At 44.8% G+C, this 71,881-nt stretch overlaps 1 protein-coding gene across 5 annotated transcripts; it reads left to right on the top strand.

Annotated features, from left to right (window-relative positions):
• The first annotated feature begins 19,460 nt into the window (after nucleotides 1-19,460).
• On the top strand, nucleotides 19,461-67,093 carry BCL2L11 (BCL2 like 11). 5 transcript variants are annotated; one of them, XM_077814255.1, is made up of 5 exons: nucleotides 19,461-19,540; nucleotides 21,800-21,946; nucleotides 22,136-22,225; nucleotides 43,838-43,950; nucleotides 61,941-67,093. In XM_077814255.1, exons 2-5 carry the CDS (start codon nucleotides 21,814-21,816, stop codon nucleotides 62,025-62,027), a joined length of 423 nt encoding a protein of 140 aa, XP_077670381.1. In that variant the 5' UTR covers nucleotides 19,461-19,540; nucleotides 21,800-21,813; the 3' UTR covers nucleotides 62,028-67,093. The 5 variants fall into 5 exon arrangements, with proteins under 5 accessions (XP_077670381.1, XP_077670380.1, XP_077670378.1 ...); XM_077814254.1 differs by having other exon boundaries at nucleotides 22,136-22,240; XM_077814252.1 differs by having other exon boundaries at nucleotides 21,800-21,958; nucleotides 22,136-22,240.
• Nucleotides 67,094-71,881: the final 4,788 nt, after the last annotated feature.

Raw genomic sequence — 71,881 nt, 5'->3', positions numbered from 1 at the left:
TTGTGTCCTGCATAATATCTGTGAAGCAACGGGGAAAACTTGCTGCCGGGGCAGAGAACTGTCTGCTGAGTCTGAACATCCAGACGTACGGGCTATTGGAAGAGCTCAGCACAGAGCTGTATGGCTCAGAGAGTGCCCTTTAACAGTGAGCCACAGAAATGTGTTGTGGTGGACTGTGCTCTACCTGGCCCTGCTGTTTTGGGGATGTATGTGCCTATTAATATTGCAGTGCTTTCTGTACATTGATGGCTATTACACGGTGTGTGTCACTGGTCCTAGGAGTTGTCACACTGTACAGTAACAAATAAGTGGGTACTTTCAGTAACTCTAGGTCTCTGCAGCATATGCTGTGAACTAATAAAGATGAATTATGTTCCAAATAATGACAGGTTTCAGAGCAGCAGCCGTGTTAGTTTGTATCCGCAAAAAGAAAAGGAGTACTTGTGGCACCTTAGAGACTAACCAATTTATTTGAGCATAAGCTTTCGTGAGCTACAGCTACATGCATCCGATGAAGTGAGCTGTAGCTCAGGAAAGCTTATGCTCAAATAAATTTGTTAGTCTCAAAGGTGCCACATGTCCTCCTGTTCTTTTTGTTCCAAATAATAGAATTTTGTTCTGTAACAAAATCAGTGAAAAGAAAATGCTGTGCAATTTAAAAGCAAATACATTAAAAACTTAATTTCTGTTCTATTAAATGTATTATCAAGTGGAAAGAACATTCATGTCGATTTCAGGTTCAAGACTCCAGTTCAAGCCCAAACCCACCTTCTGTTTGACTCGGGTCAGTAAGGCCTCTGGACACATTCCCTAGGACCCACCAGGGGTGTATGTCCAAGCTACACATACACTGACCTGTGAAAGTCACGGTTGGTGTATGTGAAGCTGTGATTGTCTTTAACGTCCCGCGGGGTCGAGTGGCAGGGATAGTGCAGTGACCCCTGATGCCATGTAGAACGTTGAGGGAGGTACAGGAAGGTCCAGATACTGAGTTCTCAATGGGCTGCAGAGGGAGGTGAGCCCAGGACGGTTGAACCTGCAGTTCCACCAGACTCTGCAGCATCTGTGTTTTCTGCCTGACAAGACCCATTACGTCCTGGTGAATCTCCCTCTCCTTTTCCTGCTGGGACTCCCGGGCCTTTCTCTTCTCCACTCTTTCCTTCTCCAGGCTGCCCTCAGTGTTCATCCTCCAGGCTCTGTGCTCACTGTCCGATGCAACATTGGCTTGCTGGATCTCACTGAACACGTCATTCCGAATCCTCTCTTTCTCCTCCTTATCTGGCTCAGGTGTTCTGCGGGTGTGGAGGGGGAACCCCTCAAAGCCACAACGACAGCAGCTGCAGATAAAACATGCAAAGGTACCATTGTTAGAATAGTCACAACAGAAAGCAAAACTTAAGATTCAGAACTCCCCTTGCTCCCCTAAAGTGTTAAACAAGACATGCTTATTGATACTTCAGCTCTGGAGTGCTTGTGCGTGGCACCAGCCACAGCACCAACCATGATAAGCATGGCCTAGCAGAGGTGACAGAAATGAGGAGGATATTGGTTGTATGTATGAAACTATGAGTATAGGGCAACAGCACTGAATTCTGGCACCATTTTCCACCAGCGGTGGTGAGCGTAGCTGATATCTCACTTCTGCAGGTAGCAAAGGCAGAGAGAGCACAGCTGCTGCTGGCGTCCCAAAGCCACCTGGACCACTAGCCTGTTTACTGCAGTGGTGCCTGCTGAAGCTATTACTGACCGGAGTGGGGAAACGTCCTATCGTGGAGGAAGAAATAAGGCAACCATCCTTAGGCAGACCTTGGGGAGAGGATTGCAGAGTGCGTCCAGGAAAGTTTCATTGAGATCTCTCAGGAGACATTCCTGTGCACGTAAATAACCTTCTCTGCATGGCCCCCTGCCTAGCTTCTGGAGAATGAAAATCAGCTACCTTTCTTTGTTCTACGGCTACCTCTTCTCAGATGAGGGAATTAAGGAAAAGTCGATAGCTGTGTCCTGTTTGGTTGTGGAAGCCATTAGTACATCCCGATAATGGGAAATACATTTACGCATTTACCCGAGGTTCCTTCTCCTGCAGTGGGCTTGCCTGTGCTTGACTGAGTGGACTGCAGCAGAATCTCAAACAAATCCAGGCTCACACCACAGCTAGACCCCCCCGGTCACATCTCCCCTATATTCCTCCTCCACCAGCTCCTCATCCTCACTGTTCACGCCAGGGGCCTGTGACTCAGGCTCCTCACTGGTGTGGGGGGAGCTGGTGGGGTCTCCACCAAGTATGGCATGCAGGTCATGGTAAAAGCGGCAGGTCTGTGGCTCGGCACCGGATCGCCTGTTGGCCTCCCTGGACTTCTAATATGCCTGTCACAGCTCCTTGACTTTCACACGGCACTGCTGCTGGTCCCTGTCGTACCCCTTCTCCTGCATCCCCTGGGCAATCTGCTTGTAGAGGTCGACATCTCAGAGCAGTCAGTTCTGGACATTGTGAGACAGCTGCTGGAGGACTGTTATGGTCATGTCAGGTAACGCAGTGTCTGCACTCACCCTGCGTCAACCTCCGTACATCAACCACGGCTCAACACTGTGTGGGGAGGTGGTGTTACAATGTTGGCATAATGGTGGGAGACAAAATTACGCGTAGTCACATGCACAATGAGGTTGATGCAAGGCGGCTTATGTTGACCTAGCTTTGTAGTATAGACGAGGCCTAAGTTATCAGCAATTGTATATAACTGTTATGATTATATAAGCAAGGCCAGGTCAGCAGCCCAGGTCATTCTTAACTGGGGCCATTGTCACCATTCTAGGGCCGTCAAAGTTACCTCAACTGATGATCATCCTTCCTGTACAGCTAATTTGCATGCTGCAATTCTATTGGTTGTAATGGGTCAGGGGCATAAGAGTTGTCACTGGTAGGCTGCTTGCTCCAACCATCATTCTCCGTAAAGGCTCTGAGCCCCTGAGCTGGCTTGGGCCCCAGTGTTTGAAAAGCCCCGCACTGGGCTTGGAAGTGCCAGAAAGATAAGCATGTACTTAAGTGCTTTGCTAAATCAGGGACAAGAATGATGATTTTCCAACTTCGCTATAAGTGAGCCACTTTTATCATCTTTTTTTACTTTTCTAAACAGCAAATGCAAGTAATCCACACAGGAACTAGCATCCAGCAAAATCACTCTCCAAAAGCAAAGCCTTTGTTGTAGGAGTCACCTTGTATTATTTCGTGGTTTGTTACACGTATAAAATTCCTCGGCTTAGCGACACCTGTAAGTTAGTGTTTTGACTTTCTAGCTAGGCAGGCCTTTCTGATATGCCATATTAGGCTACTGGTATGGACAAAAGTGTTTAACATCTGTGTTTTTATAAGAATGTTTATTTACTTATGTAAGAATTGGATATAATGGCAGACCAAGAAATGGGGAACAGGCCAATGCTGTCCTCAAGTTTCATGCACAAGTCAACATTTGCACAGTAGACCACAGTTAGGTGTTGAAACGCAAGTAGTTAACTGGTGATAAGAATTCAGCATTTGTAGGTTTGTTAAACATTGGACATCTTTCTTTGCATTCCATTTTGTTCTAATGAAAACTTTCATCTTGATTGTGACTGAGGGGAACAAAAGCTTCAAAGCATACTGATTTATTTCCATTTTTAATAAAGGCAATAGATAAAAAGAATGGATGAGATTACAACTTGATTTTTAACCAAGATATTAACCTTTCTTGTTCTTAACAGTGAATACCAATGCAGTACTTCCACACTGTATATCTTTTCTTCCTATTTACATTACTGTGTTTCACTACTACCTATAATCTATTCAATGTGCTGCGGAGATGGCTTGCAACAGAGGGTTGCATCATATTTTAAAGTCTGACTCAGAATTAAAGCTAAAGGCAGTGTATTATTTAAGTGGAAATTCATACAGATGAGTTGTAGAAATAAACACTGCATCGAGCGTTGTAAATGCTAAAGATTTACGGTTCACTAAATCCATGTAATGTATAACTCCAGACAAGTGTGATTAATCATTTATATATTCTGGGACCTACTTTTCTTTTCAGTTGCTCCTTAAGTTCACTTCCTTTTTATCGTAGCTCCTTCGGCACTTCCGCTCTAGCCAGGGTGACTGGCTATAGGGGACTGATTCTCCATTACCCTGTCCCATGTGCAGTCGTTCACATCAGTGCAAAGTGGGTGTAGCACAACACCAAATCAGCATGGGAGCATCTGACTCCCACGTTGCAGTGGGGTAAATAACTGCACAAGGTACAGGGCAACAGAGGGTCAGGCCCAGGGTTTCGGAAGGTCTGTCTACATTACAGTGTAAGCCCAGCCTCAGACTCAGGTTCAAGCCCAAACCCACCTTCTCTTTGACTTGAGCCAGTAAGCCCTCTGGACGCATTCCCTAGGACCCACCAGGGGTGTATGTTCAAGCCTGAGTCCACTGGGACTTGGCTCCAAACTCTATCGTTTTGCAGCGTGGACCCAGCTCAGGCTGAGGTCCCCAGACTCGGGTCCTGAGAGTCCACTAATGCTATCCCACAATTCCCTGGACCATTGTAGCTTTCTATCCCAAGACTAGCCAATTGATTCCAAGGAAACGGAAGTAACCCTCCTGGTTTCAGAACAGCTGTTTGCCGTTTAACTCTTCCATTTTCTTCTGACCACTGAACTGGAAACGAAGTGAACCGTCTCCTCCTCGGTGGTCATAGCTAATGCAGAAGTCCTTCACCGAGCACTGCAACCCGGACACAGGACCGCAGTCAGATTCTGGCAGATCTGTGTTGAGGTGAGCAAGAAATGACCATGTCTACCAAGAAATAGGGGAGAAGTTGGCAGCCCTGGGTTTCAACAGACCAGTGCAGGGAGCAGCTCAAGAGGGACTATCAGAAAGCCAGGGATGAGAACCACACCTCTGGAGCCTCCCATCATCCTGAGCTTTTTACGAGGACTTTGACCAGGTGCTGGGAATTATGCCAACCACAGAGCTCCCAGTGGTTCATGACTGTCTGGTCAGCTGGGATGGCAACCTTCTCATAGGCACTGACTCCATGTGGGTTCCAGCCCTGGAGCACCCACGGAAAAAATGGTGAGTGCTTAGCGCCCACCAGCAGCCCCCACGATCAGCGCCTCCTCCTCCCCTCAGTGCCTCCTGCCCACCGCGGATCAGCTGTTCCACAGCATGCAGGAGGCTCTGTGAGGCAGGGGGAGGGGGCAGGAGCAAGGTTGGAGTGTGCTCGGGGGAGAGGGCGGAATGGGGTGGGAAGAGACAGGGCAGGAGCAGGGCCTTGGGGGAAGGGGTGGAGTGGGGGCAGGGTCTGGGACAGAGCCTGGGGGAGCATCCCGCCCCGGCATGTTAGAAAGGCGGCTCCTCTGGACCTTCTGACCCCCAAATCGAAGATAGCGCTGAAGGGGAGCCAGCAGGCACCAGGTCAGGCTCGTGAAGAGACTCTGGTGTGCATGCTGGTCCCCGAGGAGACTTTGGTGCCGGAACAGCTAGAACATAGAAATCATAGAATATCAGGGTTGGAAGGGACCTCAGGAGGTCATCTAGAACATGTCCTAGTCCATATTGGGAGGAGCTGTTTGATGAAATCCCCCTACCCCCGGAGGAGTAGCTTGCCAGACAACTGCCAGCAGAAGCAGAAGAGGCAGAATTAGCTCCATAGCCTGGTAAGTTTCTGCCTCCATGTATGTTGTTATTAATATAGGAATGGGAGGGAATTCCAGCTCATGACCCAGTGTGATTATTATTACAAGCTGCAGGCAGTGTTGTATATCTGCTAATAGTGGAAATCATGCCAATGCCTCAGCGTCTCCCACCCTCATGTGAAATTCAAAAGGGAGACTGGGAAGCGCAAATAACAGTTAAACAAGAAGTTATCATTATTTTTTTACTAGATACTAACACACTGTTACTTTTAACACCCCTCAACATCTTTGTAAGAGCTTGGCATTGCTTTCCCTGACAGTATGCTGCACCATACAACTTGGCCCTGCCAGGGCACACTGAACCACCTTTAAAGAGTACACTGTGCCAGGGCAGGGCAGGAAATGTAGTGTGTGGGTGATGCATTTATTGTCCAGAATACACCAGGAAGTTATATGCAGTCCAGAAATGTGCCATGGGTGTGGGGGGTGCTTGGCCGTTGTTTGTTACAGCAGGATGCCTTGGACGGGGAGGGGGACACAAAAGGGTATTTGTTATGTGTGCAGTCCACGTGAGCCATAGTAAGAATCCATATTGTCTGGGGGTTGCCTGTGTAGAGTCCATAGACAGATGTAGTTTATGCAGGCTGGATAGTAAGCCAGAGCTGCATCTGGGTAACTGAATGAATGCAGACAGCTTTCAGCAGCTTACAAGGAGGCAGTAATCCATGTGGAAGCTAGCACAGCATCCTGTTGATTTCCCCATGATTTTTCACCCAGTCTCAGGTGCTGATAGCTACAAACTTTTCCCCTAGTAGGAACTCCAGATGGGTACTCACCTTTCGGGGCAGGGGGTACTTTCTGGGTCCTCCTCTGTAGGTCACCAGCTCACTGCATTTGTACATCAGCAGCTCAGTCACTGAAAACCTTGTTAGCATACCTGGCTGGCTTGCCTCCAGTAGCTTGGAATGGAATATCCCGTTGCCATTCAGGAACCTCCAGAATGCTGAATGCCCACAAGGGTTGCGAACCTATAAGTAGTAAACCCCAACAACAAGAACCAGTTTCCTCTCCCCTCCTCCTGCTCCCCCACAAGGCTAAAATGGTCTGCAATTTTTAAAGATACATCATTAAATAAATTTTGTGAATTTCACCTTACCGTCATGTGTGGAGGCTTTATGCACCACTTAACTCTCAGTGGTGGCCAAGCAACATGTGGGAACTAAAATGTTGGTCTCTGAATACCCAGATGTGCACTTACATAAAGTATCAAAAAAAAATTTTTTTTTGGCCTTAAGATTCCAAAGGCACTTCTGCTGCTGATGTTGTGAAGATTTTCTGAATTACTGAGACAATATTGTCCTGTTTCATTTCTGTTTTCGGAAATGAAAACATGCAAACAACTACCTCTACCTCTGCAGACCAGCCACGGGCCAGCAGAAGTCTGGGGAGCTAGGGGTCGCACTGTCACGATGTGGTAAAAAAGGAAACATGTCCACGATGACCGTATGGTGAACATCATAGACAGGGCCAGCCAGCAGCTGCAGTACCAGAAGGGGAAGGATGAACATCTCAAGCTGAAAGGCAGAAGGAGGCTGCAAATCTTGAGGAAATCCTGGCAGTGCAGTTCCTGGAGCAGGAATATCACTCCAGGGGAAGGCAGAGCAAATAGAAGGACCTGTTTGAGAGGCTGCTTGCACCTATGGCCATGAGAGTGGAGCTCCTGCTCTGGCCCATGTCCTGCGGACCAGGAGCCTGTTGGACAATTCCCTGGTTTGCTGCAGCTGCAAAAAAGCCAAATATCATTCTGGGTGTATTAACAGGAGTGCCATATGTAAGCTGCAGGAGATAACTACCACTCAGCACTGGTGAGACTCAGCTGGAGTACTGAGCACCAGACTTTAGGAAAGATGCTGACAAATTGGAGAGAGTCTTGAGAAAAAAGTCTGAGGAGTGGACGGGGGGCGATAACCATTTTAAATGTGGTAAAGTGCTGATGGATACTGATCAGTTGTTTGCATGTGCACTGGAAGGGGGACGAGAAGCAAGGGGCTCAATGCGCAGCAAAAAAGATTTAGGTTGGATATTAGGAAAACTTTCAAACTCTGTTTTGGATAGATCTCCAAGGGAGGCTGTGGAATCCCCATCATTGGAAGTTTTTTAAAAACGGGTTGGACAAACACCTGGTATGGAGGGTCTAGGTTTACATGGTCCGAGGACTGGACTTAATGACTTCTCAAGATCCCTTCCTGCCCTGCATTTCTATGATTCTACTCATTAACATTTTAAAACACCTTTTTTTGAATGTCAATGTTGTATATTATTGTACTTTCCTCAAACATTCTTAAATCCAAAACCAGAAAAACATATAATGTATATTCTACATGACTCTCTTTTAAATGCCTATTGATGTAACTGACCTAGAAGTCAGCTATTTCCAGGGAGCTTTCATTTTTTCCCACTCCTTATTTTGCATAAGAAGCATCAGTTCCTTTATTCTCACGTTAAATAGTTTGTCTGCTATTGTTGCCTCATTGACAATACCTGACTTTATCCATTGGCTCACTCTCCAAACTTGCTGACCTGAGGGTTGTTTGCTGGAACATAGTGGTACAGTCCCAGGAGACATGAAGAGGAATCTGCAAATTGAACAGAGCTTATGTAGCTGATACCTTGGAGGCTTGTTCTCAGAAATACCCAGCTCTCTTGGGGCTCATGAAAACAAAGCAGCATGCAGAATAGGCATCTGTGCGTGAATTTTCTCAGTGTACCTAGAGTCCATTGCTGTCACATTTCCATTGTTCAATGCCCATTTCTCTTTTCAATTGTCAATATTAGCACCAGAAAGGACTTCTGACTTCATGGGAACCAAGAAGGGAGGGGATGAGTCACCGGTTAAACCCAAAAGCACTGTCATGGCAGTGCTTTTAGAGGCAACACAGTGGCTCTGCTCTTTAAGGGTTCAATCTTGCAAAGTACCAATCGCCCTGGATTTCTGTTGAGAGAATTCAGCCTCATTGCTCTGGAGATGCTCCGTACCTTCTAGGATCAGGGCTGGTGGAAAATGTTGCTCAATTTGAAGATGAAAGAAATGTAAATCAGGAGTGAATTTACCCTAATGGCTTTGAGTCTCTTGGAAACTGGCTTGTTTTGATACGTGCTTTTTAATTTCAAGAATACCTAATCTCATTATTAATATGAATAGAAGGCCAAAATACACTTGTGAAGTCTGCGAACATGTTAGTGCCTTTGGAGTCAATATAAAGCCAACGTGGGGGCCAGGCCGTCTATTGTTTGTTTCTTCTCCCTCTCGCGTTCTTGTGCACTCGGAGTGTTTACGTGCATCTTTCCTCAAGAAAATTAAGGCAAAAAATAAATAGTTTGAATGTTACATGGTCTTTTCATACTGCCTTCTGTGAATTTATTTTTTGATTTTTTTCAACAACTACTGCTGTTTTGTTTTTTTTAAAATGTTCTTTGGTATGAAGTAAATGTAATCTTCAGATTAATTTGATTTATATTCATAACATTATTTGTTGAAGTAATTTTTAATTCCAGAGGCACTCCATTTTAATAATTACTAGTGTCAAATATTGTAATGAAAAATCATTATGTACCTATTTGTGGTATAATTATCACTGCCGGGTGTATGCTTCCCTTCATAATAAAATGAAACTTGGAGAAGAACTAAGATCTTCACACATTTTCTTCAAAAAAGAAAAGGATATTAAACAATTGGAGAGGATATGGAGAAGAGCCTCAAAAATGACTCAAGGGCTGGAAAAATGCCCTACTGTGAGATTTATGGAGCTCAGTCTAATTAATTTATAAAAGGATCAAGAGGTGACTTGGTTATGGTGTAAAATACCTTCACTGAGAGGAAGTACCAGGTATTGGAGGACTCTCTAATCTATCAGAGTGTTATGCTCTGATGCACCCCAGAGTAGCAATCCAAAACCACACGGAAAACAAAATAAAACAAAAATGAAGCAAGACATACTGGTCGGTTGTCAATCCAAACGTATAAAGAGCCCTAAACCATCATCACACAGAGACAGGCAGAACAAGAACCAAGGGCTGGAAGCTGATGCCAAACAAATTCCAATTTCAAATAAGGCTTAATTGTTTTAGGAGTGAAGGTGATTAGCCACTGGCACAAACTACCCAGGGAAGTGGTGGATTCTCCATCTCCTGAATTCTTCAGATCGAGACTGGCTGCCTTTCTGGAAGATCTGCGTGAGGGTCTGTCGGTGCTGCAGCGGAGAGCGTTTCCCAGCGTAGCCAGACAGATGTGCGGCTAGCTCTGCGCGAGCTTGCACACTACAGCTAGCAGCGTGGCTGTGGTGGCTGAGGCGGCGGCTTGTTCTGGACGCCTGAGTACGTGCCCAGGGGGTCAGGTGGCATTGGACTCTGGTGACTAGCCTGAGCTGCGGTGGCCACACTAGCTAAATCAGAGCTAGCACGTGCTGTCTCCCCGCACTGGGAAACACACTTCCAGCTGCTGGGTGGATGTGCCTTCGTCAAACACACATTATTCGCTCACTGCAGAGGAACTGGATGAAATTCTCTGACCTGTGGTGTACAGGGGTCAGGCCAGATGAACCTGATGTCCCCTCTGGCTTTTAAATCTATGGGAAAAATCATCCTGCAGAAGGATTTCTCACCCATGGCTGAAATGCAACCACCTGGCGGGTGGGACAGCTGATTAACAGCCACGTGGCAGCATTGCACAGGGATTGCTCACCCAGCCCTGAAACACAGCTGCCTCTGTGTTGCATTAGTACTCCTTGCTCAAGGCAATTCCCATTTACTTCAGTGGAAGAGTTTCTTGGCCAAGGAAATTGGGCCTTATGAGTCAAATTTTGCACTTTGTGACAGTGGTGTAAATCCAGATTAACAAAAACATATTTCCAGCAGTGTAACTGGGAGCAGAATTTGGCCCTGGCTGAGTACACATGGCAATCAGTCATGAGACAAGAATGTTTGCAGAGATTGGCACAGTGGGCATGAGGCACAGTAGCAGCATCCGCTTGGTGGTAAATGGTCTCCAGCACTGAGGGAGAACCAGTGACGTGGTGGTTCCCAGCCTGCGATGGGGTTATGGGTGTGGTGTGGCACTTTCTAATAATGGCACACAGCCTGTAGGACAATACAGGCCGCAGCAATTCTAGCCCAGGGATAGTGGGGATGGGCAAACTGCCAGCCTCCTGCCCCCACTCATGACATGCTCCCTTGGGCTGATGCCGGAGGGCAGAAAGTGGCGTGGCCCCAGGCTCCTTTTAAGCTGCCAGTTTCTCTTCATGCAGAGGGCCTGCCCTTTGCACACATGCAGCACAGCGGATCCAGTGAGGTGTCCCCACCAAATGTGAGTCCGCCTAGGGGACAGAGAAGGGGAAGCACCTGGGAGGGACGGAAGGGAAAATGGGAGAGGAAAAGTGGGGGAACAGGAAGGAAGGAGCAAGACAGAAGGGACAGCTACTTGGGGTAAGGGAGAGCAAGAAGGTGGAAGAAATTGGGGAGGGAAGCGAAGAGGGATGATGTGGAGAGGAGGAGAGGATGGGGTAGCACAGATTAAAAAACAGGATTAAGAACAAAACCAATGAAAAATGCCTATCAAAGCTCTACCGAAACGACACAGGAAATAAGGAAAAGAGAAGAGAGGGAACAAATCCGTAACTCCCAGGGAAAAGGGGCAGGTAAAGGAAGAAACGAATCACCGGACACCATCTCTTCAGCGATACAGGCATGCAGGTAAGGGATTTCCCCGTCCCTGAAGAATCCTCCTGGGCTGCCTGCCCCCTCCCGGAGGGTAAGTAGTTAGAGGGAAGTCCCAGCTAGAAGCAGCAGTCCATGCTGAGAAGACCAGAATGATCACACAGACAGGGCTCTGTACCACCAAGCCATATTGCAAACCTGGGACATCCCAAAGAAAAACAATACTCATGGGGTGGAGGAAGCATTTGGCTTCCCGATCATTGCCCTGTGAAAAACTAGAGCAGGCTTGTTCAGCAAAGCCCAGCCAGAGGTGGGCATGCTAAGCAGATGCCATGTACTGCACATATGATGTGGGCCCTTCACTCTGTTTGCAGGGTAACAGCGGAACAGACTGTAATCACATATGCTGATGCTCTAGGGGCAACATTGGCCGAGGTGCCAGTGTCATATTGGCCCCCAGGGCTAGGAGTACAGCTGAAGAGCAGCTCAGCTCAGAAACTTTCCGAAGGCTCACATTATTCAGCACGTCTTAAGGGAGTTTCAATACAGCTATGTGTAAGGGAGAAACCCTAGTGTTGTGGATGTAAGGGGAACATTTGTGTTTGAGAGCACAGGTATAGCAAATATTGAAGAGTATTAATTAGGTTATACTGCATTATAGCTGTGTTGTTACTAAACTGTGAAGCTGCTCATAAACACTCAATAGTCAATAACACAAAACTTTTGTGAAGAAACACATAGGAACTTTCAGACTGGATCAGACCCAGGGTCCACCTAGTCCACTACCATGTCTCTGACAGTGGCCAGCACCAGATATTTTTCAGGAAGGTGCAAGAAACCCAGGGGTAGGAAGAAGTTGGGTAGTCTGCCTCCCATGGAGATCTCATCCCTTATAAAATATGTTAGCATTAACTATAACTCTGGATAGTCTTTTGATCCATATAAAGTTGCTTTGAATCTTGCTAAATTATTGGCCTCAACAACATCCTGTGACAGTGAGTTCCGCAGTCCAATTACACGTTATGTAAAAAAGTAATTTCTTTTTATTAATTAGACACCTTTTAATTTCATTGAATGTCTCCTAGTTCCTGTATTACAACACAGGGAAAACAGAAGCTCCTGATCTGCCTTCTCTAGACCAACCACTATTTTATATACTGTTATCAAGTCCCCTCTTATTTGTTGCCTTTCTCAGATAAAAGTTATTGTGTTTTTCTGAACTTCTTTAATTCTGCAACATCCTGTTTGATATGGGGTGATCACTATTGCACATAATATTCCAGACGAGGGCATGCCATTGATTTATATAAGGACATTATAAAAATGTCCATATTATTCTGCATCCTGTTCCTTATACATCCTATCATCATGTTCTCATTATCAATATTGAACGTAATCTGCTATCATGTTGTCCCTTCATCTAGGTTGGCTAGGTCCTTCTGAACTCCCGCATTGACTCCTTTGAACTTGACTAACCTAAATAACTTGTTTCAGAGTAGCAGCCGTGTTAGTCTGTATTCACAAAAAGAAAAGGAGGACTTGTGGCACCTTGGAGACTAACAAATTTATTTGAGCATGAGCTTTCGTGAGCTACAGCTCTCTTCATCAGATGTGTCACATGCAAATTTTGCTGCTTCACTGATCCCCCTCCCCTTCCAAATTGTTAATAAAAGTACAAATCAACACTGTATCTAATACAAAGCCTTGAGACCCCCCTCTATTAACCTTTGGTTATGATGAACATTGGAGATTTATTCCTACTCTTTGTTTCCTGTCTCTTAGCTACTACTAACTCTGAGAGTGATGGTCCTTGCACTGAAATCTGTGGGATTAGGTTGTGGTTTAATTAGTCTATGGCTTTAGCCTAGTCATGTGACCTAGTTTAAGGTACCCCCCACAACACCTTTTTATGGGGCAACAGAGAGCTGTACCAGAACTCTTTTCATTTGTACCGTAGATGCCCCTGCAATCTACCCCTCATGTCATGAGCCAGCAGTTCTGATTCAGTTATTTATAATAACAAAAGTCATAATACCAGGTTTGTGTAAGACAGGAGTAAATTAGGGTCTAAAATGAGGTACCGCTCAGGCAGGCAGGGAGGATGAAGAGAGATGTATATAAGTGAGAGGGGAGGGGTTATACTCTTGCAGCCAAGAACAAGGCTCAGCATCGAATATGTGCTTGGAAGGCTCAATTGCTCTCTTTACCCCCTTGTAGCCCCACTAAAGTGGCACTAAGTGCAGATGAGCTATGTGATCTCAAGTATACAATTGGTTTGATTATAAATCCCTTTCACTCAAGCAAAACTCCTCCTTACTTGAAGTAAGTGGTTGATTGCATAAGGAATGTTGAATATGTCACAGTACACTTGAAAGAGGGGAGAAAAAGTGTCAGTTTAGCATTTTCTAACAAGGAGCTGACGAATATTAATAAATTAAGCTTCACAGCCCCTAAGTAAAGTGTAACTCTTTATTAACAGGGATGTAGTACCTATCATCTCTGTTTTGCACACTGCGCTATGGAAACATGATGACTTACTAAAGGTCACACAGGAAGTATGTGCCAGAGCCTAGAACAAAATTTGGGGGTGAAATACTTGGAAGTCAATGGGAATTTTGCCACTGACTTTTATGGGGCAGGATTTCATCCAATTGTCCTGACCATCATTCTTGTGGCTTTAACCAAAGTACCAGCCTTCCCTTCTTTTTCTCCCCTCTTCCCCAACAATTTATTGTGATTATGAATAGCATAATCATGGGAAAATAGAGAAAGCAATGAAAATATTTTTTTCTAAAATGTACATAATCACATGTAGGAGTCAACATCTGTAACTCCTGCATATTGTATCCCTCTGCCTAGCAGATTAATGTTAGCAATAATACTGAACACTTAATACATTTGATTTATTAAGTGATTGGCATTTTAAAAGTTGAATGCAATAAATCTAGAGATAATAAGCAAAGAGATTTTAATAATGATTTGCGCATTCACCACTCTGCATGCCTTAGCTTTACAATGAGCAATATATACAGCATCAAAAATAAGACATTCATATTCTTTTTGATTAGACATTTATTTTTTTCTAGTTAAATGTTTTGATTTATCTTTACCTGCATGCTAGTAGTGCATGAAACAGGTTTGGCTGGACTATGCTGTAAAGGAAGCTGTGGTCTTCAGTCCTCAACTGCAAAAGTGCACTTCTGAGATGCTTACCACAAAATAACATTATGATTGTACATGCAAATCGCATTGTAAATTAAGATTTTCCTTGTTAAATAAAAACTGCGTCAAGATGAACCTTTTTTCAGCTTATTAATATTAGAGCTGTTACATACAACACTAACTCCAAAATTAAGTCTCATTCAAGGCCATGGTGAAAACATTATTGTGGGAAAATAACTCCAAAAAAGATGCATACACATTTCATTGTTTTCAAATATATAATATGCATTTGTTAAGGTTTTTATAGGGGAAGTTAAGAATCCCTGGGAAGTGAAATAGGGAATTTCTGCAGAAATTGTCAAGGTAGAAAGCAGCGTTAATAGGAAGCCCTGGATTCCTGACCACAAGGACCTTAAAACTAGTACTGAAATGTGTGTTCTGACCACCAACCCGTTCTCTCCATTCTCTCTGACTAGTTAGAAAGTGAAGCGTTTGAGTGAATTGTGACTTACTCCAAACTTAACTCACAAAGGGATTGTGGTAACGACTGAAAGCTGATAGAAGTCTGTATTCAAGCTTTCGATTTGATCTTCCTTTGCCTTTAAACTGAAATATCTTTGGAGCTTGTTTATAAAAGTGTTTGAAGTTTTTTTAATGTATATTTTTAGAACTGCGTTATGCAAAATATTCAAGGAAGGTAAAATTAGGCAGTTTACCATCCTTTCCCCCGTCCCAGATAAGTTTCCTCAAATAAATATAGATTGCTGAATGTTTTAGTTTAAAACAGTGACGTTATTTAAGAAGCGAATTTCATGGGCAAAGCGAAAATGTCCATGAACACACGTCTCCACAGCATCTCGTGCCGGCTTGGGAGCCTCCAGAACTCCGTGTTTGGTTTAGTAAGGCACCAGATCCGCGGAAGGAAGGATACTGACTTGGAGGTAGCTCGGCTTGTAGAAACGAGCCGCACCTCGCACGCAATGGCGGGGCTCCTGGGACTCGCAGCAGAGAGCGCTTTGAGCGTGAGTTCAGCTGTTTACAGGTCGCACCGCTTTCCCCCGGCTGCCAGAGCCGGGAGGCACGTGGGCATCTCCGCCTTGATGCAGAAGGAGCGTGGAGAGGACAGCCCGTAATCGTCCGACCCTTTGCTCTCGTCTTGCCCATGAAGGATTCATCGTCGACCGCAGTGCACATGAGGCTTCTGCAAGGGGATCCTGGCCCGGCAGAGGAGGATCGCCGCTCGGTCTGTTGCATCTGATGGGTGCCTGAAATGAGTCAACCCCGTGGGGTCAGCTCCTAGCCCTTTTCGGGAGGCGCCGTGAAGACGAAAGGCAGCTGGAGTTTAACTCGAGAGCAGACACGAAGTCAGCTCAGGAAACCTAGACAGATCACGCGAGCCAATAACTAGGAGCGGCTGCAGCGCGGCTGTGCTACAGAAATCACACGCGAGTCTCCTGTCCAGAAGGCGAGCTGCTGTCGCAGACGGGTTGATGCCGAAATACGGGCTCGAACGGCCCGCGGACTCTCTTCTCCTGGCTCCCCCTTGGCCCCCTGCCTCTTACGAGCCCGTGCGGGAGGAGGCATGAGCACCCTCAGTTCCACGGAGGTGAGAAAACTCGGTTTCGGAGCCTGCCAGGTACCCACGTTAGAAGCCCGGGGGCGATCGCGACGGGGCAGGGCCGTTTCTTGTGTCTGTCGAAGGCACAAAGCCTAGTGGATGAACGAGACGCGTTGCGAGGGTTTGGCCAGGGGCGGGAGCTCGGCTTGGTTGCTGCGTCGGGTCGCTTCTCTCCACAGTGCCCGGAGGAAGAGCCCGGCGCCCCGGCTGCGGCGAGACTCTCCCCTCGCCGGGGGGATTTCACAGGCACCTGGCGCTGGTCCGCGAGCAGGTGAGTGGCGGATTGCCCCGGCGGACCGCGGCCGCGCTCGGGGGAGGCGGACGGTGGCGCCCAGCGGGCTCAGGCCGGTTCGCCGTGGAGGTCGCCTCCAGCCCAGCTGCACCCTCCAGGGCGCACGGCGGGGCCCGCCGCGGCGATTCGCATGAGCGGGGCGCCTCCGTTTGTTCTCTGGCAGACTTCGGGGAGCGGGGTGGAGGATCCCTTCCCACGCCCCCTCTCCCGGCTCCGGCGTCTCGCACCCGCCGGGCGCACAGCGATTTCTGGCAGGTTGTCTGACACCCACTCCGGAGTCACGGAGGGCGCGCAGCGTTCATGGCCCAGCTCGGCGCAGTCTGGGTTTTCCCATGTCAAAAGCTCGTCCGCGGGGCTGGCGGCTCCCCGGCGGCTTCGTGCAGCCTTACGCACCGCGATACGCCGGCGATGGTTTCCTGCGGGAAACTCCAGCGCAGGCGAGCTCGGCGCAGGACGGAGAGCGGGCAGGGCACGGCTGCCTCGGGGCTGGAGCGGGCTCATCCCGGTACGTTTGTTTCGAGCTCGCCACCAGCGCCTGGCTGGCCCAGCGCCCAGCGCCGGAGCGGAGATGCACCGCCGCCGGCCGAGTCTGAGCGCCGAGCTCTCTGTCCCGCGCAGGATTTCTCCTCCCCTTGCTCAGACGGGTTTGAGCCCGGTGTATCCCCGGCTGCCGCTGCTCTTCGGGGCGCGCATTCTCCGCGTCGTGTGCGCGGGCCCTGTAGCGTCTAGAGGGCGAAGGGATTGTCTCGGCGCAAGGAAGCAGAGAGCCCGCAGGGAGCGAGGGCTGCATGGCCCTCTCCGGGCGCTGCGGCGAGCTCTCTGTGATCGCTGCGTCCCCCTGCCACTGCTCTGATCCTGCCACGCGCGCAGTCTGGACGGTCTGACCTGGCCACTCAGCCGGCACAGAGCCCTCCCCAGGCAGCGATCTGACCCGTCCACACGGCCGGCTCTGGATTGCCCAGACAGCCGGCACAGAGCCCTCCCCAGGCACCGATCTGACCCGTCCACACGGCCGGGTCTGGATTGCCCAGACAGCCGGCACAGAGCCCTCCCCAGGCAGCGATCTGACCCGTCCACACAGCCGGCTCTGGATTGCCCAGACAGCCGGCACAGAGCCCTCCCCAGGCACCGATCTGACCCGTCCACACCGCCGGGTCTGGATTGCCCAGACAGCCGGCACAGAGCCCTCCCCAGGCAGCGATCTGACCCATCCACACGGCCGGCTCTGGATTGCCCAGACAGCCAGCACAGAGCCCTCCCCAGGCAGCGATCTGACCCGTCCACACAGCCGGCTCTGGATTGCCCAGACAGCCGGCACAGAGCCCTCCCCAGGCACCGATCTGACCCGTCCACACCGCCGGGTCTGGATTGCCCAGACAGCCGGCACAGAGCCCTCCCCAGGCAGCGATCTGACCCATCCACACGGCGGGCTCTGGATTGCCCAGACAGCCGGCACAGAGCCCTCCCCAGGCACCGATCTGACCCGTCCACACCGCCGGGTCTGGCTTGCCCAGACAGCCGCACAGAGCCCTCCCCAGGCAGCGATCTGACCCGTTCACACGGCTGGCACCAGGCGGTCTAACGCCTCCACAGGGCCGGGTCTGGCTCTGGCCTGTCCACACAGCAGGCACAGACCCGTCCACGCAGACGGTCTAACCTGTCCACACAACGGGGTCTGGCGTGTCCACAGGGCCGGCACAGACTCCTGCACAGGGACCGGTCTAACCCGCCCACGCCGGGTCTGGCCTGTCCCCACAGAGGGCTTCGACCTGTCCACAGGGCCGGGTCTGGCCCCTGGCCCGGGCAGTCCAGCGCCCAGGCCTCCCTGCGCCAGCGGGTCCCGCTGGCCTGTAGGGGGCTCGCCGCCCAGGAGCCGGGCTCCGCCATGCGGGCTGAGCCGGGCTCCTGGCTGCGGAGCGGGCGGGCTCTGGGGGCTCACCTCCCCAGGAGCTGTGAGCGATCCCCGCCTCCTGTGGACACGGTCCTCTCCCAGCCGCCGGCGGGGGGCGCTGGGCAGTGGCGGGCAGGGAGGCCTGTGTGTGGTGGGGCGCCGGGCAGTTGTGGTGCTGGGGGGGGGAGACTCTGCCCATAGGGTTTGTGGAGGTGTCTCTGGGCGGGGGGGGGCTGCTCACAGGGGCTCGGTGGGGGGTGTCTCTGGGCGAGGGGGGGGCTGCACACAGCGGGTTAGCCGCGGGCGGGGGGTGTCTCTGGGCGGGGGGGGTGGGGGGGCTGCACACAGCGGGTTAGCCGCGGGCGGGGGGGTGTCTCTGGGCTGGGGGGGCTGCACACAGCGGGTTAGCGGCGGGCGGGGGGGGTGTCTCTGGGCTGGGGGGGCTGCACACAGCGGGTTAGCCGCGGGCGGGGGGGTGTCTCTGGGCTGGGGGGGCTGCACACAGCGGGTTAGCCGCGGGCGGGGGGGGTGTCTCTGGGCTGGGGGGGCTGCACACAGCGGGTTAGCCGCGGGCGGGGGGGTGTCTCTGGGCTGGGGGGGCTGCACACAGCGGGTTAGCGGCGGGCGGGGGGGGTCTCTGGGCGGGGGGGGCTGCACACAGCGGGTTAGCCGCGGGCGGGGGGGGCTGCACACAGCGGGTTAGCGGCGGGCGGGGGGGTCTCTGGGCGGGGGGGGGGCTGCACACAGCGGGTTAGCGGCGGGCGGGGGGGTGTCTCTGGGCCGGGGGGGCTGCACACAGCGGGTTAGCGGCGGGCGGGGGGGCTGCACACAGCGGGTTAGCGGCGGGCGGGCGGGGGGGGGGTCTCTGGGCGCGGGCGCGGCGGGGCCCGCCCCTGAGGGAAGAGGCGCGCGGGCAGCAGGGCCCGTGCGCGCCCGGCTGCCGTTTGTCAACAGTGGCCTCGCGCGGGGCGGGGCGGGGCCGCCCCCGGCGCGCGGGGATTGGCGGCCCGGCGCGCGGGGCCCTGCGTGCGGGGCGGGGGCGCCCTGCCCGGCGGGCGGCAGAGGCAGTCAGCGAGCGCAGCCGAGCGGGCGCAGGGCCGGGGTCCCGCGGGGCAGGGCGCGTGCGGCGGCGGCGGGCGCGGGGGGCGGCCCCCCGGCGCGGGGAGGGGGGGTCCGGTTTCGTTTCTCGGGCGAGGAGGCGGGCGCCGAAACGGTGAGTGGGCCGGGGCCGGGGTCTCGGCGCTGCCCCCGCGGCTCCTTTGTGTGGCCGCGGTCCCCCGCCGGCTCGCCCGCCTCCCTTTGTTGGGCCCCGCCTCGGTCCCCCCGCGCGGGCCGGCCGGGACGGGGGGAGGTCAGAGCCGGCGGGGGGGCTGCGGCTGCCCCGGCTCGGCTCGGCTCGGTTCGGGGTCGGCGCCGGCCCGCGCTTGTCGGCGCCGGCGCGGCAGCAGGAAGTGGTGCGGGGCCGGAGACTTGTCCCCGGGCGAGTCTGCAGCCCTGTGTACAGGCCCCCCCGCCCCCCCCAACAACAACAAACCCGCGGCTGAGTCGGGAGTGCGGCGCTGGATCCCCGCAGACCTTGTGTCCTGGGGCTCTGGTTGCGGGTTTGGGCTGGGGGGGGCCCGGCAGGGAGTGGGGGCTGTCGTTGCGGGTTTGGGCTGGGGGGGCCCCGGCAGAGAGTGGGGGCTGTCGTTGCGGGTTTGGGCTGGGGGGGCCCCGGCAGGGAGTGGGGGCTGTCGTTGCGGGTTTGGGCTGGGGGGGCCCCGGCAGGGAGTGGGGGCTGTCGTTGCGGGTTTGGGCTGGGGGGGCCCCGGCAGGGAGTGGGGGCTGTCGTTGCGGGTTTGGGCTGGGGGGGGGCCGGCAGGGAGTGGGGGCTGTCGTTGCGGGTTTGGGCTGGGGGAGGGCCGGCAGGGAGTGGGGGCTGTCGTTGCGGGTTTGGGCTGGGGGGGCCGGCAGGGAGTGGGGGCTCTGGTTGCGGGTTTGGGCAGGGAGTGGGGGCTCTGGTTGCGGGTTTGGGCAGGGAGTGGGGGCTCTGGTTGCGGGTTTGGGCTGGGGGGGCGGCAGGGAGTGGGGGCTGTCGTTGCGGGTTTGGGCTGGGGGGGCCGGCAGGGAGTGGGGGCTCTGGTTGCGGGTTTGGGCTGGGGGGGGCCGGCAGGGAGTGGGGGCTCTGGTTGCGGGTTTGGGCTGTGGGGGGGCCGGCAGGGAGTGGGGGCTCTGGTTGCGGGTTTGGGCTGGGGGGGGCCGGCGGGGAGTGGGGGCTCTGGTTGCGGGTTTGGGCTGGGGGGGGCGGCAGAGAGTGGGGGCTGTCGTTGCGGGTTTGGGCTGGGGGGGGCCGGCAGAGAGTGGGGGCTGTCGTTGCGGGTTTGGGCTGGGGGGGGCCGGCAGAGAGTGGGGGCTGTCGTTGCGGGTTTGGGCTGGGGGGGCCGGCAGAGAGTGGGGGCTGTCGTTGCGGGTTTGGGCTGGGGGGGGCGGCAGAGAGTGGGGGCTGTCGTTGCGGGTTTGGGCTGGGGGGGGCCGGCAGAGAGTGGGGGCTGTCGTTGCGGGTTTGGGCTGGGGGGGCCGGCAGGGAGTGGGGGCTGTCGTTGCGGGTTTGGGCTGGGGGGGGGGCCGGCAGGGAGTGGGGGCTCTGGTTGCGGGTTTGGGCTGGGGGGGCCGGCAGAGAGTGGGGGCTGTCGTTGTGGGGGTATTTGTCACTACCCGCTATTGCTTTGTTTGGGTGGGGAAGTGGCCGTGTTGTTCGAGCTGACGTTTTACTACTCCCCTCTCCCTCGCAGTTGGGAGTCGGAAGGCGGATTTGTTGAGTTAGCATTAAAAGGGTGAGGAGGGGGGTGAACGAGAGCCAGCCCTGTGCAATCTACAAACTCTATTGTGACGCACTTACTACAACTGATTGCTGCTGCCAAACCTCCTCCAGACTTGCTGTGATCAGCACATTAGATAGAACAATGGGGCTGGAACAGGGAACATGGCCAGGAGGCTCTGCACAATCACTGCAAATACTCCTCACTCTTGCATTTCAGCACAGTATCCGATTCTTTTATTTAATCACTTGGGGAAATCAGAGCTTATTGCTCTTTTTTTAAAATTAACAGACTCAAAACTTCATATGGATTTGGAGCATAACTGGAGCACAATGGCCTGGCTGATAAATTTCACTTTAAAACCCAATTCCTTTTGTTTGGACAAAGACTTTTCACAAGTTATACTTTTGATGCAGGTATCCTAGGAGGGGCGGAAACAGTGGACAGGAAACTACCCATAGATCTGATAGCAGTTGATTGTATTGGGGTGGCGGGGGGGGAAGTGAGTACTTAAAAAGCTAGAAGATTGTATGCTGAAAAGCATATGCCATACTACTAGAATTCTAACAATATAAATAAGGACTTTGAGAATGTATTGCAAAACTTATTAGATATTACAGTATTATAATAAAACCTAGAGAGCTTTCTCATAATGTCTTCCTCTTCCTTTGCAGGAAAAAAAGACCAAATGGCAAAGCAACCTTCTGATCTAAATTCAGAGTGCAACAGAGAAGGTGGACAGTTTCAGTCAACTGAAAGGCCAAGTCAGCCTCAGCATCTTAGACCTGGGGCCCCTACCTCTATACAAACACAGTATCAAGGTAATCATTCAGGTGAGGGGGACTTCGCCCAGCAGCCCTCAGGGAGCTCTTCGCCCAGCAGCCCTCAGGGACCATTTGCACCACCCAGTAGCCCCAGTCCATTTGCTACCAGATCCCCACTTTTCATCTTTGTAAGAAGATCCTCACTGCTGTCTAGATCCTCCAGTGGGTATTTCTCTTTCGACACAGACAGGAGTCCTGCGCCTATGAGTTGCGACAAGTCCACGCAGACTCCAAGTCCCCCTTGTCAAGCCTTTAATCATTATCTAAGTGCAATGGGTAAGCAAGATCATGGTAAGAAACCTTTTAGCTCATGGTTTATGTTTTTCAATAGGTTCTGAATACCCCTGTGGACATTGTATTACTTTCAACAACTCAATGTTAATATTGAGGCATCCAGCAAATTTTTCAATAAGAACAAAATACTGTATATTATACAGTGACATCGGGCTGAGCTATTAAACAACAAAAGTAAAATTGAAAACTGCCTTATATTTTACAAACTGATTGGGTCAGATTTAAATCCAGTGAACATTTCCTAATGAATTGGAAAGTGGTCCAAGTATCCCTCCTGCCTTTGATTTTTCACAGCACATGGAATGTATTATGGTAAATTAAATATTTTGGATTGTTTGTCTGATACAAAGTCTATAAGGGGCTAGTTCTTTTTATTTGAAATAACTTGTGACCTTACAATGGAGATTTGTCTGTCCAACTAAGCAAGTTGCAATGGAGAGAGGGGCTAAAATATAGAGGCCACATTGCTTAGTATAATAAACATAATCTTGGTAGCAAACACTGGAATATAGCACTAAGATTGGAGAGATGTTTCCATTACTACAAATTCTTAGCTGTTTCCTGATGATCTGGCTAATCAGAATACTGGGAGGAAAAGATGTTTACAAACCAACTCTCTTCAGTTTCTGTTGTCTCTTGTTTTCTGGAGTTTTAAGGTTGTCTGTAGATATCCATCTTGGGCTGAAATTTGCTGGACTGAACCGGCATTTTTTTTTACACACGTTATGCAGGGAATCTGTACAGATTTAAAAAATAATAGGAAGAAAATATATTTTAAATTTTCTGATTTCAAACATGTTTATGAAATGTTATTTTGATATACTTTGCAGCTTCATGCTTAGGTAATACTTTACTACATCAGTTCTTTCCAAAAATACATGTAAGGTGAACCACAGTATTTGACTAACGTAGTTTGTATACTTGCATAGTAATTATGAAATACTTGACTAAAATTTAAGATTTTTAGTTGTAACGTACATGGATGAGATGGGAGGTTTAAAGGGTCTTTGTATGCCTGTCTGGAAAGTGCCCATCAATATGATGTCTGAACATGATCCCATTTGGGTGAGTCTTCTGAGACACTCTGCAACATTTCCCTGGCAGATAGTGAATTTGATGTTTGCCACAGGAGTCTGTAAAAGTTAGGAGTGGAGAGAAGACTACTAGATGTGTATTTTCCCAAGTGAGGAGCTTTCCATCCCTTTGTAGGAGTCCAGAGGACCATCTCTCTTCCCCCTCATCTTTCAAAGTTTCTTTCTAGAGTCCACCTTCTGGTTAGGAAAGAGTGGCTAGCACTACTTTTGGAGTGGTAGCTGTTTCATGTACTGTGTATGTGCCCGCTACTGTATTTTCCACTCCATGCCTCTGATGAAGTGGGTTTTAGCCCACGAAAGGTTATGCCCAAATAAATTTATTAGTCTCTAAGGTGTCCCAAGGACTCCTCATTGTTAGGACTACTTTGGATCCTGTGGTACTCCTCCTTAATCCACTGCAGGGGTTGGTCTTGACTGCCTGTTACTTATGACAAGGCATGTAGGGGTGAGACTTTTTCCCCAAAGCCAACTAGAGGACTCAGCTGCTTGCTTCCCATCAAAATTAATGGGGGTTTTGTAACTAAGTGTCTTGGACAGCTTTGAAAATCTTACCTGTAGAGTGTTGGGTTTGGGTTTCTGTTTTTTTTTAAAATTGTGTCTTAAGGACCAGTTTGAGATTACGAAACAATTCTTGTGACTTTAGGTAATGTCTGAATCCACACCTCCCGAGGTGAAAAAAAGACAATTGGTAGTAAGCAACTTGCAACATCTGTCCCACTTTCCTTATATTACAGATGAGGGTAGAGAGGTTAAAGTAAGCTAAAAAGAGTCAGTTTTCTAAGGAACCAATCCTAAAGTCTATATGTTCAAATCTCAGTGGAAATGGGGAACATCTAGTCCTGAGAATGGTTTAATTATTCCTATTGATAATGGTTTTTGGTGAATAACAAACGCCAACTTAAGCTTTCCGTGATCAAAACATTTTGGTAGTTGTGGTTACAGCTGCAAAGTACTTACTATACTATTCCCTTAGGAAAGATTTTCTGGCATTATTGCAGTAATTGCAGCTTAATGCAAGTTTCACAATCTTACTGAGAGAGCATACATGGTATTACTAGACAAAAGGAACTAGAGTTCTTGAAATAAACATTGCTTATAGCGCATGTAGAGCTATAGTTTAGCAGTGAACAACATTCTTTTTGTGTTCACGAACGAAACTCAAGTCCTGTCTTTAATTTCAGAAGAGTAATTTTTTTTTCACCCATGTAAAATGTGCTTTAAAAACTTGGTAAATAATTATTGTACTGAAATCTTTCTTATACTATTGTTACTATGGGCACCATCCTAAACATTAAATTGTCAGAAATTGAGTAGAAACTGCTGAGGGAATTTAAATAGGAACCCTGGACATTTTCAAACACGACTAGAATAAAAATGTGAAGTTGTAAAGACATTTTATTCTACCCCAGGGACTGTGCTTTCCATGGAAGGACTTACTGATTGGTTTTACAATTTGTATTGAGACTTCTTGTAGAGAGAAGAGATCATAATCTCTGAAATGTGGCCACGAGGGCTTGAACCTGCAGTCCTTGTAAAGACAAAAATCCCCCTGGACTCAACAGGAATTTTACTCATATAGGGACTGTAGAATTGAGCCCTTAACATTTTGAATGCCTGACTTTTATGAAACTTTGAAAATGAGACGAACTTAATACAGTGGAATCCAGGTGAAAGCGGGGTGGATTGATTTAAATCAGAGCAATTTCAGTCTGATATTGAAATCATGATTTAAATCGTCAAGTAGAAAGCCTCACTTTAATTCATCAATTTAATCAACTTTTCCATTTGTACTTCAGTTATCTTTTAAAGAAAGGTGCACTTTCATTGGTTGATACAGCCATTAAAACATGTTGATTTACAACTGAATAGAGCCTTTACACTAGATTTGGTACATTGTTTTGTTTCCTAGGCGCGTACTCTATAACTATGAAAATATTAAGCTATGTAATGGCTTAAATACATAGATTCTTATTAATTGTAAATTTTTAGTACGTAGGAGAATAATGAATGCTATATTGCTTATTTACTATTACTTTGTGCCATATTTATAAAGCTTGACCTCAAAAGTTGGAAGTTTTTGACATGATTTTTTTTTATATAGAAAAGCAGCCTTTAACTCAACGTTTTTGGAAGAGGCTCATGTTCAGTATATTTTTTATTTAATTTTTAAAGACATTATAATCAGTTTAGGCCTTAACACATTTTGTATTAAGTTCAGATTTCATTTTAAACAAGCTTACATTTAAAAAGAAAAGCTCAAAATAATTTATATAACATTTTTTTAAAAAACCTGTTTTTTTATTCACCCCCCAAATCATTGATTTTTATCCACCCAGGGGAAAATAGTTTCATAGATTCCAAGACCAGAAGGGACTGTTTCGATTATCTGTCCTGTATAATACAGGCCATTGAATTTCCCCAAAATAATTCCTGGAGCAAATCTTTTAGAAACCCATCCAGTCTTGATTTAAAAAAAAAAAAAAAAATCAGTTGTGGAGAATCCACCGTGAAGCTCGCTAAATTGTTCTAATGGTTAATTACTCAGTGTTAAAAAATCGAACACCTTGTTTCTAGTCTAAATCTGTGTAACTTGAACGTCCAACCATTGGATCATGTTGTTTCTTTCTCTGCTAGACTGAAGAGCCCACTATTAAATATTTTTGTTCCCTATGTAGATACTTATAGACTGTGATTAAGTAACCTCTTAACCTTCTCTTTGTTAAGCTACATAGATTAACCTCCTTGAGTCTTTAGCCTGTAAGGCACATTTTCTAATTCTTTAATCATTCTGATTGCTCTTCTCGGAATTCTCTCCAAATTATCAACATTCTTCTTGAATTTAACTGAATATATTCTTGACTATCAGGCCAGTGGCCAGAATCAGCTATACTTTAAAAATGTAAAATTTTATTAACTGTTTCTTTTATAAAGTAACTTCATATCTCTATAATATTTATAAAATTGATTTTATGATAGAGGAAATGAAATGCAGGTTAAGGGTCCAATGAATGGCCATAGCAGTGTGGGTCACCCCTTGGGTAGTTTATGGTAGGTATATATTCACAAGCAAAAAAAATTAAGGGTGAAAGTGGAGTCCCAGCTAGTGCCTGAAAATACTACTACTTTCTTTATAGCACTTCCCCTCCTTTTGAAAACAAACTCAAGCCCCCCACAACGTTCAAATGACTGAGCAGTAAAAGGAAGCTAATCCTTCATTGCTGACCATCCCCGAATACCTACCTACCTAACCTTAGCTTTGCTCTGTTGCTTTGGCAATATGCTGTTGGATGTATGGTGTTGGTTTTATATATTGTATGTAGTAAGGGTTTTGAAAGGAGTACCCAGGGTTCTTTAGGGTACACTAAATTGTATCAGAATTCTTGGTGAAAAATGTTTGTGTGAATTATCTTTTTGGTGTTATAAAATGTCCTGATTGTATAGTGCAGGTTTATGTAAGTGTTCATAGACTTTGTAAGGCACAAATCCTGCAAAAACATAAGTATGTGTTTTTAATGTTGAATACACAAATAGTCCCATTGAAGTCAATGGGATTACGCACTGTGAGTAAAATTAAGCATGTGCATAACTCTTGGAGGACTCTGACCCCAAATTATATTTTTCACTGCAGTGTTTAGCACCAACATTATTGTCCTTAAGTGAGTTATAGTGTATGTGTTGGTGTCAGTGGCATTTTGAAAGTTGATCCCTGGAATAGGAAAGAGAAGGTTATAATTCCTAGCAGTTTATTTGGAAGTTTCTGTATATTTTTCAGGGGCACTTTTAATGGTAGATGTGCCTTTTTCCTGTATATTTCAATGTGGGATTTATGTTATAAAGCTGTTTGTCATGTAATTCTTCCACCAAGACAAAAGAACTCAGAACAACAACAACAGAAATCACACTAGAACGTACTACTCCTCAGCAAGGCCAATAAAACAAATTAGGAATTTTTAGGCCAACCCAGTTTGTAGATGAGTTGAGGGAAAGTAAGCTTTTCCTGCCATGGGCTTACTTCAAATATTTTTAAGGGTGAGGTTCTGTCATGTGTCTCTTAGAGCCACCATGATGCAGAACTTGCAACTCAGGCAGAGTGTGAGGCTAAGGTGGGTTTAAGGCCAACTTTACACTTCCTAGACTCTGGGCTGCTGCAGAGGCTGGAATGACTTTCAGGGGGACAGATCTGAGAGTCGCTCTAATTTTCAGTGTACCCACCACAGGCTACTAATGTTCTGCTCCACAGCATGTGTCACCTGAAAATCCCCATACTTGGTGCAGGCTCTTCTCCCATCCCTAATATGTCCCCTCCTGTCCCCAACACCCCTCCTACGCCAGAGCTTGCTGGTGGTCCTCAGAAAGCAATTTATAGCTTCTGTCTTCCTCAGTTCATGCACCTGGGAAATTCTCCACCAGCCAGTTATGGAGCACCTGCAGAGTCCCTTTACCTGGTGTACAGGGACCAGAGCAGGGGTGAGGTTCACATCCCATTATTTCAATTATTTTTTCTGTTGATTTCTTCCCCTCCTCCCCTCTCCCCCTGCGATGTTCTTGCGGGTAGCTAACAGAGCATCATATAAGTGAGTGACACACAGTGAATGGTTATGCTAGATACCTACATTTCCCAGGTGGTTTTAGGCACTTCATTTTAAGTCCAATGTGTCAATAACTTTATAAGAAAGAGACATGTCTGACAGTAATAGATACCGTCTCATACCTTTTATATTTTCTGTTCATATCTTTGTTGGGGGGGGGGTAATAAACTTACAAGCAAGGGTGTGATGTACAAAGCAAACTAATTCAGAAGATAAATCAATAAGTAATATTGCTTTACATTTTCTTCATTGTTGAACATTCTGTGTATTGGCAAACACTGAGTACGAGTCTAATACAGACTGACAGTGTTCCAGTGATAGACTGAGTCTGCTCCACCAGTTACAGCCAGAACGGGCTCAACATTTTGAGAGTCCAACACCTAGCCAACTGCCCAAGCAATGAAACAAAATTTTATGATGCACGGTCGAAAATTGCAGTTACATCTAATAGTCAGGCCCCTTAGTTTGTGTTAAACAGATTTTTTTTTCATATCTGCAAAGAGTGCAGTTTGGTATAACACATGCCTGTATTCAGGCTGAAGTTTATTAATACAGCAGTCATCCCTGTTTTCTGCCACATTACTCTATTGTTATGATTGAAGAAATGTTTGGAAGTATTGTAGGGCAATCTAAAATGTTCCACACCTTGATTTGCTGTGAATGGTGAAAGAAGATTAGATAGCCTGTTATCCCAAATGGACAGACCTTCAAGTTCTTTAACTAGTGATCTCAGTATTGCTTTATTCAGTTTTAGTGACTCAAGTACAACTGAGATTATGGGACCTAAAGGGTATGTGTGTAATGGAGAAGCTTGGCAAGGAATGCAAAGGGGACCTCAAACTCCCCACCCCTCACAGGGAAGAAATTATTATGAGGTTTATGTCTGCAACCTTAAATTTAAGATGATTAGCATTGCCATTATGACCTATGTGAAGGGGAATATGAACCCTTAAAATTGTAAGACAAAGACCAAGACACGATTTTTCATTTAAAACTTTAAAAAGTATTCCTGAAATGAGAGATCTATAATGGTCTTTAGGCAGCAAAAGACGCTGAGGTTACAAGCTTTAACCAAGTCATGGCACAAGTACAGTTAATAAGGGTTTTATGCAAAAAGGTTGTGTATTTCAGAGAGTGAATAATGAAGATACAGCCATGACTTTATCTAGCTGTGTGAGGACAATGAAAGAATTCTGTGAAGATGATAAAAGATTGGAGTGGATGGGGAAAGGAATACTTGGATTATATAACTTAATAAAGTGTTTAGGTAATGGGGGAACCGGAGGGAAATCAGGTTTTATTTGTACTTCACAGATGTGAAATTAAATCTTTTTTTTGTAAATGACACATTCAGATGAAAGGAGTCACCAGCTGTTCAGTTCATTCCCTCTGAAGCATCTGGCACTAGCCACTGTCGGCAGACAGGCTAGTGGGCTGGATGAACCATTAGTCTGACCCAATATGGTTGTTCTCATGTTCACTGTTTTGGGGCTATATTCTCTATGGTTCCATGCACTTTCTTTGAAGAAATGGCATTCCTTAAGGATACTACGGTCTTGACATGCTATCAGAGACCAGATTACTCTCAACAGGGCTGTGGTACAGGTAATCCTGTCTGTACTTTAAACCTTAGAGCCAGCTTTTGCTCTCTGAGTTTTCATGTCCTGTTAAAGCATATGCTTTAAGCTACTTGTTTTTCCTCTTATTGTGAATGCAGCTTCCTCTTTGCTGCTTGGGTACCAGCAAGGGGAGCGTTCAAAGAGGGTGTACTTGCTCTTAGTTCTAGTGCCACTGTGGCTCCCAGCAGCCAGGAAAGTCCTGGTCAGCCCTTACATCCTTGGCATGGAGCTTGCTTTGTGAGGATGGCACTTGGGCTGTCCATTTGGCATGTAGGAGCTGGGAGGGGTTGGAGCATGCTCAGTGCAGGTGGAATCTTTGGAGAATTTAGCTGCCAACTAACAAGTCTCTACTGGGCAGGTAAACATGAGATTTTTCAGAGGCTTATAACTTGCGCCAAATTTGGATTGTATTTCATGGGGATGGCCTAAGGCATGTCCCTGACACCAGGCAGCCTCTCCCCGTACCAAATTTAAATTCCCTCCTACAGAGTGTGAAAGTGCTAGAGCTTCTCAGTTGTAAGAATTATTTTAACATGAGCAAAACAACAAATATTTCCCTAATCTCATTCTGGGAAACAGCAGATCCAATTAGCTGAAACTTTATTTTAAAAAAAGAAATCTGCCTGAGCACATGCAGGGTGAAATACTTCAACCTGAGCAGTTAAAGATGGGCAAAACTGTAAGCAACTGAAAACAGGGTCCCATAATGGAACGTGTGAGGCAACCCTTACCTAACAGCACTGTTACCTGTGCTGCCAGTAATCTATTATGGATGTGCTGTTTACAGATCGGTTATTGTTCCCTTTATAGTTTTGCTGCACAGAACCTAATGTTTCGTAGGAATGAGTTATTGCTGTGAAGCTTTTTCTGTCTGTAGATATATTTAGATTTTTCAGAAGTATAGGATAAAACTTCTTGCCTGGCAAGCCATTCAAAATGCCCTACTAAAAATTAGAAAAATTTAAATTTTTTATTCACTGCAAATTTCAAAGTGGAATACTCTGTAAACTCAAAATTCAGGCACACAGTAGGTTGCTTTTCGCATTTAAAATTCATACTTTGGTTTTGAAATAAAAATTAACAATCTTTATCTGATTGGATTTCCTCCAGCTTCATAGCAATTAAATGTTAAATTATTAAGCAGTTAGCACTTTAAATTTAGAGTGCGGAGTGCTTAACTGAGTTCCAGAACTATAGGATCTGTGGGGTAGATTTGTGTATCTGTCCACTTATGTGGTCTGTGTTACCCTATCTGCTCCAGGGTTGGTCAGAGGTATACTGAGCAATGCAAGGTGTGCCCTAGTGCCGCAGGCACCAGCTTTTGTCGGAGGGCTGAGCACCTCCCAACTACTTAACATAGGAACAAGATTTTTTTCCTTCCCAGTTGTAGGAGCAGAAGCTTGATTAGTTTTATAGGGTGTCTGTGTGTGGGTGGGAGAGTGGGTGTGTTCGGGTGTCTGAAGAACTTACGGAGGGAAAGCAAGTTAGAAGTGAATTTTTCTCATACGTGGTCAGTTCACTTGTCAAGAACTGGAATGGGCTATTGGGCTGACTGGCTATTCAGGACCATAGAGGCAGCCAGTGGGTCATAATCCTTGATGCCAGATGAAGCTCTCCATATATAAGTCTGGTGACTGATTCACAGCTCCACCAAGGTGATCTGTTTCCGTAGTAGCAGCCTCTTGTGAGCTCCATATTCTTCAGCAGATCCTTGGACAGCTCCTCACTCTTAGACGTCATGAAAGGTCTCTCCAAAGACTCAGCACCAGTCCTTAGAACTGAGCCTGCAATACTCTCCTGTGAGTTCCAGAAGTAGAATTGTCATGGGCTATTCTGTAGTATTTACTTTAATATCTGTACATATAGAGCCACAGTGATCATCCGTTCACTTTAAAGGGCAATTGTTTCAATATGTGCTATTTTTTTAAACCAAGAAAATAGTGCCCGGTACCCTGTGAAATGTTGCAGGTATGAATTATTAAATATGTAATACTTAGATCAGCACCTTCTTGTTGCATTAGTTTGTCACACTTCCTCCCAGTGAGCTCCTTCTCCAAGGTGGATAGTGTCACATACCATCCCTTTGAGAGAACAGCCTGTGTTTTTGCTCGTTCGTCCAGCTGCAATTCAGTGTATCCCGTGGTTTACTGCATTCCCAAAGACATGAGAGAGAGAGAAATCCAAGAGATGCCCCACTGGAATGCCTAGGTATCCTTGGCTGTCTCAGGTTCATAGCCAAAGACCTAAGAAGGTCTTTCTCATTTTGGAGACATTCCTATTTGTGTAACTCTAGTCTCTTGTTGGGAGATAGAACCATGGACCTGCCCTTTGAGATGAGAATTTCGGAGTTGCAGACAGTAATGGTTAACTCATCTTATACCCCCTTTTCCACCCTTCTGAAGACAAGGTGCTTTTTGGCAACATCGCATTTTTTTGACCAGTATTAATTTGGCCTTTCATCTCAGATGGCCCCCTACTCTGTTTCTTTGTCCATAGCTACCCTGGGAAACTCAAGTTGTGTGCCTTGTATGTGAAAAGAGCTCTTAGTTACTAGTTATGGTAAAGTAGACCATTTTGCTTACTATTTATTTAGCAGGGTTCTTCACCAAGGACCTCATTGTTAACTAGTCTTCTACAGTGGAGACTTCAGGAATCTGATTATGGGTTTACTTATCCCTCAGCCACACTGACACTTCCGACTCCCTACTACTTTGGAGCCTAGTTGCATATTGGGCTTCTGAAGATAATGATCTGAAGGATAGTTAAATGCAGGATGAATTATTTATACCTTCAGTCTGTGAAATGTATGTCTCTGAGCACACTTGGGTGAGCCCGAACTGCCAACTGTTGCTTCAAAAAAATTTCCAATGCTGCATGGCTAAGAACGCAACTCCAACACTGCTGTTATGTGGAGGGAATGTGTTTGGGAAGCAGGACTTACTTAGGATAGGTAACTCCTTATTAACAGATTAAAAAGCCTTTTAGATTCTGCTTTCATGAGCCACAGGCCAGGCTAACTCTGAATTCACTGCATATGCACAAGTAGGGGCTGATAGGAGGATGGGAAGAGTTTTTTATATCGGTGTTTTTGAATGCCTTTAATAGGGACGTGGTTTCTATTTTTGGTTTATGTATTTGTACATGCACCTCGCTATTCAGATTGACTCATTTATTACATTTGAAATAAATACACTTTGGTTAAAAAGTAAGGGCACATATCTTTACAGGTTCAACAGAACTTCCTCGTCTGTACATTGCATGTATAACACAGGCTAGTTTCATATTGATATTCGTTGTTTGCAAACACAGCTACAAGACCAAAAACAAACAAACAACAAAAGGTAAGAGCAGGAACACTGATGTCACCAAGACTGAAGATGTGTTTTTAAAGTATTCACGTATCTGGCTGAGAGATTTTAAGGGTTAAGTTAGCAAGTTGATAGAAGTACTTTTATAGCTTTGTTGCCTGGGATCTGATAAATGCGAATGGACAGCAAACTCTGAGAGCTTAAGCATTCAGGCACTGGCTGTGTTTCATAAGATTTATTGTTTGTAGTGTTATATTCTACCAGTTGTTTTTAAACACTGTCCTAAATTAAGGTGACTGCTTGGGATTGTAATGCACATGTTGCATCAAGCAAAGGGAATCTTAATAGATTTTCCAAAATGTTAATGGCAAAACTTTTCTCTCCTTTCCTCGGTAACTTTCATTTAATTTCCCAGACACTAGAGCAGTGGTGTCAAACCTCTTCAGCCTGAGGGCCAAACACATTATTTCAGAAAGGTCAGAGAGCCACAGTCAATACTTTGTGGCATGTTTTCTTCCCTGTTCTGCTCCGACTTCACTATTCATGCCCCTCCAAGTTCCCCTGCTGGGATTATCTCCATATGTGGGAAGTCTCCAGTGAATGTAAAGCTGGCATAGTCAGTTGCTACATCTCCCTTGGTTGGAGTACATTACAGTCTAGCTTCCTGTACATAGCTGGTGTACATCCCTTAGTAGACCACTGAGTTGGCGTTACTTAAAGCAGCCCTACTTTGGGCTGGAGAAGAAAATTGGGAACCGGTAACTGGCCACTGGGTCTTAGTTTCTCCTCTTCTGGGCTGCCCTGGGTGGCTGTGTGGGGTAAGGGAGCCATCCTTTGCTAGGTGTACTCCCTTTAGCTGGGACTCAGGCAGAGGCAGCTGAGCTGTTAGCAGGATTCTCAGAGCTTAACGGAAGGAAAAGCGCAGCCAGAGCTACTTTCTTCTTCCCCTTGTGATGTAGAAGTCAGCCAGCAGGTGAGCTGTTGAGTAGTTGTGGCAAAGAAGGGAGACCAGCTGCTCAGTGTGCTCCTGGTGAAGTGGTGGGACCCTTAACTGCATCTCCATAGTGTTTCAAATCAGCGCTCTTGCTCAAACTTAAAAATGGCATGACTTGGGACACGTTTCCAATTATAGTCAAATGGAAACTTTCTTTTTAACACAGTCCCCCTCCAAGAGCACAGCTGTCCCAGATCCACAAGATCTGGGCTGTTCCTGGGAACCAGTCCCTTAGGAGTGGCCCCTTTATTGTGCTGGACCCCAAGTAACCACACAATTCCACAAGGGCAGGCCTGTGGCCTCCCTGACTCCAAAACTGGGCGTTTGGGCAAAAGCTGTCCCTGTTTCTCTCCTTGTAGCCTGTCCAGCCGATCCAGACTCCTGCATGGGACTTGTTCTGCCCCTTCAGGGTACAATGCTCGCAGTAAGCGTTTGCAGCAGCATCACAGCCTTCTCAAAACAAGATAATTTATTAGTCACCTGGCATACAGAACCTGACCATGCTGAGGCTAGCATAGAGAAGCAAAGGCGAAGCCAGAGGTTAGACTGGCTATGAGCCATGCTGCTGTAGCAACCATCTGTGATTCCTCTCGGTCTCCCTTTCATTGTGTTAGTCCCATGTGAGAGCTCCCCTGTTCCTCTGAGAGTTCCATTCTTAACACAGCCACAGCATGTAACACCTTTCCCCTTTGTTCTCCAGCTCAGGACTTGCTCTGGTTCTCTACAGAGAGGTAGAGGGAAATCGTCCTTTTGGCTGTTGTTTGCTAAGTGTGAATGTCTTGGTCATTGGGGTTTCTGTTGTCTCTTCCGGATCCTCCAATCAGATATGTCAACTTTATTCAGCTTGGTTGAAAACAAGTTATTAACAGTCTATGTGAGTCAGACACCTTATCTCTTCCTGATACACACCAGGTATGTCTACACGCTGCTATAGTGTGTTAAGTGTAGACACTATCTGCGCCGACAGGGAGTTCTCCCATAGAATCCTAGAATACCAGGGTTGGAAGGGACCTCAGGAGATCATCTAGTCCAACCCCCTGCTCAAAGCAGGACAAATCCCCAATTTTTGCCCCAGATCCCAAATGGCCCCCCTCAAGGATTGAACTCACAACCCTGGGTTTAGCAGGCCAATGCTCAAACCACTCAAACCACATGAAAGGAAAGTGATCAGGAACAGCCAGCATGGATTCACCAAGGGAAGGTCATGCCTGACTAATCTAATCGCCTTTTATCATGAGATTACTGGTTCTGTGGATGAAGGGAAAGCAGTGGATGTATTGTTTCTTGACTTTAGCAAAGCTTTTGACACGGTCTCCCACAGTATTCTTGTCAGCAAGTTAAGGACGTATGGGCTGGATGAATGCACTATAGGGTGGGTAGAAAGCTGGCTAGATTGTCGGGCTCAACGGGTAGTGATCAATGGCTCCATGTCTAGTTGGCAGCCGGTGTCAAGTGGAGTGCCCCAGGGGTCGGTCCTGGGGCCGGTTTTGTTCAATATCTTCATAAATGATCTGGAGGATGGTGTGGATTGCACTCTCAGCAAATTTGCGGACGATACTAAACTGGGAGGAGTGGTAGATACGCTGGAGGGGAGGGATAGGATACAGAAGGACCTAGACAAATTGGAGGATTGGGCCAAAAGAAATCTGATGAGGTTCAATAAGGATAAGTGCAGGGTCCTGCACTTAGGACGGAAGAATCCAATGCACCGCTACAGACTAGGGACCGAATGGCTAGGCAGCAGTTCTGCGGAAAAGGACCTAGGGGTGACAGTGGACGAGAAGCTGGATATGAGTCAGCAGTGTGCCCTTGTTGCCAAGAAGGCCAATGGCATTTTGGGATGTATACGTAGGGGCATAGCGAGCAGATCGAGGGACGTGATCGTCCCCCTCTATTCGACATTGGTGAGGCCTCATCTGGAGTACTGTGTCCAGTTTTGGGCCCCACACTACAAGAAGGATGTGGATAAATTGGAGAGAGTCCAGCGAAGGGCAACAAAAATGATTAGGGGTCTAGAACACATGACTTATGAGGAGAGGCTGAGGGAGCTGGGATTGTTTAGCCTGCAGAAGAGAAGAATGAGGGGGGATTTGATAGCTGCTTTCAACTACCTGAAAGGGGGTTCCAAAGAGGATGGCTCTAGACTGTTCTCAATGGTAGCAGATGACAGAACGAGGAGTAATGGCTTCAAGTTGCAGTGGGGGAGGTTTAGATTGGATATTAGGAAAAACTTTTTCACTAAGAGGGTGGTGAAACACTGGAATGCGTTGCCTAGGGAGGTGGTGGAATCTCCTTCCTTGGAAGTTTTTAAGGTCAGGCTTGACAAAGCCCTGGCTGGGATGATTTAACTGGGAATTGGTCCTGCTTCGAGCAGGGGGTTGGACTAGATGACCTTCAGGGGTCCCTTCCAACCCTGATATTCTATGATTCTATGATTCTATGATTCACTGAGCTATCCCTCTCCCCCCATCAGTGAAGGTAATCCATCGCCCTGAGAGGCGATTGCTAGGTCAGTGGAAGAATTCTTCTTTCGACCTAGCACCATCTACACTGCGGTTAGGTCAGTAGTGTAGCTACGTCTCTCGGGGGTGTTAATTTTTCAAGCTATACGAATATAATTTCCTTGTGGAGAGCAGCCCTCAGTACATAGTAATGCAAAGCCCCGAGGGAAACAGAGGCATGCATAGGAATCCTAAACATACCAACATTCCCACATTCATCACGACAACTTAAAGCTTTGAGGACCACGTGTTGGACATCACTGGACGAGTGGCCTGTATTAATGGGGGTGAAGAAGGGGCTGTTAGAAGAAAACCCTCCCTATGTGGTTTCTTCACTCAGCTAAGGTTCCTTCTTAACCTCAGTGCTTGTTTAAAAACAGCAAAAATAAATATCTATAAAATGTTAGTTTGTTACCTCATAGGTCCCCCTGAGTTGAAAATAGCCTGTATCTGTTGCAGTGAAACTGAGTGTTACGTAAAAACAAAACAAAAAGACCAAGATTGAGGAAGAAGAGCCTGAACATGGCATGTGTAGATTGTGGGGAGAACGTAAGGTAAACTGTAAACAGATGTGACGTTAATATTTGTTCTGTGCTTTCTAACAGAAGCTGGTGCCTTATGGAAAACTGAGACATAGTGTATGTATTTTTTGTCTGCTTTTGCATAGGGACGCTTTGTAATAAACAAAATTTCTGCTTCTCTAAGTGGTGTGCTCCTGTTGCTTATTCCTCACCTGAAGTCGTAGGCATTTTCTGATCTGATCCTTTTTCATCACAGCGATGATTTTTCATGTCAGGAATCAATTATATGCAGAATAAGCAGGAGCATATGAGCTCTTAAATGATTGTCTTGTTTGCATTTGTGTACATGAAGTTTGAATGTTCTTTTTTAAAAAGGCACGAAAAAGATCAGACATACAAGTGTGAACAATGTTCCTCCAAGTGTCTCTGTTGGCTTTAGATCTGTTGGAAAACAAGAATTGTTATCCAAATCCTGGGCCAGTGCTTACATGGCAGGAAGGGACCCAATAGCTTTGCAGGTATGGGCCCTAGGGCTTATCTAAGCAGGTAAGCTAAGCAGCATGAGTTAGGGTGTGAATTAAAATGATGTAAATTTACACTGGCAATTAAAATTACACTGGTTAATTCCCCTGCGGGCACTGTTATTCCAATATGATGATGTCTGCCCTTGGGGGTTTTTTTATGTTGCTTTGGAAGCGGTTTCTGCTAAGTCAAAAAAGCCTCTCTTGTCCTGGAGTAAGAGTGCCCACACGATTGAGTTATATCAGTATAACTGGAAAAATCCCCTGTGTACATGAGCACTTAGAGTAGAAGTGCTCAATACCAGCTTCAGAAAGTTGCATAGGTAAACATTTATTTTGCAGAAAACGGAATATCTTGTTACCTGTTGGTGGGTGATCAGATGAATGTCCAATTTCTGAATATTGTAGGTGGGGACAATATTTTCATGAGTCTGGGTTTTTTGATTTTTGTGTTTTGATGATCGGATGCCAGTTTCTTGGGGAATAGGTTACTTTTTCTCCCCTCCCCCCCCCCCCCACCAACAATGGATGCACTCTGTGATTTAGAGTACTGAAGTGTGTCATGATATGACTAGTACTGCTCCTGTGTGATGATGGTGAAAGTTATTCGGTGGCTAGCAAGTGTTAAATTAATGTTGAGAGTTTATTTCTGCCTGCTTGCGTGGCTAATTATGACTTGACACTTCTGATTTTGTGATTTGGCAGCACCACAGAAAGTCCTTTCTGAAAACCTCAGATTGATTTCACTCTCAGCCACCTAACCATGATACTAATTTCTTGAATTGCTGAGCTTTTATCATTTGAAGCCTATATAAAGGCTCATAACACATCCTCTTAGGGGAGAACGTTGGAACAGAGGGACGTATGTTCTTTCTCCCATTAACTTTTTATTGTTCCATTAATGCCCCTTTTTAAAGTGGTTCTAGACTAAAACAGTGTGTTTGGTTTTTGTTTCCCTTACCTCCCAACCCCCTTTCTCCCACTCCAGTTTCTTTTAATGTGGTTGTTATGTAGTTGGTTAAAAACGTCGTAACACGAGGGTATCTGAACTACATGTTTTAATGGTGGGCTGAAAAGTTGATTTTCTGTATGTAGCATTGAGAAACTTTACATTAGTTTAGTTGTAACTTCTTCTGGGGAAGACAATTGCCTAGGTCAGTTGGGCTCATTTAGGTTGGTTTTTATTCTCCTCCACATCCTCCTTTGAGTTGTTTTCCCAGTTCCAAAATGTTCCCATCAAATATCATGAGGACTTTATTCATTTTGTTAGCTGCTGAATTTCATTCAGTAAATTTGTGGCTGATAAAACCTTCACAATGAAGGTTGATTGGCACTAGTCTGTCACTACTGCAGCTTGAAAACAAAATATATATCTGAGCAAGCAAATAATAGTTTGGCTCAAAAATCAATTTTCCAGCAAGACCGGAGCCAGATACTTACTTAGGTGATTGTCCCTCCTCCTCCCACTTTTTTACTGCCTTACTAATCCTTTGAATATTTTGAGATTGAAAGCTATGTGTATTCCCTTGTGATTCCTTTTAGTTATTTTTTTAGCCAAGTTTGTGAAGTACTCTGTTAAAAAAGTGTTGTCATGCTTCTTAGAGTCTGAGTGTATACTTCCAGTTAATATATCTTATGTCAGTGTGATGCTCTACCCGAGGCACTCAGAACTCTCTCTGCCTCAGCACGGGAGAGCTGTGCTGGAGGTTAGACAGTGTCAGGGCCCTGCTACACCAGTCTGTCTGCATCACCAGCAACCTCCAGTTCCAGAGTTCCCCAGAGACTTCTCTGTGCAGCATCCAGTCCCTCTCACTGGACACTCTCAGAAATTAAGTTTGCTGCCTGCAAAGAGGCAGTGTACACACTGTACATTAAAACACAGCACTGAGATGATTTATAGTAAAACTAAGAGTAAGTTTATTAATAAAGAACATAGATTTAAGTTATACTAAGCAGAGATAACAGAAAATAGTTGAAAGCAAAACAAAACATGCTTTCTAAAACTTAATTCTACCAAGTTATCTTTGCCTAAAATAGTTTCTGACTTACATCAAGCTACCAGCATCTCCAGCCCTCTAGGAGGCAAGAGGATCCAATGTTCACAGACTCAAAGGTTGCTGTTCCCTTTGTCCCCTATGTGATGGATAACCAGAATTTCTTTTTGCTCCCCTTATGTTTCTCAGAGTCCATTGTCTTTGTCTTAGGAGCCAAGAAAACCATCTGGGGGTTCAGACTCTGGTGAGCTCACCAAGCTGTTTCTTCCACTGCTTGATTGCTTTGGTTACCTCATATGTAAATGTACTTTCATTGTGTATGGCTTACAAAACTTGTCCCAGATATGTAAATTCAGTCCTTTGTCTAAGGCAGGCTTGTCTAGCCTCTGCCTCCAAAACATATTTTAAGAACATATTTCCAGCACACACAACTCTTTATCCACATCCCTTACTGCATCACTCAGTGATATTCATGACCAGTGTCTCACCAGTTTTTGTACTGTCTTACTCAATGCACTTTTATAGTACAGTAATATTGTATACAATGAGTTAATTCAGTTGCTTATTCTTTGGGGTTCAGATCACCTGTTCTCTGTCCCGGGGTGCCTGGACCCAGATTGTGACAATCAGCATAGATCTGCTTTCCAACGTGGCATGCACCAAATTGTCTGTTAAAAGATGATCATTTCTCTCGCTGTTTCAGAATTGCGATTTTATGTTCACTTTAAATTCTGTTTCTTAAAATGAGTAACAAAGCTGTCAACTATATATTTTTTTTAAAATGTGAAAGTTATGTATTGGCACACTTTTAGCAGCCAATGCCACCCCCCCCCCCATCTGTTTTTTCTGTTATAATGCTTGATAAAAGGAAGAAGTTAAAATTCTGTAACTAAGGGGAATCGTTCTTTAGATTGTGCAATAATAATATATTCCCAGATATAAATAAACATCCCTCCCCCAAAACCTCACAATGTACTTTAACTTCTAGGTTGACAAAAATGAGATTTTTCTTCATTTTTGGACATTTCAATACTATTTGACCTAAAAGCCTAAAACTCTTGTCTTGATGGATTAAAAGAGAAAGTTGTAGAGGTGTCCTCCAACAGGCAGAGAAACTAATTAAATGTGGTTCTACTCAGCAAAGTAACTGGGGAAAATGGCACCGTAATCAGTAGACCGTCACTCTGTATGCATTGAGTTCCTTGTGATCACTTTAGTGATGCTATATGTTTTTGCTGCTTCATACTACCGATAGCTGTGTTGTTTCTACAAGCCTCTGGGAAAGCGAGTTAGTTTTTGTTCTGTTTCACACGCCACTCAGAGAACAGCTAACAAACTGCAGAGCCAATTCTGCCCTGGTACACCTTGATTCTGCTCCCAGAAAACAGGGTTGAACAGGTCTGTCAGAAAACAAAATTTGGCCTGTGCCATCTTTTACTATTATCTTATGGCTGAGCCAGAAAGAAGCCAGCTTGATTTTGAGATTCCATTTCAATTTGGAGGACTCATCAGTAAGTAAAATGTTTGTTTTTCCTTGTAAGCAAAGCACATTTGAATTGGGAATCATTAAAATACTAAAAATTACAATCCCGGGATGCTGTTTTCACAGTCCCTTTGTCAGATTTGAACCACACTTTCAGAGTTTGGGAGGAGAGTGCACTTTCTTCATTGCTTACACATTTGGGCTGTTCAAAATAATAGGATTTTTTAAATATATTTTGAGTTTTAAAACAAAAGGCTGTTGCTAACCATGTTTTTAGGAAACCAGTTTCTCTTTTAAAACAGTGCCATTGTCATATGGTGTAATGCATGATTTACAGGAAGGGAGAACCTCTGATTATCGCTTACAACTAGGGCACCTCTCTCCCAAACTGGCAGCTGCACTTCTGACAGGGTAGAGCTCTGGTAGGCATTGATATCTAGGCAAGTAGCTCAGGTCCTTCTTGTGTCTTGGAAGCCATCTGTCAGAAGGCCCTGAAATTTGAAACGCAGGAAGTTCGTGGTGTATTCAGGCCCAAGTCAGCTCCTGTTTTTTATTCTTCCCCTTCCACACACATGGAGAGACTGCTTACCTGCCTCCTGATGTAAAGGCCAGCTCCATCCACGTACATTTGGCAGCTATTTTAGCCTGTCATGAACTGATTCAAAGGAGACCAGTGCCCAGTGATGTGGGAGATGAGGCTCTCAAAATAAGCCAGTTAGAGGCTTAGGAGATCCTTGTTGTCAGGTTGAGGCAGTGTTTGACATTTGAAACCTCATGTTAAACAGCCCCCAGTGTTAGGGGAGAATGACGTCACCCTGACAAAGCTGATGAAATTTTCTTTCGAGCCATTCAGTTCCTGTGAGCTAAATTATCTCGCATGGAAGGTTGCTTTCTTGCTGGGAGTCCTTTCAGCTCACAGGCGGAAGTGAGCTTCAGGCTGTCGTGACCGATCCAGTTTACACCAGGTTTAAGGTGGTGCTGTGGAATCATTGAAGAATCCTCCCCACAGTGGTCTGAGAGTTCCACTCCATTAAGTTTGTCGTCCTGCCAACATTTCTGTCGTGCCTTCTTTTCCCTTCCCCATGAGGCCCTTCTCCATGTACTCAGTGTCAAAAGGTCTGTGGGGCGCAAAGTTTCATTTGGGGCAGACTAAAGCCCTTAGGAAGTCCACTCAACTTCTTGCTGTTTTTCACATCAATCAGTGTGGGCAGTGCTGTAATAGTGTCTGACTTCTTTTTATAGCTTGGCCGGCCAGAAGCTAGAAGACTGTAAGAACATAAAAATGGCCATACTGGGTCAGATCAATGGCCTTTGTAGCCTAATAGCCTGTTTTCTGACAGTGTTCGATGCCAGATGCTTCGGAGGGAACAAACAGAACGTGCCAGTCTCAGCTTCTGGCAGTCCGAAGTTTAAGGAGCCTCAGAACATCGAGTTGATCCCTGATCATCTTGGCTACTAGCCATTGATGGACTTGTCATCCATGAAGTTACCTAATTCTTTGTTGAACCCAGTTATACTTTTGGCCTTTACAACATCCCCTGGCAGTGAGTTCCACTGGTTAACTGCATTTCTTTAAGAAGTGCTTCCTTATGTTTGTTTTAAACCTGCTGCTTGTTTCATTGGGTGACTCCTGGTTCTTGTGTTCTGGGAAGGGGGTAAATATACTTCCTTATTCACTTTCTCTAAACCATTCATGATTTTATAGACCTTTATCATTCTCTCCCCCCCCAGCAGTCGTCTCTTTTCCAAGCTCATCAGTCCCAGATTTTTTAATCTCTCCTTGGATGGTAGCTGTTTCTTAACCCCAAACATTTTCATTGACCACCTCTGTACTTTTCTCATTTCTAATGCATCTTTTTTGAGATGGGTTGACCAGAACTGCATGCAGTATTCAAGGTGTGGGGGCACCATGGATTTATACCAGTGATACTCAGACCCTTAGTGGTTCAGAAGCCATATTTGTGATCAGCATTACCCAAAAGAGCCACAGCACTGTGAATTCATTGTTTCATTTACTATAGTACTATATAGTTGTATTTAAACAGTATGAGGGGAAATATTTAGTGTGTGTATATATTTTTTTCTCACAGCAAAATGACTGACCAAGTATTTTATCAACTACAATTGGTTAATAACATAGTAAAAGCATCCTGATTAGTTAATAACTTAGGTTAATAATTAAATCACACGGTGTTTTATCTATTGTGCTGCAAAGAGCTGCAGGAAACACATTAAAGAACATCTTGTGGCTTGTGAGCCTGTCTCAATATCACCTATATATACGATGATATTATGATATCTTCCGTCTTAGTATCTATCCCTTTCCTAATGGTTCCTCACATTCTGTTAGCATTTTTGACTACCACTGCATACAGAGCAGATGTTTTCAGAGAACTATCCATAATGACCCCCATCATTTGTATGTATAATTGGAATTATGCAGTACTCTGCCTTTATCAACATTGAATTTCATCTGCCATTTTGTTGCCCAGTCACCCAGTTTTGTGAGATCCCTTGTAACTCTTATTTTGTGAGCTTCACCTTCTGTTCAAGGAAAGGAACTGACTTTAGAGGGCAGTAGTTATGCCTCTGTGAGTGGCATGCAAAGGTTAGTATGAGTCTGGCTCATGCTTTACCTTACTCCCGCTACCCTCAGATCAAAATTATAAAAGCTGTGGCAGATCCACCTGTGTCATACTAGAAAGCTAAGACCCAAGAGTGAGAACTCTGATTACCTGGTATTTTCAGAGAAGCAGAATTGCAGGTAAATAATTTTCTCTTGCTCTCTTATGCAGCTTCCAGTGATTGTACTCCTAGGTTTTTTGTTGTTAAAAAAACTGCATTCACAAAAATTGAGTCCACAAATTTTGGACAGAATAAGTTTAATAGATTTTTTTTCCTATTGTACGTTAATTTCAACAAGTAACTTTTGGAAATTTCAAAGTACTCTTCATTTTTGTTCTGATGCAGCTTCCAGGTGGGAGTCTCCCTCAATACGTGAAGACATGCAGCCAGAAATATGGATTGCACAGGAACTGCGGCGTATTGGAGATGAGTTTAATGCTTCCTATTGCCCAAGAAGGGTAACTTTATTTTTTTTTTTTTTTTAATTTTCTGTTTCCTTACATGCAAACTTTGAAAGGGAAAGGTTTATAACTTCTGGAAATATGTCTTGTTGCAAATGTTTCATGTTCCCAAATGTACAGAGATGTGCATAACATACACGTTTGTGTATATGCGGGTAATACTTACCTTAAGGTAAGTCTTGACTCCATAGTGAAGGTTATTTTGAATTTTTCACTTAAAACTAGGATTCAGCCTCTTCTCTGTGAAGTATACAGTGTATCTTCCCCTAATTTAAAGTACCCAGAGCCATCAAAATGCTTTCAAACATGTGTAAGTGCTTTGCTGGATCAAGACTATAATCTGGGAGTTAAAATTGCATGTGGGGAGGGAGGCGTTTAGGCTTTTCAGGTGAATCTGCAAATTTAGTTTGAGTTAAAACTCGTTAAAACTGGGCATTTTAAGAAACTTGCTCGGGTGACTCTTGCTTTACTTTTACTCATTTATCTAAAACACCACTGCTCCCACAAACCCCAAACTATGCACATACCCATAGGCTGAGAATCTCTCAGACAGAGATTGCTTTTCATATTTTTAAAATAATGCAACAGTTTTTGTTTCTGTGTTGTGATGTGGCTGGAGAAATATTTTAGGTGCTGAATGGATGATCCAGCACCATCATATTTAATTTAAAGATATCTCTTGTTACTTTTCCTGCATGTCCCCCCTCACAGCCAGTTGCCCCCAAGGTCACCCCAAGTGCTGCTCCTCATTCCCCAGGCACATTCTTGCTCCTCCTCTGCTCTTCTGAGGGGTGGGCAGCCATATGTGGGATGCCTGTGGGGCAAACAGCCAGGGTGTGGGAACATGGGTGGTGAGTGGAGATGTAGGGACAGATGATGGAACAGTTCTGAGTCAGTCGGTTACCTCAGTGCTGAGGTGGCAGTCCTTGGACTTTCGTCACTGCTCCCTTGGCACCCCAGCACAGCCCTGCTCTGACCTAGGCACCCTCTACAGACATGTGCTTCCCTGCACACAACTCTGCTCCCCTTCTGCAGTGTGTTTTGAAACTTTTCTTATCTTATTTTTCAGTCTTAAAATATACTGGTACTGTTTTTAAAATAGCATATAAAATTGTAATGCTGTAAAATTCTGCCTTTATGTATATGAGGCAAAGTGGATAGAATTGAAATTACAAATTAATCCTAAAACTGAGCTAACAATTGTTTTTTAGAAGGAATTAAGTCAAAAAGTGATTGACTCAGCTTTACAATATTTATTCTAAACGGCTTGCATGTTTATACATGCAATTTCTAGCCATTAACTTGTCCTTCCTCTCTTTTGAGAGGAGAACGACACCAAGCACAAGTGTCGCTAGGTCATAATCATAAAGTTTAAGGCCAGCAGGGACCACCAGATCATTAAGCTGACCTTTATATCACAGGTCACTAACACCGTCCAGTAACCCCCATGCTAAACCCAACAAGCATAATTAGACCAAAGTGTTACAGCCCTCAGCAGACTAACCTGCTGTGTGCCACAGGCTGAGAACAGCGGAGACAGGTGCACCAGTACCCAAGGTCCCTATCGATTAAGTGAGAGATGAGACGTTAACTGCTTGGATTTTTAACTGACTTCCATGAATGGTAAGTCAGTGACACGAGATTATTCTTTTTTTTTTTTTTTTTTAATAAAGAGAATCCATACAGTACTTGTCCTTGACTTTCATTTTGGGGGCTTTCAACTGTCTCAATCTCAGTGCAACCTGTTCTTCTCCCAAGCTGCTTCTTGACCCCATCAGCCCTCTTCACTGTTATCTCTTCTGTGTCATCTAGTTCTCTGTACCCTATTATTTCTCTCCTGATGTTGCTAATACTTTGTGTGAGGTACTGAGTTTAGCAGCATGTACTACAGCTGCATTAACATAGTCTGAAGAAAAATCTTTTCCTAAGTATTTTAATTTGTTTTTCTTTTATTTTTGTTAATGGAACAAGCTGACAGAAAAGGCTTGCTTGCTTGCTTATTTCCTGGATGATCCTATCACTGTTGGGGAAGGGAGATTCCTCCTTTCCCTAAGTCATTTTTACATAAAAGAGCTAATGGAGTCCTAGATCCACCCACTGGAGAATTCTACCTGGCACAAGGGAAGTTACATGTGATATTCTGTGACGTGTTGTCTGATGCTCTCATTTTTCTTTGAGATTTATGCACTGGTGGAATGTGTTTTGAAGTCGTTGCTGTTGACTTCTTTTCACTATAGGTTTCCTACATCTCACTGGATATAGTGCTACATTATATAATACTTCTCCTTTGATTGTTGTTAGAATCAGATCTTGAACAAGAACATTCACAGGATGCATTCATGCTACACTGTTTGTCATCCTATCTTCTGGCTTCCCATAAAACTTATTGTTTGGTCCCCACAGTATGAATTCAACACTGTTTTGAAAATTTAGCCAAAACAATTAAATAGAAATATTGTTCAAAGGTAGTTGACTCAAGGCTGATGTCCTAATTGTGCGTGGTAAATACATTATATTCATTTTTATGGTATGACATAAGCTGTACTGTACAATGAGCTAGAATCGGACTTCCAAGTTTAACTCATGGTTAAAAACACATAGTAAAGAGTTTTTTAACTTGCAAACTAGAAAAGCTGTATTTCCTGTACATGCCAAACTTTTCACAGACAGTGAAGGCATTAATATAAATGAACATAAAAATGATTCTTCTAGTGGTCCAGCTGTATGGATTCAAATGAAACAGGTTCTTAGCGCTGGAGCTAAAAGTTCATATTTGGGAAAACAATATCTGAAATAGATATTTTGACATTGAAGGATTCATGGGTAATGATTGAATACCATGAAAATGTAAAACTCCTTTTTATATGCAATCTTGTTTTAGCCATATTGGTTCTGGGATATTAGAGAGACCAGATGGGTGAGGGAATATCATTTATTGGACCAACTTCTGTTGATGAAAGACAAGCTTTTGAGCTTACAGAGGACCTGAAGAGCTCTCTGTAAGCTTGAAAGCCTGTGTCTCTCACCCACAGAAGTTGGTCCAATAAAATGTATTACCTCACCCACCTGGTCTCTCGAAAACTCTATTTTGACAGTTGTGACCATTAGAAACTGGTTTATATATATAATTCACTAAGATATTGAAATTAAAAATGATGCTGTGCAAATGTCTGTCTTACGGCAGGTCTGCACTACAGGGCTCAGTCGACCTAAGTTACACAACTCCAGCTACGTCAATAACATAACTGGAATCAACGTACCTTAGGCCGACTTATTACGGTGTCTACACTGCGCTGGTTTGACGGGAGGAACTCTCCTGTCGACTTAACTTATGCTTCTCGTTGTGGTGGAGGGCCAGAGTCAGCAGGAGAGCGATCGGTGGTCAATTTAGCGGGATCGACCCCCTGGTGGATTGATCGCCGTGCGTCTATCCCCCAGTAAGTGGAGACAAGCTCTTAGTCTAAGCAAACTTCCTGGGGCAGTGTGATCTAGTGGATTGGTCCCTATACTAGGAAATAGGACGCATGGGTTTCATTCTCTGCTACTGCTCTTGAAAACACTTCATGACTGTTCCTGTTTCGCCATCAGTAGAATGGGGACTATAACACTTAGCTTCGTTTGTAAACCACTTTGAGAAATATGTATGAAAAAAGTTATATTAAACTCTTGCTCTGATTAATTCAGATGGATTGATTTTAAATCACCAGTTTTAATCAGGATTTCAGTTGGCAAACGGGAAACATTAAAATTAATCTTATTTTTCATTTGTGCTTTTTATTAGTTTTCCTATAGAAAGGCTGATTCATGCTCGTTGGTAACCATTAAAACATGCTGATTTGCAACTAAATATATCCTTTACACTAAATCTGGTTTGTTTTTGCTAACCAGGAGATATACTACAGCTATATGCATTTATTTAAGCAATTGTATAGTTTAATATATATTTATTGTGGTTATTAATTTTTACATTTATGTTCAAAAATTTACTAGATTTTTACACATAATCTGTGTCAAATTGCAGTTGGATGGAAATTGGAATTAAATTAACACTGGGCAGACCCCTGCATTCTAAAATTGCTAACGTAGTTACAACTAATACAAATGTGCCGCATAGGTAAGTGAGTTCATCAAACCCTGTTTTGCATTTGAAACGAGCTGATTAAACTACGTATTATCTGTGGGGAGTGAATGGAACTGATAGTTTCTGGTTACTGTGCCCTTCGAGGTTTCAGAACTAGTAGATCTTATCCTCACGAACCTTGGTTTTTATTCAGAGATTTGAAGAGGAAAATAAGCTTTCCTGCTTTTTCAACCCCCAGTTGGTTTTTCAACTTTGCACAAGTCCTTGAACTGAACTAGGAGAGTAGAATGAAATGACGAAAATAGTCTGACAAACACTGGTTTAGCACCAACCTGCTCACTGGTTTCTTTAAAACGTGGGTGGCAAATATGTAGTGTTTGAATGTTCTAATTGATTGTTAATTATTTTAAGATATAGGTTGTCATAATTGCTAATTTAATTTGAAATAGGTTTGCAAACAAAGAAAAATATACTAAAATTTGATTTTAAAAATGGGGTTTTTATTTAATTTTTTTTATCCACCCTGGCTGAATCTCTTTTTGTGTAATAAGTTGAACGTGGTAACAGTTTGACAAGTCACCTGACACCAAAGATAAAACGCTCCTTAATCCATAGGGCTTCTAGAAGGTAATGGATGTTATTGGTCTGTGTAAAGATAGTATAATTATCCTGTGGTATTTCAACTAGACCCATTCTCAGTCATGTGCTAACTGCATTTTGAAGGAACAGAATAGTACATTGTGTGGGTTATTGCAAAAGGTTTTCTTCTATAGGGGCTTGTGTTCAAATCTGTGTAAAGTCACAAGATTTTAATAGACTTGAGCACATTTTAATACCCATGGGCAGTCTGTTCAAGAGAAAATCAGAATTGAAATAAAAAGGTTGTGGCAGGTACTGGAAATTTATATAATTTATGTAATTTTCAATCCCACTTTTTATACATCCTAACAGTCGGTTTGCTCTTTTGACTGTTGCTGTGCCATGGGCATGTCTTTTTCTTAAGCTGACCACAGTAATGCTCTGGCCTCTTTCCTGAATGGTTAGTTAAATTGGTTAGTTAAATTCTAAATTAACAGTTAGTACTTGTAGTTCAAATTATTCCTTCTATTTGTTAACACTGAAATTAATCTGCTGCTGTTTTCCTCATTCACCTGCAAGTGATAACTGAGATGGCTGTGATGACTCTGCTTTTAGAGATTGAGATGTTTGGTCATATCACAAGTTTTAAGATGTGCTTTTATCCAAGGTTTGTAAAAATTACCAATCCTAAGGTAAAGGAATGAAAAATTGATAAAGCATTCCCTCCCAAAATCTATTAAATGGTAGTATTCAGGTTGTGAGCGTACCATGGATTTCTAGATAGGCAGTATATTTTCTGTCTTATCTATCTATCCCTTTCTTAAGGACTCCCAACGTTCTGTTTGCTTTTTTGACTGCTACTGCACATTGAGTGGATGTTTTCAGAGAACTATCCACAATGACTCCAGCATCTTTCTTGAGTTGTAACAGCTAATTTAGACCTCATCATTTTATATGTATAGTTGAGATTGTTTTCCCATGTGCATTACTTTGCATTTATCAACACTGAATTTCATCAGCCATTTTGATGCCCAGTCACCCAGTTTTCAGAGATCGTTTTGTAGCTCTTCGCAGTCTGCCTGGGACTTAACTGTCTTGAGTGGTTTTGTATCATCCGCAGATTTTGCCACCTCACTGTTTACTCCTTTTTCCAGATCATTTATGAATATGTTGAATAGGACTGGTTCCGGTACAGACCCCTGGGGGACACCACTATTCACCTCTCTACATTCTTAAAACTGACCATTTATTCCAAGAGCAAGTAGTAAATTTCCTGCCTTTTCTTTTCTTTTTTTATGTGGGAGCCTTTACTACAGAGGATAAAATAGGTGTTGCCAGTCATCTGCAAGGTACTCTGTGGAGTTCTCTTCCTTCCCTGTTGATTAGTAGATTTGTACCTTCTCTTTCCAACAGGATGAAAGCCATGACCAGGGCTTTGCAACTTGCTGGAGATCCAAACAATCCAGCTCATTCCAAAATGCCAGCTACATTTTTAGGAATTTACTCCTTTATTGTATATAGGCTCTACATGGTCAGTAGGGGCACAATTAGTGTTAGATCGCAAGCGGCACAATTCATCTACATTCACTCAAAACAGGAAGGCACTTAGTCCATCACAGTTGCTGTTTGACCGTAGGAGACTTCTTCAGTGCTCATCAAGGATTCCTGCAATTTGCAACAGATCCTCAGCATTTTCAGTGTTCCATTTTTCTCTTTGGCCTAACACTAGCACTGAGAGGTTGTTCAAAGATCATGATGGTGGTGCCTGCAGCTATCCATTACACCATCTCTCCATTCTTCTTTACCTGGATAATTGGCAGCTTGTGGCTTTTAAGGAGTGAGTCAGCTTTGTTAGCAGTTCTAGCAGTAGTGTTTCCTCTGTCTCAACAAGACAGACTTGATAAACCAAAACAAAAGCAGGCTCATCTGGGGGCTCTTTTGGATATCATCAGGCTCAGGGAGATGCAGACCCAGTTAACAGAAGTCATGACCTGGCTCACAGAACTGTCGCCATAAGCCAGGAGGTTCTCCTGTCCTCTCCTGTGAACTTCCCTGACTCAGTTCTCCCCCACTCAGCAGAACTTCATGTGTCTGTTCTTCTCAGAAGTCCTCCTGGTGGTGGCAGCTCTCCAGGGAATTTATTGGAAGGTATGCCCTTGCAAGAGTCACATCACCACCGATGTCAGACTTAAGGTGGGGAGCAGGTCTCCTATGCAGAAATGCCCAGGAAATGTGGTCCAGACAGGACCACATCAAGATCCTTGGCTTCTGAGCAGCAAGCTTAGCCTTGTTCCAGTTCAAGGACATGGTCTCTGACTCTGGTGTGGTGGCTTCTGATCTGTAACTAAAGGGGAGAACTTCAGCCAGAGAGGAGAGGGTTCTCTTAGAAGGGGTGGAGAAGCATGTTAGAACTTAGCAGCCATGCAGGTAGCAGGCCGTACAGGAGATGTACGGGTGGACTGGTGGGTCACCAAGGCATCTGTTATAGTGAGCAGTCTCTGAACAGGACAGCCATCCTCTCACGTTGCTCGATCTGGGGGAGGATTGAAGTGCATCTCCTTTGCCTGTCAACAGAATCGCAAGCTGAAAAGTCCCAGCATGCAGAGAAGGCATATTTCAGCAATCTGTGATACTAGGGCTCATGTTGCAGGATTCTGCCCCTTAGGGTATCTCTACACTGCAGTTAAACACCCGCAGCTGGCCTTTCTCAGCTAACTTGGGCTTGGGCTGCAAAACTGCAGTGCAGATGTCTGGGGTCCCAGAGCCCAGGCTAGAGCCCAGCAGTGGACGTGTACACTGCAGTTTTATAGCCTAAGCCCGAGTCAGCTGACGCGGGCCAGCCACGGGTATTTTACTGCAGTGTAGAGAGACCCTTAGTGACCAGAATTTTCAGGTTAGCAGAACTGATTTGGTAAAGTCTGTGTAGGTTGTCCCTCCTTGGAACCTCAGTGCTGTATTTTTCACTTGGAACCTCTAGCCTCTGTGTTTTCATTTTGGTTCTCAGCCAAGTGGCTTTTCTAGGGGCTGTTACCTGTGCGTGGAGAGCAGGTGAGCTGGCAGCCCTCTCCTGCCACTACCTCTTTCTGGTTTCCACAGTGATAAAGTATCTGACGGGTTCTCAGTTTTTGATTCCCCATTATTAATCAGTGTCTTTTCCTTTAGTCTTTAGCTGGCATCAGATAAGGAAAGGGTTTGATGTTCCCCTAGTGATTTAAGTTATACCTACATAGAATCAAGGAGTTTGGGGGTCACAGAAAAAGGCAGTTTGCCACCATCCTAGATAGATTTCCATATGTATTAAGGAATCATATGCAGGGGGGTCTCCCATGCCCCATAGGCATTAGAGGTCACTCCTTGTATCGAGAACACCAACTGAGCACAGAGAAAATCTGCCTCATAGAGAATGATCTTTTGGTAATGCATACAAATCTTCATACGCCATTCTTGTGTGGATGTCAGAACTTCCTCACATCCAACTTTCAAGGACAGGGTCTTGAGTGCTGTCGTGCAGGGATCCTCTGTCCAGGCCTCCAGTTAGCCAGGCCTTGGCATTGGGTATTGCTAGATGGTGTCTAGTTTGAGGCTTCCAGTCATAAAGGACAATCTGATCTTATCTGTAAGCAGCCTGAAATCCTATTTTCTGCATTGTTCTCATTTTAGATTGTGATTAGAAGATTGCGTCCTGCAAGGGAAGTTGACTGTTTAGCAAAGATGGGTTGCTAACTGAAGAGATATAGACATCAGCTATAGCGATGGAGGAGCAGCAACCCAGAATCCAAAGTGTTGTAACCCTTTCTAGAAGGAAAATGTATAGGCAAGGCCAAAATTCCCATTTTAACAACCCTCACCACTGAACAGGAGTCTTCAGAGCATAGAAGAGACTAGTCTAGTTATTTGAACTCTGCAGCTGTTGATTCTCATGCACTTTTTTGTTTCAAGGCCTAGATACCGCTTCTATCTTAAGATACTTCTTTTAAAACTTCTGTTTTGTTTTCCTCCTTTTCAGCTCCTTACAGTAGCCAACTTTAATGCTTTATACAAATTAAAGAAAATTTAAGACACTTGTTGTAAACTTTTATGTGATGTGTGGGTGTATGCAGCATTGTATCCATGCTGGTCCTTGGATTTTAGAGACAAGGGTGAGGTAATATCTCTCATTGGACCAGCTTTTGTTGATGAAAGAGACAAGCTTGCAAACTACACAGAGCTCTTCAGGTTTGAGAGTGTAGTCACTAGTAATTTTTCTTGGTCCGTTTTAAAATGGAGATGAGTAAAATTGGTTCATGTTTTCATTTCTATAATGCTTTATTTAAAGTGTGGCCTGTAGGAGCCTTGGAGGTGGTGTGTGGGGCACTCTGCATAAATATTAGTGCTGTGTCTCATCAAATTGAGGGCTTTAGGAGCACATGAATGTGTCTGCTCATGGTTCTCTAAACTTATTGGCACTGACATCAGTGGATTATCTCCTCCTAAATATTGCCACAGTTGTTGTTTTGCATGTTGCAGCCTTTTTTGTTACTGTAGGAAGAAATGTAATTGTTTTTCAGTGGTTGAGTCATTAAGCCCTTTGTTTTCTTTGAGGAGGAGTGTCTGGGAAATTACAACTTAAACATGCAGTTTTATGCATAGAGTGCTCAACTCAGTCTCTGTTGACATCTGAAAGCCAGCATAGTATGTTTTATAGATTTAAAAGTTTTATATATGTTCTAATAACCTAGCAAATGGGTCTGAAATTGACAATAACCATTGAACAGGCCTGATTGCAATATTGCTCTCAAATAAAAAAAAGTTTGTTTTTTTGTTGTTGCTTCGGGGGGAGGAATAAAATGCCACCACCAGACATGGCAATACCACAGATTTTGACTGCAGTTTAATTTGTCATTGAATGGTTTTGGAGGGATGATCGAATGTTTTTATTTTGTATAAAATTGAGAAGCAAATTGAGGGATATTAAACATTCTTAAGGGTGAAAAAAGTATGAAGCTATGTAGTGAGGTTAGAAAGAGGGGACTGAGTGAACTATTAGTGCAAAAATAGCACTCAGACAAGTGTAAATGGTCAGACAGGTGAGTGCAGCAATGCACAGTGGCTCAGAACTTTATTCCTTGCATTTTCTGTTAGGCAAAATGCTGTTCACATTGCCCGTTCGTGTATAGTGGACAAAAGGGACTGACTCTGTGATTGCCATCTGCCAGTATGCTGCAGAGCATGGAGAAGCAAAGTGCAGGACACCGCACCCCCCCCCCCACACACACACATTGTTGCGTGCTGGGTGAGTGGGTGAGATCACTGTCTTGTCTTGCTTGGATGGGGAATGGCAGTAAGAGTGAATGCCCCTTTCTGTGAGGAGAGAGAGTTGAGGGGAGGAAGAGAAGCGAGGAGTTCCCCTTCTAAGTAGATAGGCATGTAGGGGAAAGGAAAGAGCAGCTCTTCATGCCATGCCAGTTATACTTGGCTGGAGCTGGAGCTTCAACTGTACCATGTGATCCATTTGTTTCCTCCTTACCCTCTGTCCATAGCTTCGTTTCAAGCTATTCTTTTATACTTCGTAGCTGGCGGGGTGGGAGGACAACCAGAGAACCGCTACCCAAGATCATATGGAAGACTGAACCCTGCTGGGAAACCATGGACTTCTCTGGGTGGGCTCAAGTGGGATGTGTTTGGCATTTTGCTCCTAGCTAATAGTTTTAGTCCTCTGGTGAGTGTTCAGAGTCCTAGTCCATGTTTCTTTGAGTTCGATGTGCTGTAGTGAAAAGCAAGCAGTTTTTGTGTTCTCATTGGAACTTGCTCTCCCCAAACCTCATCCCCCATCCTTGTCTGAGAACAGTCTGGATGTGCTGACCTTCAGGGCATGTCTACACTTGCCATTTAAAGTGCAAAAAAGTCCCATTTTTGCACAAAAACCATGGGAGCATCTAAACTTGCCAACGACTTTTTGCGGTGAAATTCAGAAGTTTCACCGCAAACAGAAAACCACCTCCACAAGAGGCGTACAGTTCTTAACGCTGATCCTTTTGCGGTGATGTGCAAGTGAAGACATGTTCTTCCTGTTTACAGAACTCTTAGCCTCTGGAGTATATCCCACAGTGCCTTGGTGACCACTCTGGCCAGCAACTCTGCTGCTCTGACTCCAGGTAAACAGACATCCGCTCCTTCCCTGTAAAGCCCCAGGAACTTTGAAACTCCCCTTCCTGTTTTCTTGGCAAGTGCTCACGTATCATCGGGCTAGGTGATGATGCCTGCTCCATGGAACAAATGATCTGCTGCTTGGAGCAAAGCTGAGCTCCTTGAGCTGATCAGTGTTTGGGCAGAGGGGGCTGTGCAGGGACCCAGGATACCCCGCGATCACCGCCCCCCCACCCGCCTTCACGCAAGACCTATCCTCAAAAGGGAGAGAGCTGCACTGTGATATAGCTGCCCCCAGGGCTCAGCAATGGAAGTGCTGCGAATGTGATCACAATCTGAGGCCTGTGGAAGTGAGTGAGCACACAAACCAGCACTTTTTTTTTTACCGGTTCCCTATCGCTGGTGTAACTGACAGCACAAAAACTCTGCAAGTGTAGACATAGCCTCAGTGTGCTATGGGAAGCTTCTCCATCGACTGGGGCCTGAATGGGACTGAGGTGGGGAGCGGGGGTAGGGAGTTCTCTCATAAGTTTTTTTTTTTTTTTTTTTTTGGGGGGGGGGGTGGCGCTGTTGGTTAGGTTCTGTTAGTTTCAGCTGAAATGTGGTTGTGTGTGTTTGTGATTGCTGTCAGGTACTCTGTGCTAAAGAGGCACCTTCTTTTATACTGCTGTAAATTAATACAAATTATTGTTCTTTTACTCTGTTGCCTGGGGCCCTAGGCACAGACTGGAGCCTCACGGGGCTAAAATATATGAAGGGATCTTGTGTGATATTTTTTCTTGTGTACTGATTCCAGGAGAGAGAGAGAGAATGCATGTTCTATAAGGCAGTGGTTCTCAACCAGGGGTACGCATACCTCTGAGGTTAGTCATACGTCTTCCAGGGGGTATATCAACTCATCTAGAGATTTGCCTGTTTTACAACAAGCTACATAAAAAGCATTATCTAAGTCAGTACAAACTAAAATTCCATACAGACGCTGCTTTGTTTATACTGCTCGACAGACTGTGCACTGAAATGTAAGTACGATATTTATATTCCAATTGATTTATTTTATAATTACATGGTAAAATATGAGACACAGCAATTTTTCAGTAATAGTGTGCAGTGACACTTGTATTTTTATGTCTGATTTTATAAGCAAGTAGATCTTAAGTGAGGTGTAACTTGGGGATTGGGAAGACAAATCAGATTCCTGAAATGGGTACAATAATCTGGAAAGGTTGAGAGCCACTGGTATAAGGCAACTGGGAGTTGCACCCAAGGCTGCACCTAGGGGGGTGCAGGTTCTGGGACAAACCCCCCCGCCCCGCCTCTTCCCCCAAGCCCTTGCCCTGCTCCCTTCACATTACTATAGCTGAGATGAGATCTGGTGAATACAGTCATGTATGTTGCTCACTCTTTTCTATATCATGGCTTGCGATAGAAGCAATTCAGAATTCCGTGGAAAGAGGATAGTACTAAACCCTAGTTGCTTCAAAAGAGATAGTTATGACTTACATTTTTTGTTCATCTTTGTTAGGTCCTGTACAGCTCATGATATAAAGACATAAGGGTTCCCACAATCTGAGTCACATGAGCTTAGGGTGCCACTGGAAAGTCAGTGACAGTAAAAAGCAGATATGAGCATCCACTGTAGAATAGGATCAAAATAGAGCATAGCTGAGTCAAGTCTATGCATTTCCTACAAATCTCTTAACGATGTATTGGACTGGACTTTTTAAAAGTAGTCTTATGGCCCCTCCCCCTGCCCTTTCTTACTGTATTTAGCCTGATTATTTTAACCTTAGAAATATGCTAATAGTTTGACAGTGACATCAACAGTTTCTGTAAAAGATCAACCCAACAGACTCAAGCCGTAAGGGTAGTCCAACAGAAGGATATAAAAGGTAATTGGGCCCTCAGGCCTAAATACCATTCCTCAGCCGGAGTTCTGTCCTCCTGTCCATATCTCACTGGGGCCCAGCTATGCTGTCCACTCCACATGAGCATTTGTCCCATGCCTCTACTTGCAACTTGCTGCTCTGTGTCCTCAGTCAGCAACGTGCTGCTTCCCTGTCGGTGTCTCAGCTTTTCATTCCCAGCTCTCAGGCTGTCTGGCCTTGCCACTGCTTCCAGCCTGCTGTTCCTGCTCTTGCGTAAGTTGGGGCTTCCCACCCAAGTCTGATTGCTTCTGACATCAGGATTGTAGTTCCTTTTTCCTGGTCTGTAGGGATTTTGGAGTTCTGCAGTAGCTGATGTTAGACTGGATAACACAGTGGCCTCTGCTGGTTAGTTCCATTTCCACCATCTCATTTGGGGTGGGAGGAAGTATCCAGTGATGAGCCAGCAGGTTCACTTCAGTATGACTTGTTCATTGCTGTTAATATTGCTCGACCCAGTAGGAAGGAAACCCCTCCCAATGCCTCCTCTTTGCTACAGGCCTGTGCTTAAATTTCTGACTATCCATTCTCCTGATGTTTTTCCTTCTATATCGTTAACTTTTCTCCCCCAGCCCCTCCCCCAGTAGTTGGATATCTGCCACCCTAAATGTTCTATTGCATGAGCTCATGAACAAAAGTTGGGAATCCTGCAATGATGTCGGCTTCAGCATGATGTCCTGTTTGCCAGCATGTTACTTTGCTTAGCCTAGGAGAGCAATAGATTGTGATTTGACCAGCTGTAAATGACTGCATGTTAAACAACAGAACAAGGAATGAAAGGCATTGGCATAATAACTTTTAAAAAATGACAGGTCACTCCTCTCTGTAGGAATTCTCTTACAGCAGCCACTGTTCCTGTGCCTAGGTATTGCTGCTCATGTGGTCTGTAAGGTCAGACATTGCTTGTAGACCATCTGAGAGAGCGCCATAGCTTAGCAGTGACTGCGAATGCCGTTTCCAATGGTGGATGTGGAGATGGTTCACTTCATCATTCATACCTGGAAATTGAGCAGAATGCATAGCTAAATGTTGTAACAATGTCTTTGAAGGAGCAGCTTGCTGTCAAGGTCTGTGTTTGTTTCCTACACACCTGCTTCCCTGGATTGAACTCCTGTGGATTGTTTTCATTTGGGTATTTTGGCATAAGTGGAATGAAATTCCAGACTCTTGCCTGGCTAATTATTTCATGTCAGTTAGATTAAGGCAGATTGACTCCTTGGAAAACTGCATTTTCTAAGGATTATTATTATTCTGGTTAGTTATGCTGATAGGGTGCATATGCATGTAAGTGGGATTGAACCCTTTCACTGCTGGGTTACTGCCTCTGACCTCCTCTCACCCCATCCATCACAGTCCCTTTGCTACCAGTCTCTCTTCTCCATCATTCTTGTTCCCTTGAACATGCCAACCCCCTATGGGTCCCTTCCTTCTCCAGCCCCTGCTACCTTCTTTGGGATTAAGATGCAGAACACCCCTCCCCCCTTCGTTTGCACCCAACTAACTTTTAAGTCTGTGGAACTCCCTCCCCCAGTGTCATTTCAAGTTAGAACTGCATTGGGTGATCTCCCCACCCTGATAAAGATTTTCGGTAAAATGTCTGCATTTTGGCCATTCGTACTTGGGTTTAATGTTAGAAACCTTACCCTATTGCAACGTCAGCCAACTGAGAGAGCCATTGGAGTGAGTTCTGTCCTAAAACAGTTCACTGGTAGTGGCTTCCGTAGTTGACATCTGTCCAAAGTAAACTGGTTAAAGAGAAGAGGGTCACCTGTTTCTCCTCTCTGTGGGATGTGGTCATAGCTAGCAGGTGTTTCTTCTTTGTTTACACACATTTCCCTTGGCTGAATTATAACTTTCTTTACTCACAATATTTCTATCTTACTCAGCCTTATTACTTGATACACTTTAATTATTTTGCAGTCCACTACAATTTACTTATATTCTGGGTGTGTCTCATGTTTCTGCTGTTGGTGTTGGAACTTACTTTCTAACACTGGGATTGGCAGAAGAGGCCAACAGTACAGTTATCCCCGGTGACAAAACCCTGTAGTAAAGAGCAAGTTGCCTGTCAGACACCCAGTCCTATTTCCTCCTGTGTGCCTGCTTCCCACTTCCTGATGCTTTTATTTTCCTCCTTAAGTCTTCCCACGCGCTGGCTTTTAAAACCAGTAATTCCTCTGGCAGGGAGTGCTGGGTGATCCCTACATCTAAAACTTTTCCTCCACCACTAACCAAATGAACCTGAATGTGTTACCTCAGCCTGTCTACAGAGAGGCCTACGGTCTCTCCCATAGCTGAGACACCGCTGTTGCAGCACAACCGGGGCTGAATGATCCTGATGGCTTTATGTAATCTTGTCCTTACGGGTGGCCTGACGAGAAGGAAATAAAATAGGTCTGTGCCTGTTTAAAAGTTTTATTTCATGCAAATGTTTTGTTTTGCCTTTGAAATACTTCAAAAATTGGGTTTTGTCTTCTCTGTCTTACTCATGTCTTGAGGACCCAGAAATAGATTGAAAGCTTATTCAGCCCTTACTTTAAGAGGCATGGTATTGGGGTGTTATAGTTAGATTAAACTTTTGGTTAAGTTTTGATACCTGTTTCACTCAAAGAACAAAACTGGACAGTTTGAACAAAACTAAATTCCTCTCCAAATTAAGCAGGTTTCACCAACGGCCTTCTTTATAAATCATAAGAAGATAGGACACAGATCTAAGCATTTTTCCTTTACAGATAAACTTCAAACATATCCTCTGTTAATAACAGACAAACACAAGCCCTGTTTGGCATTTGCCAGTTCTAGTTAACAGTCCAGATATTCAACTTCCTGTTCCATGGGGGTCAATTCACTAGGCTGTATTCTAGGAAACTTACTCTTTCTTTTGAGCAGATGTTAAGAAACTGACTTGTATTTATTGTCCCAATTGAAAATAAAACCTTACGTTTATTTCAGTAATCTTATGACAAGTCAGTATTGAAACTGGAGCAAAATCAATTCTGTGTGTAAAAGAACGCATGTTGTGGTTAAGTGTCTCTGCAGGCATTGCATACAGAAAACTGCTTTCCTCCCATCTTGTTACGGAGATACAGAGAGGAAATGCCCTGGCCTTATCGCAATTCCATTATGTCAGGCAAGTTCTCGAGAGCCAGGGTAACAGCTTGGAGAAAACTGCACCAGCTGCTGCAGAGTTTCTTCTCTGTCTGGGGAGATGCTGACTGCCTTGTGTGAATAATTACTGTTAACCTGTCGCAAACCAGTGCTGATCGGAACTGGCCAGAGGCTTCCAGCCAAACAGTTACTTACCCTGCCTGTCAGGCAGAGAGAGGGGGAAGTTTTCATTTTAAAAGGCCATGCCTGTGTCCTTTCACAGCATTTTTGACTTCGTGTGCAGATATTATGATTGTTGTTATTAATAAGGAAATCACTAGCACAGTTTTCAGTTCCTAACAATGAAGCAATTAATCTGATTTTATTGAGACAGTTGGTTTGTGTGTTGTATTTTTCTATATGTTTAGTCACCCTGGAACAATGTCTTCCAAATTGTGGTCATACGTAACAGAAGTGAGAAAACCAATCTGGCAGCGTGTGTGTTTTTGTGTTCGTGTTCCATGCCAGCTATTTCATTCGTATCACATCAGCTGCTTGCTTTCCCGATTTGCCACGTGTAAAATTTGCCAATAGTTCAATGTCGTCAAAACGTAACCCAGTAGAACCTCAGAATTACAAACTGGCCAGTCAACCACGCAGCTCATTCGGAACCAGGAGTACGCAGTCAGGTGGCAGCAGCAGAGATGCAAAAAAATCAGCACAGTACTGTGTTAAACAGAAACTACTGAAACAAAGAGAGAGTTTAAAAAAAAAAATGTGACAAGGTAAGAAAACCGTTTCTGTGCTTGTTTTGTTTAAATTGAGATGGTGAAAAGGAACATTTTTCTTCTGCATAGTTAAGTTTCAAAGCTGCCTTGAGTCAATGTTCAGCTGTATTAAGTCAATGTAAACTTTTGAAAGAACAACCAGAATGTTTTGTTCAGAATTAGACATTTCAGAGTTACAAACAACCTCCATTCCCGAGGTGTTCCTCGTAACTCTGAGGTTCTACTGTATAACAAACGTGCAGTTTATAATTTTTTTCCCCCTATTTTACATTTTCCCCTTTCAGCTGAAAAGAGCAAAGTTGTTTTTAGATGTCTCTACATGTTACATAGACCTGAGTGTTGACCAAACAGTGTTTACACAGGTGGTCACTTGAGAACAATTGGAGGTTCACTAGTTCATTAGTTCTGGCACAGATTGCCCTTAGCTTTATTTAGCTTCTTTGCGTGAATTACACCAAATCACTGGTTTTCTTAAATTACAGCTACTAGATTTTACCCGTTGGGAATCTGAAACATTTTTCAGAGTCAGCTATTTGGACTGTGGCACAATTATACTCTGAGAATACCTTGTTGTTGGTTTTTCCCAATATTTTTGTTTCATCTGTACCAAATCGCATAAATTACATGCTATTTTTTTATATGTAGCCAATCTTAGAATCAATTCAGTGTCAGTATATTAAACATGTAACAAGTTTAAATATAATGATCGTTGCTGTGGTTCTAAAGTCAGTGGTCCCCAAACTTCTTATGTCACGTTCCCCTTACCCTTAATGAAATCTGTCTGCGCCCCACCAGGAACAGGGCTGGGAGCGAGGTTGGGGGCCGACAGCCAGGGCTGGGTTGCTCTCCCTCTGGGGGCTGACCCAGACCCTGCTGCACCCCACCCTCCCAAATGTTCCTCTGTGCTCCCCAGTTTGGGGACCACTGTTCTAAATTAATGTATGCATTCTTACCGTGTTCTTGAAATAGTGAGGAGGAGGAGTCCCTTTCATCTGATATAGGTACTGCAGGTGCAAAGTTAATGTTCCACTGTATCCCACAGCAAAATGGAAGCTATATCTGACCACAGTTTTCAAACAAAAAGACCCAGTTACCTTGTTAACCTCAATATCCTCTTTGAGTTCTCTATTAAACCATGATTAACTTGCTTTTGAAATCCCTACAATGGTTTGGGAAGAATTTATTGAATTACCAAAGGAAACAATGACCTATCAAATGACTACCTTGCTCCTCTTAAAAAAAATAAAAATAAAAAAATCTATTCTCTTTGCTGTTGGTATTATCCAGCATCATTCTATTAATTTCAAAATGTTCCATCGCAATTGGTTAGTGTGTAAGCTGGTCATAGGTACTTCTGGAAAGGAGACTTCAGGAATGAAAAAATAAACATCTTTTCTGTTACAGGGTTTCTTGGATAATCCAGCAGTAAACCATCAAATTGTTTTGCGCTTGTTACGTTATATCATCCGCCTCATTTGGAGACTGCAGTAATGGAGACATACAGAGAGAGACATTCTGAGATTGTCCAGTTGTCACCAGAATCCAGCAAAACCAAGCAGCAGTAGTATCCTTTCCATACCTTGTATATGCAACTAACAAATCCTCCTTTTCCTAAAGGACACCAGATACATTGGGAGGAGCAGTAGGATTCCGTGTTTGTGAAAAATATGCACATAGACTGTCTCATTTTGTCTGCTATGAGAAGACAGAGGGTTTTTAAATGGGAATTCACTGTGAACACGTCATGATGGATTTTGGAAACGGATATATAAAAGCTTTGTGAAGCAGGACTTTATGTGAGAGTGGTGTTTACGCTGGTTTTTCTTGAACTTTTAAAAGACTGATTTGGAAAGAAGATGATCAAACATTATTGAATGATTTTCATACTCCATTTTCTGGAAACCTGTAGACTAATCTCTGATATATTCTGCAATGGAGTTAACTGAGCCAGCTAACTTGCAGAGCTGCCTTAGTTTGTTATAACTGTGTACAGATGTCGTCTACCCCCCCCCCCATCTCCCACCCCGCAAGGAGGGGTCAGATTCATGCTTTCCCTCCATTCTTAGCCCCTTTCATGGAAAAACGGCAAAATCATGAATTGAAGCTGGTTGAAGAAGGGTGGAAGGATTTGCATCAGAACTTCAATTACCCTGCAAATCTCTACTATCACCCTAAATTCAACTGTGTGTGTGTCACACAAACAGCATACTTCCTGCTGACTGATTTTAAACTGCAGCCAAGTGCAACTGGCGCACTCCCCCTGAAACTTCCACCTCTTCCACCCTACCAGCAGGAATCTCAAAGATGACCTGAAATTTGCAGCTTAACTGTGAAAGTGTTATGCTTCAAAAACCATACCAAGTTGCCTTTCTAAAAATTTATATCTAATGAGTCTGGATACATTTGTGTATTATATAATATAGAATGTTGAAGGTTGGGGATAATAGAACAATAAAATATTTGTGGGGTAAAACAGTTCCTGAGACACTGCAATCTTACCCAAAGTTGGAGGGTTGCATAACTTTAGAAACTATTTTAAACTTCACTTAATATTTTACTGTGACTGTTGATAAACCCAGTTGGTATTGCTGTTTTTTTAATGTGTTGGATTTTTGCTAGAGCTGGCTTTGTACTTAAGACCTATTCTGAGAGATGCAAGGAACTAACAAACGTTAACAGTTGAGTTACATCCATCTTGAGAGCAATAGTACAATATTTGAATTGGTTGTGGTGGTTCAAAAAATCCCACAAGTGAATGAATAAATATCCATTGGAAGCAAAAGTTGGGCCATTTTGAAAGTTCTAGCAAAACTTCCACATAATTTAAAATAATAAAATTATAAGGGCACTAACTGTATTCATAAATCAGACATTCTGTGACTTGTTTAAAGATTAACCAAAAACAGAATGAAGTTAAATCAAGATTGCTATACAGGAGTGACTCACTAACTCGGTTGTGGGAGGCATCCAAAGTTTTAACTTACCTTTTTCTTTAATTAGATCTTCCTTCTACAGAACTCCCTTTACCACTTCTTGGGTCGCTGAAGTTATTGCAGAAGGCATCATTCTGTGAAACCACAAATACCATGGATTGCATGACTTCTAAACTTCTGGTATTTAGATCATAACAAAGTGATGCATTCTGTAACAACTTCATTGACCCAAGAAGTGCCAAGAGGACTTCACAGAAAGAAAAACTTTATTTTTAATTTTTAAGTGTGTATATTGAATGCTGCCCCCGAGCCTGTTGCGTGGGCACTGTAACCACAGATCTAGGTTTAAACTGAATTTTAATATTGGTTTTATAGTACCTTTACACCATGGGAAACTGCATGACAGGTGCTTTGGGGAGCGCACAGTTCCTTCAGATGGTGCGGTGTATTAATGCAGAATTTACCCCAATCTGGCTTCAGAATTGTCTTCAGAATCTGGCTTCCTTTTGTATGTGATGCAGAGAGCTTGCTTGATTCAGTTTGTTACAGTCTACTTCAAAATGCCGTATTTTATTTCTGGTTTCACCAGCACCATAGAAAAATATGGTAGCTCTACTTTCAAAATGTTGCAATATGTTCATCAGCATATCCTGAGTGCCATTGTATTTTTTTTTTTTTTTAGTTTTGACAAGTAAATTTGTATAATATGTACTCTATGCACTGACCACTGGTGCCTCTGGGGCAGGTGGAAGGCTCCTCTAAACATGGCTCTGTTGCCCAGTTGCATTAATCCACCCCTGTGAGCAGTGAATCCAGAGGATAAAAGCACATGTTGGCTCTGTAGGCTAAACCTTTGTCCTAGGAGTTGGCCTCAATTATCAAAGCAGTGGTTTGTGGTTTTTTTTTTTTTTTTTAACTTTTTAAGAGAAATATTGGTGACTGAAATTGTATCTGGAGTTTCAAGCAGAAATTTAGTGCTGATGGCAGATAATCACTTCCATAACAGCATGGCTTTGGCTCATACCAAAGTACTAGGTGTAAAGGGGAGTGGGGAATTCATAAGGTCCTACATGTAGTGAATGGAGCGGGTATAAATGTATGTTCAGTAACGAGTTCTCACTGCTACCAGGTGCTAGAAGTGAGAATAAGATGGAAGGGGGCTATGAGAGTATTACTTCTGTTCCATTTTGAACATTCCTCACCCATCAGAGTTACACAGCCACTGAACAGATTAGACAAAAATCAGATTTTCCAACACTAGAGGTTGCAGTCCTCTTTTGCACGGAATTGGGCCCTAGCCACTTATTGGAACGATGTTAGAGTTGATCAGGTGCTTTCAGGTATAAGAGTCTTGAAACCTCCTCAGAAGGCCACGTTGTCCACTAGTTGTCATGATGAACAGAGTAGAGCTGGTTCTGAAATTTGGACTTATATGTACCTTTCCGAACACACCAAAGACATTTCTGTTTACAGTTCCCCGTGCACACTCACACTCACTCACTCACACTCACTCACACACACGCTTCTACAATTGGCGCGTGTGCACACACACGCGCGCTTCTACAAGTGGAGCACTTTATTTCAGTTCTTTTCAATAGTGCCCTTGGGAGAGTTGGCATCAGGACTACATATTTTCTCCCTCTCCATCCCACCTCTTCATAAGGGTCGCTGGCCCAGTGCCTGGAGACTTGGGTGCTTTCTTTGTACACTTACCTCTAGCCTGGTAGTGCAACAGGTTTGCCACCACGGCTTCAGACTAGCTTACTATAAGCGTAATAAATGATTTAAAAAACAATTCTGTGAATTATATGAACATTAAAGAACAAGATATTGGCACCATGTGACTTGGACTTCTCTGCACTCTTGTTTATCAAGAAGTTTCCTGCAGATGTTTTTACAGTATGTATTTTAAAAAAATAACTAAAACTAATCCCATTGTTTTTGACCATTTAAAACTGGTTTTGTGCCTTGGCAACCTCTCTGCCCAGGTTAGATTTGTGGGTGGTTATTGAGTTTTTCTTCAATCTCAACATGACATTAAAAACAGTTAATACTTTTGCTACGTTGTTAGTGGAGGAATTTCTTAATTCCATATAATCCATACTCTACCCTGCCAAAACTACTTTATGAAGAATTTTCTTTGGTTGTGGAGAAACCAGATTCAAATTTTTCTTACCAAACTTGTATGATATGGTATTATGCTTTTTCTCCTTCAATAATTGTAAATATTTGAGTATTTATTAGATTAGGGCATCATATTATTCTTATAATCTGAGCCAAATGTCTGTGTGCAATGTTTTGTTTCTTTTCTTACTATGTCATGTAAAGTTTTGTACAGCATATAAAGTAAATTACTGTTTTTCTAAGTCTTTTTTAGAATTGAACTTGGTAAATACTGTAGATTCTTTTTTCTGTGTAATTAATGCACTCTACTGTTCCATAATGCTGTAACTTGTAGAAATGTTGTATATTTATTTTCTGCTTATTTAAGTTTCTGTAAAGTTTTTAATGAATTTTTACTGGTATATATGGAATTAGTGATTGATCAGTTTAGAGCACTGTCTTCTAATTCAGTGCAATCAATAATGTTTAGTTACTGAGTAAAATGTTCAAAAGTGCCTAAGTGACTTAGGCTCCTAAGTCCCAGTTTCAAAAGAGGGTGTGAAGTACCTAAGTCAGAGTGTCACAAAGTCCAGGGGACTTGGGTTTCTGTGTGCCTAAAGTCTCTTTTGAAAATTGTATCCACAATTTAAATCCCCCATTTTGGCCACTTTTCTTAACTTTCTGGACTCAGTGATTCAGCACAGTACATCAAGGCAGAGATTTGAAGTAAAATGTGACATGGAGGTGCAAAGTAGGCCAAACACCAAAGCCACATCCAGAATCTCTGTGTAGTTCAAAGCATTAATTTGTTACAAATAACTTCATCAGTCTAAGCAAAACATTATTATCCCAAGGGGCCAAGGGCAGTTTATTCAAACATACTATTAAACTGAAGTGCAGTAGTCTCAGTTAATCACTTTTTCAAGACCTATACAACGTGCCAATTCCCCACCTTCTCATTCTCCACTGCCTTCAGATTTCACCATCCCTATGCTCCTACTGAATCTGGCTGCATTGCTTCATCCAGCTGCCAGAATTAAAAATTATGCTGTAGATTTCAGTTCGATAACTTGATTGTGCTTCCTGGTAACTTAATAATAACCCTATTTTGGGATATTAAACACCTTATCCTCAGTTTACATAGTGCAGGAAGTGGCTGTTACCTCCTAAACAAGAAGCCCCTGCAAGTTATTTATAGAACTACTTTCTACTTTGATTTGTAAACTTTTGCATCCTGGTTTCAAGACCACTCATTACTGTAGTAAAGCTCCTGATCAGGTACAAACAAACACAGCACTGATCATGTACTGATTAATCACTAACTTGTTTCATACGACCCAGCATATGTAGCATTTTTATTGCAATTTCCCTGGCTTACTTGTGGTTTGCACTGATGAATTTTTGACAGGGTAATTGCCACTTTACTTGTGCAATACTGCTGTACATAGCTACAGATCTTTTTTTAAGATGCAATCTTTTATGTTCTTAATGAATTTTATATAAATAAAACTTCCATCTATTTGTGATGAGTATTATTTTTCTCAAATTCAAAATTTTATGCTCTTCTGAAATAAGATGTAGGGAATTGTAGATCAGCGTTAATTATCTGTCTCTGATACGTGCAAGTGCCACTCACTTTTCCAGGCATTTTAACCTTGCTTAATTTAAGCATCTTCCATGTCCTTATTCAGGATGGAGTTTGGAAGAGCGCACTTCTTTCATACCACATTTCAACCATACCCTTGGAATGTCTTTGTGAAACGTTTCCATGGTGTGCGTTGAATTCCCCCACGCTTCTCTGTACACAGACTGCTACTGTGGGCAAACACCTCACCTGAGGAATGAGTAGCGCTGTCTCTCTCCAAGTCAGGTTCGGGGTTGCCTTTCTACCCATGCACACGGAGTATCAAACTCCCTCGTTATGTCACGTGGACTGGCATGGAATTAAAGAGCTGGTTGGGAGGGTGATAGTTCAGTGGGGTTTGGATCAGGCCCATAAGGAGCTAGGGGCGGGACTAGAGTATATCCAAAACATTTTTTTACATGACACTCATTTTACAGGCGTTGTAAATGCCATGGAGGACAAAATTAAAACAAATGGGCTCTTGTGAGGAGCAAGATGGGCAGAAAATGAGAATAAGATTAGACTTGGAAATCTGCAAGTTAATACGTTGGGGGAAACAATCAAATGCAGCCTAGGTAGGCATGGCCTGTACAGCAAAGCTAGACACAGCCCAGATCCCTGCTGAGAGCTGCGAGGACTCAGAGCTCCACCCAGGGGAGTCTCCTGACCAAGCCAAAGCCTGAATTTAGCTCCAGGAGCAATACTAGATCCTAGCTACTGGATGAAGGTGAATAAAGGATGGGGATGCAACACTGTGGGCCCCAACATGCTGCAGAGCGGCAGTACTTGAGTCTCTTGAATTTATACTGCAAGTGACCATGACAAGGATTTTATATAACAAAGGAAGAGTCAGTGTTCGGCTTTCAACAGGGGACTGTAGGGAGGAATAGGAATGTCAGAAGGTGCCCTGTGGGGTTTCAGGTGCGAAAGTGGGAGAGGGAAACAGTAGTTATGTGGGAGCCTTTGAAGGGCATAAGGGTCCTGCGAGTCTCCTGAGCCATCTGTGCGAGGGAAGATCTTGACAGGATGATGTGAGCTTGGCCTTGCTAGGGCATGTGAAGTGGTCAGTGACAGGTGTCAGAGAGTGGCAGGCTGGAGGTAGGTAACAGGCAGGAGAGGAGTAAAGTGAGGAAGCCTTGGCGCAGAGAGGATGCAGGCACGGCAAAGGGTTCCAGCAACAGGACTCATGGGGTGTGGGGTAGACGTGGAAGAAGGTGCACAGGACGAACTGAGGATTTGGCAACAGCTAGCATGTGGGTGACAGGAAGGGCTGGGGTGGAGTATGACAGAAAAATGAGAATTTAGTAGGGAGTCATCCAGGATGAGAGGACAGAGCAGCAAGCATGCCCTGATGGGCTGAGGGCAGGAGTGAGCGGCTAGGTTTGGAAGTCATTTGTACAGAGGCAATCAGCCAGCGCTAATGTGTCAAGGAGGTACTGGAGGGTGGGCCTAAGCATAGACTGCAAAGGGACACTGATGAGGGGAGGAGATGGACAGTGAAGTCATGGGAGAAACAGCTGAACCAGGAGAGCAAAAAACCATGAAAGGGGAACTTTGATCTGATCTAAATTGGTTCTGCGAGGGGCTCTGGTTTTTGGCTAGCGGTGCCCTGCCAGTGGGTGGGTCAGAACCAAGAGCACTAGGTGGGTGATTTTTGGACTGCAGTACTCAAGCCCCACCTAGCCAGCTTTCAGGCAGGAAGCTCCACCTTCCACCTGCCAATGGTGCATGAGGCCTCAGAGGATCTGGGCCTTACTGTTTGACTATTTAGGAACAAAGAATGTCGGCTACACCCCCAGGGTGGGGGACACACTAGCCTGGGAAGCAGGGATTCGGAACAAGACTTCGGGGTCTTAGTGGAGAATCAGCTGAACGTGAGCTCCCAGTGCAAGGCTGGGGCTAAACAGGGTAATGGGATCCTGGGAGGCATAAACAGGAGACTCTTGAGTAGGAGGCGAGAGGTGATTTTACCTCTGCGTTTGGCACGGATGCAACCGCTGCTGCAATTCTGTGCCCAGGTCTGGTGTCCGCAATTTAAGAGGGATTTTGATAAATGGGAGGGGAGCCACAGGGATGACTGAAGGGTTAGAAAACCTGCCTTATCACAACTATTCAGCTCATCAAAGAGAAGGTTCAGGGGTGACTTGACCGGTCTCTAAGTGTCTACACGAGGATAATAGATGGCTCTTCAGTCTAGCAGACAAAGGTATAAGAAGATCCCCAGGCTGGAAGTGGAAGCTAGACAAATTCAACCTGGAAACAAAGCACACACTTTTAACCCCTGGGTAAATTCTTCCACTGGTGGTGGTGAATTCTCAATCACTGGCAATTTTAAAACCTAAAGCAGAAATTAATCCAGGGATGGTCTATGACCTGTGTTATGCGGTCAAGTTGGGTTATTACAATGGTCCCTTCTGGACTCAAAACCTATTAATCTGTGAAATCCCACCAGCGGCTGAGCCCGATTACTGCAGGGGTAGCTTTGACTTTGGAGATACTGTGCTAACCGAGGGCATGGCCAAGAGAAACACACCACGTGAGACTCCGGCGCTGTGGAATGCTGCGTCTCGGATCAGAACGCTCTGCTGTGTGACCTCCTGCAGTGTCCAGTGTGACATGCACCCTCTTGCCAGCACCAGCCCACAAGAAAGGAACCACAAGGCTTACATAAAAGGAAACACAGGCTGCCAGAAAGCAAAGAGCAGAGACCAGTGCTGTTTGTCACAGATCCGATGAGGTGCTCCCTGCAGTGCTGGGAGGAGAAGCCAAGCCTCTGGAGTCTGAGCAGCATCCAGCCACTGTCCCCATCTTGGGGTACAGACCTGCAGTCAAACGCTCCTTCCTGAGAGCGGATCCTGCTGCTCAGCCCCTGGGCCTACTCCTGGCCATTCAGACTGCCCTGTCCTCTCACACACCCTCCCCTGGAACTCCGCCTCAGGGTGACCAGAGGAACATAGCAGTTGTGGAGCATTTAAATAGAGACACTTTGCCCAGAATCTAACAATTCTTCTCTCACCTCGTCATACAAAACACAAGAGGACGGATCATTTAAAAACCAAACCTCCAACCTGCACTGCACTTCTCTAGGTCTCCCTTCCCTTGGGATTCCTTGCCACACGTAGGCTGTTACATTGCTGGATGTCTTCTTCCTCCCTTCTTCTCTCCTGCCCCACAGTTCCTCTCCCTGTGGGGCTCTCTTTATATGTTCCCCTTGCAACACTTGGCTTCCTTTGTTCTGTCTCTTTGGTAACTTTCCGCTGCTCCAAAAAAACCCTCCCCTCAACGAGGATGGATAAAACTGCTTTCCCCCTAGAATTCCGTCACTTTTTCACATAACTTTTGTATGGTCAAAGCACTGTCATCACCATTAAGCCTTCCCTGGTGTACGCCTGCTGCAGTCCTGTCAGTCAGCATTGGGGCATCTCCGGGCTTTCCAAGGCCCGGTAATTTCACGATACATTTGTCACCCTTTCAGGGTAACTGCACCCCTATTTCCCCTCCATGGTCCCTTGAGGGCACCCACTTAAGGTTCCTGACACCTAGCCATCACCTCCACATCTGTCCCCCTTCTGACTGGGGGTTTTCATGCAGCACAGCATCATCTTCCACTGCGATACACCCAGCAAGCCAGGCTGCTTGAAGGCCAGTGCCTGCGTGTTGCTTTTTCTCCAAGAGCGAGGGGCCGTGTATGGCCAGAAGTTACCACCCAGGGTTTTCTAAGCAAGCACACTTCTTCTTCAGGGGAAAGCATTACAGAGAAAACAAACACCAGTAAGAGTTCCCGTACACGTGCTAAATGCTCACCTTACCTTATGGGGCCCTAGTTGGTCAAAGTCTTTCCAACCCTTCTACAAGGGTTGGACCTCCACCCGCGGACAGACAGTCCTGTCCATTTGCTGGATCAGAAGGCTCTGTGTCAATTCAAGTTCATCCTGTCATACCAAAAGTCCTTTCTTCTCCTAGTCTCAGGGAAACCCAGCTCGGGAGCAGGATCTGCAAACCACACCAGGAGGTGATGCCTCGCTAGCATATCACCCCTCGCCCCCTGTGTTTAGTTCCTGGAGGAGCTGTGGTAATTCTCCCCCATGACGTTGCAACAATCCCTGTCCCATAGTGATATGTAAACGTAATACAATATAGTCCCCCCTGCTATTGCATGCCGTTGCAGGCTCTGTCACAACAAATTTCGTATCACCCAGAATTCCTAAGCTGCACTGACAGGGCCCCATCTCATCCCCTTATTTCACCATGCTCAGAACCTAGCTACTACAGCAACTGGTTCCCTCGACGTACCACAGAGAGAGAAAATACATTGGACTGAATTAACATTCTAGGATGGCAGCACGGTGCTTATCTAGCTACCTGTCCGAGTTAGTGGGCCCCATCATTGCAGAATTTGAACACCTCACGGTCTTAAATATATTTATCCTCACGACACCCCTGTGAGGCAGGGCAGGGCTGGTATCCTCACGTCACACATGGGGAGCAGAGGCACCAAGAAACTAAGGAACTTGCCCAGGGTCACACGGAAAGTCTGTGGCAGAGCAGGAACTGAACCCAGGTGACATCTACACTTCAATCTAGTTGTGCTGCTGTCGTGCTTCGGGGCAGCTGCTTGCTACAGCGATGGGAGGGGTGCTCTTGTCTCCGCAGGGAATCCACCTCCTGAGAGCCGTAACTAGGTA

This window comes from Eretmochelys imbricata, chromosome 3, assembly GCF_965152235.1.
Source record: "Eretmochelys imbricata isolate rEreImb1 chromosome 3, rEreImb1.hap1, whole genome shotgun sequence".
NCBI lineage: Eukaryota > Metazoa > Chordata > Testudines > Cheloniidae > Eretmochelys > Eretmochelys imbricata.
The sequence above is the reverse complement of the archived record's forward strand: the minus strand, read 5'-3'. Positions and strand labels throughout refer to the sequence as shown.

Excerpts from the sequence above, each read along its gene's own strand:
- BCL2L11 (XM_077814250.1), top strand. The coding sequence starts at position 21,814 with ATGGCAAAGCAACCTTCTGATCTAAATTCAGAGTGCAACAGAGAAGGT. Across the intron at positions 22,241-43,837 it reads AATGGGTAAGCAAGATCATG|CTTCCAGGTGGGAGTCTCCC; the intron begins GTAAGAAACCTT and ends GTTCTGATGCAG. Across the intron at positions 43,951-61,940 it reads CTTCCTATTGCCCAAGAAGG|GGTTTCTTGGATAATCCAGC; the intron begins GTAACTTTATTT and ends TTTCTGTTACAG.